The sequence below is a fragment of the Lonchura striata genome, chromosome 4, assembly GCF_046129695.1.
Source record: "Lonchura striata isolate bLonStr1 chromosome 4, bLonStr1.mat, whole genome shotgun sequence".
In the NCBI taxonomy this organism is placed as follows: domain Eukaryota; kingdom Metazoa; phylum Chordata; class Aves; order Passeriformes; family Estrildidae; genus Lonchura; species Lonchura striata.
The window spans coordinates 75,821,598-75,893,686 of record NC_134606.1 but is presented as its reverse complement, the minus strand read 5'-3'; the positions used below and the strand labels follow the sequence as shown (position 1 = coordinate 75,893,686).

Here is a 72,089-nt window from a genome sequence, read left to right as displayed (position 1 = left end):
AATAACATTTGTCCCCATATTGCTGAGTGCCAGGCTCCTTCATGGCTCAGGTGATGGCCCACCCACTGATTCTGCTCCAGCCACAAAAATAAATGAAACCCCATGTGTGGGCATGTAAAACTCAGCCCCTGAGTATGGTGTGCTAGGTTTGAAGGAACGTGGACATTGTGGCTGTTGTTGTCAGGTAGAATGTAAATAGCCACCATGAGCTGATGGCAGCTCCAGATTTATTCTTTTTAATATAGGCAAACTAACCTTAACTTCTGGGTCTTTCTTTTTAAATTTTGACCAGTTCCTTTATTTAATGATACATGACTTTAAAATACTGTTCATGAAAACTTCTCAAGTTTCCATAATACCTTGAGGGTGCCTTCTCATTAACATTTCTTAAACTTGCCATAAAGGTGTGATTTATGGCTTTGTTTCACAACTACTCCTTGGACAGATTTTGAATTTACCTAGACAATCTCTGTGAGTAAATGCTATTCATGTACATTAGTAGTTTCCAAGTCAGGCAATTAACTTACAAATATTTGCAGGCTCCTTCTTCATTTTTTTTCACAACATAGTCAGGCACAGTATTACTATCCAGTACTGATATATTATACTCTAATAAAATTTCCATTGCCTTCTGGGGTTAATAATGAACACAGCAGGGACAAAATCAGTATCACTGTATTAGCTATCATTAAATAAGGTATCTAAGCATTAGCATCATAGCAAGTGAAAAATTTGGTGTATATAAAAAATTTGTATTTGTCTATTTAGGTCACTCAAATTCTAAATTTAACATTAAGCCTTGGATTTTGAAATTAACAACGTGCAAACACATTGTGCATGATCACTTAAACTGAACTCCACTATTTCACATAACTGCAGGAACTGTGAAAACCAGAACTAAACTTCGTTTCAGTCAGTTTCAAATAGGAATTTTAGACTTTTTTTTTCCTTAATGAAAAGAGTTGTCTGGATCAATTGATTTTAAGTATGAAATTCTCTTAAGAATTTGATCCTACAGCATATATCTAATCAAATATAATCAATAATATAATATGTAATCAAACCCGAGGCATGCATTATGTCTGCTCTAGCACCTGGAAGTGGTACAGGATTCAAAGCCTATTCCCCACTGGCTAAGCCAGGGCACTTGATTTTAGCATTTGTGTGGACAAGTGGCTTCCATATAACCTGTCAAGCCAGCAAAGAGAGGAGAACACAAACCATGTAAGTCTGAAGTCACCTCTGGACACAATAAAATGATGGCACAATCACATTTGGAAAATTGAAGGAAAAAGAAAATGCCTTAGAAGGACCTCAGTAAAAGAGAAGGGGAGAGACAAGGGATGGCAGCTCCCCACATGCTCAGAGCAGGGAACTCACCTGAGCACACCCCTAATCCCCTCTAAATTATGCTGGGAAAAAGGAAAAAGGGCATTGTTAATGCCTCTTGCAGTCTTCTCCCACTATGGACTCTGGATATAAAAAAAAGCACGAGTCCATAGGTTGGACAGGGGTAAACACAACCCAAACTGAGATGATGCCTTTGCGCCCTTTTCTGTTAGAAGATTTATGATGGATGGGATGAGAAGCTCCATGTGAGCACTGAGCACAGGCCTGCATGGTTCTGGTCTGAGAAATTTTATTTATAGATGACCCCTACTTGGGAAGACCTGCTACCTGCTCATAGTGCTGCAACAGACTGCATCCACTCTGTGAACCACACACCAACACCATCATTAACGTTAGTTGGCTTTATTAGCAGTTTGAGCTAATGAGTCTATGGGCTTAGAAAGCATGACCTCCTAAGGCAGGCCTCTTCAGTAAAAACAGAGGTGAGACAGCAGAGAAATACAGTGAGGCTTTGTTTGCAGATTCATAATATGTGGGTTATACAGATGGGAAGTACAGGTGAAACACATAGAGAAATAAAATAAAATTTCCAAGGACTAAATCTAACCATCCTGTATGCTTAACATATTTTAACATACACAATTAAAATTAAATACTTTCATAAGCATCACAATTTATCTTCTCACACAAATGAGAACAAAATTAGTTTTAAATGTGTCAGAAGCAAATTTTTTCCTCCTTCAGACTGAAATAGGGCTGGGGACTTTTTGAACAAAGGCACTTAGAGTGAATACCTGCAAGTATCTGTAAGCACTTGCATTTCTCATTTCCATCTTTATTTTCTTTCTCAAAGCAATTAAAATCTTCCTTTTGCTGGAAGGCCTGTGGGGAATAGTCACAGGGAGTTCTGAGAGACAGTGAGGTCCAGAGGTGAACCACCTTCCCCTGGGTCCTTGGTCAGCATCTTCTCCACGGTACTCTTGGTGGTGCTGGGATTCTGGGAAACCTTTTATGGTTTCAGCAAGCACTGCTGGCACATGGAAATGCCATTTCCATTGCCCAAAAGACTGAAGGCAGCAAGTGACAGAGCGAGAGGACACAGTCTTAAGCTGTGCCAAGGGAAATCCAGGTTGGATATTAGGAAAAAGTTTTTTACAGAAAGGGTGGTAAAGTACTGGAATGGCTGCCCGGGGAAGTGGTGGAGTCACCACCCCTGGGTGTGTTTAAAAAGAGACTGGATGTGTGGCACTGGGTGCCAGGGTTTAGCTGGGGTGGTTTTAGGGCATGGGTTGGACTCGATGATCCTGAAGCTCTCTTCAGCCTGGTGATTGTGTGATTGTGTGATTGTGTGATTGTGTGATTGTGTGATTGTGTGATTGTGTGTGTGAATCCAGGTGTGTGCCTCTGTCCAAGGGCTGACTCACTCCCCTCTCTTTCACCTTGACTGACCTAGCCCCATTTCGTCTGCAAGAGTCAAGCTGCACTTTAGGTAAGTGCAGCTAAATTGGGGAGATGAGAACTCTATTTCTGCTTGTCCACTCAATTAATCTGTTCCTGGACTGCCAGTGATAATAATTCTCCAAGAATTACCGATTAAGTCATACGCTTAAAATTATTTTCTAAAGCCTCCTATTGTCATCTGAGAACTTTGATGTTGACTGTTGCTATTACAGATCATTACTGTTCAGCATCATCACATCCAAAATATGGATTTTGGTTTTGCTTGTTCATTCACAGGACTATAAATGCAGCTAAGGAATTACTACTTCATATTCTACTTCTTTTTTGCTAGAACTTCCCTTACCTAATTTTCCCTCTGAGACTTTTGCAAACTTCTGTTTCTTTATTCTTTTATGGTATTTTCTGCAATTTTTCCCATCTTCATGATTACTACTGAAACTATTCATTGTCTTTCCTTTTTCATTTTGCAAAAACCTGAAATTCCCTCCCCCAATCCCCCAAACTGTTTAAGGGCTTTCACTTCTGGTTTGTGTCAGATGGGCTAAAGCTCTAACTTTTTGTTTTGCTAAATCATAATTAAACTTCTGGCTCACATACAAATGTTGCCCATTACCTCTGTGGCCGCTTTTTCTTTTGACTAATCTAGACATAATCATTTTCATATATATTTTGTACTAAATGAAATTGTCTTTAGAGATGAGAAACTTTGCTCTTCAAACAATTAATCAGTGAATATCATGCAGAGATGTAATCTGCTTTCATACAGCCCTCCCAGCATCAATCCCAGATGAGGAATTTTCTGCTGTGTGCCAGTCAGAAGACTATTTAAGACCTTTTGACCAAGATAGGACATATATATTCAGATTAAAAAATAAATAAATGACTAGACAAAATAAAACAAAACAAAATAAAACAAACTAAAACCAAAGCAAGAAACAAAACCAAAACGAAACAAAAAACCAAGGGGAAATCAATGATGATGTAAAGCTAGCTAGTTAAACTCTATTCTTGCTATACAGCCACCATAGGCCAATCCCTGCAGTTTCCAGATGTTTATTACAGGATATGCCTGGACAAATCTTCTTTCATAAAAGCTTTTTGACACAAAGACATTAAACTTTAAGTACCTTAACACAATAGCGAACCTTTAAAAAGGGATTTGCTTTAACTTTTTATATACAAAAACAGCTGGGAAGGGAACAGAATGAAGTAAAACAGTACTTACAGACAACCACTTAGTAAATCTCCACCTTCTTCTCCTTCAGGCACAAAAGAGAATTCCATCAGCACCATTTATACAATAGTCCTATTAAGCTTAACATTTTCTAAAAGATTAAGGTCCTGATCAAAAGAACACTGAAATCACTGGAAATCTTGCTATTTTACTTGAACAGCTTTGGATCTGGTCCATACTGACTCCATAAGAGTAACTGCTTATAAGAACTCAGATTAAATCTGGGGGAAAATAGCTGTGGTTATAACCTCCATAAAAATACAATAAAAAGGAACACATGCTTGCTTTCTATTTACTTTACTTCCCATATATTTTTAAAAAGGACATTTTCAGCATTTTGCTCCACAATATAATCAAATTAATTTGGTTTGAGGAAGTGAAGATAAAACAAGGCATGAAGTTGTTTCCAATCCTGAGATTTATCATTATTCACAGTGAAAATAACTACTATTTTATCCCTCCATTTCATGCTGAAACAAAAATTATTTGCCAAAAGTTGGGGTGAGAATAGGACATGCTTTTTCTTTCCAGAAAATGCTTTTTGTATTGCCAGTTCCAGAGTATTGGTTCTGCATTTTGTCCATGTCCCAGTTACCTATGGGCTTTTCATCATCATTCCACATGTTCACAAAATGCAAGATCAGAATTGTGTAACTGAGAGTTTTACTCCCATTTTTACACGTGTGTGTGTGTTCATGTACCTATATTGTAGACTAAGGCTAAAAAATGAATATAGCATCAAGCATTAAACCCAAGAAACATGATTCCAGAACGTTTTAACTAGAATGGATACTGGTTGGATACTGATTATTCCTAATTTCAGGCAAGGCTTCTATTGTTTTGCTGTGAGTGACAGAGAAAATACATTTTTTTTTTTGTCCCTGTTTTTCATTTTTCATGAGAAAAATGAAAAACAAAATCCAAAAAATCATGATCAAAGAATGGTTGTCAACTGGCTGTCAAACACACGGAGATTTGTAGGACAAATGAAGCCATGGCTACAAGCAGGAGCTCATCATACCTTCCCAAAAAAACAACAACAACAAAATTACTGTTTCAAAAACTCCAGTGATTTAAGTGGGACTGGAACAGATGCCAAAGTCTCAATGCTTTTATAGCCAAAAAGGTTAAACCACTTCATAAATTTTTTTTTACCACTCTCATAGACTGAAAGCTATTATTGCTTAATGCCACACTTGGCAACCAAATGGTACAAAGAAAACCTCTCTTCTAACGTCACAAGTATTTCAAGAAATTTATGCTGGGCTTTTTAGATGGCTAAGATATGATTAGCATCCTCTATACATGGAGAGAAAGATCACAGACATGCTATCTCATCACCCAGCAATAAAAAGCTGGACGAGCTGCATCAGGTTCCAGCTTCTCAGACAGTCCCAGCCTTAGCAGCTTAGACAAATCAGGCAACATGGAACATCTCCTGACTTCTGCCACCTCAGGACAGATGGCAGCCACAATCCAGCATGCAGGGAACGAGCAGTGCAACTGCCACTGCAAAATTCATTCCTCTTTGTTTTCTGAAGACATTTGTAAGAAGCCAAATGTGTTTCTATCAGGCTGCATTTTGGCATGGCCACAGACTTCTTGATGCAGCACTGGGAGTTCCAACACTGCATTTTTCATACTGCCAAACCACACCAAGTTACTGCAAAAATCTCCCAAACTTCTGCTGTTAGGATGCCCAAAGCACACATTTCTGCTTCTATCCCATTTCAGTACGGAGGCTTAAAGAGAAACCTTCTCAGAGTAGGCTCGTGAGCAATAATGAAGTCCAATTCCTGTATGGAATCTTTTTTCTTATGGACTTAATTCACTTTTTTTCATAGGGGAGAAATATTATGCCCATTATACAGATATAACGACCGAGGCAGTTCTTCTAAGTCACCACCACTAGCAAAGCAAGGGCACAATCCTGTCTTCTAACATTGGTACTACATCAAATGATAATTTCTGTCATTCCCTAAAAGCACATAAGCTCTGGAAGCCACTTTATTACGGCAATCACCTCGAGAAATTTGCAGTATCACTTTATTACCCAGAAAGCTCATTTTGGCAGGAAAAAAAAAAATACAGTTATATACATTTTTTTTCCTAGGCCCATTTTTTTATGATTTCTCAGATTAGAGTGCCAATCAAGTATTATTCTCCTTCTTCCTGCCAAGACCACAACATAAGGTGGTTATTTATTACCTGCTGAAAATTCTAAAAAGGGGCACTAAAATTTACAGGTTTATATATTACAGTTCTGTAGATAAAGGACTTCTGATGATGCTATAATTTTCTGAATTCTGGTCAAGGATTTTCATTTCATATTCTCCAATACTATCCTGTAAACCCATATAGCTGCATTGTTAAATCAATGTATACAATTATTATTTGGATTTTCTATCTTGACTTGCAATAAGAACTGCATTTCCAAAGCTATTTATCAGCACCCTGGTCATGCCATGTAGGCTATTTCTTCCTTCCTAATTTTGCTTTTGTTCCTTTCTGTGCTGAGCAAAATACAGCAAAGGGTCAAATGTCTATATGCTTTCTTTCCAGCGAATTGAATGCTATAACCTCATTTCCTGGTCAGCTCCAGGTTCCTGGAAAGCACACGGTGGTGGAAAGTGGGGGACACAAGTGCTCCCCAGATCCCTCCTGCCCAGCAGTACAGCAGCAAGGGAGAGCTGCAGACAGCTTCCCGAGACATCCTTCCAGGAGAAGCTTTCCCAATTAAAGCCAGCAGTAGAACCCAACCAGTAAAAGCAGTAAGTCCTTCCAAAATATTCCCACTCAGCTCTTGACGCTGCCTTTTACAGGATGCAATGATCCTCTTTCACCGAGTTCCCCCAATTACAGGGAAATCTGTGAGAAGCACCGAAAGCCAGCAAACTCTCAAGTGCTTCTCAGAGCTCAGAAAATCCGAGCCTTCCTACAACATTTCTGACATCTTCCCACTCTAGCCTAAATCACATCTACATGGCTCATTCTTCTATTTAACACTTCCCACAACTCCAGTCCTTCCTGTCTTCACTTCCTTTCCCCTCCCTTTCCTGCACACCTCATTACTTTCGTGCTTGGCTCGCACGGAGCTTTCACAGCGCCCATGGGATATTTTTTCCCGACCGATCGCTTCTTTAAATCCGCTCTCAGCCTTTGGAGAGAGCCGCTCCCCTCTGACTGCCCAGCGGCAGCTTACCGCAGGCTGCACCTCTGCTTTGGTGTGCAATAAGCATAGCTCCTCTTTTTGCTGGGCATTACCCGGCTTGTTTGCGAGCTGCTGCCACCCACAGCTGCGGGATTTGCCGGCCCATTCCTTCTTCAGCAGCTGCTGCTGCAGCTTGCAGCTCTCCGTGAGAGCAAAAAGGAAAGGATGCTCCGGGGGAAAGGATGCTCCGGGGGAAAGGATGCCCTGGGGAAAGGATGCTCTCGGGGAAAGGAAAGGATGCTCTGGGGGAAAGGAAAGGATGCCCTGGGGGAAAGGAAAGGATGCTCCGGGGGAAAGGATGCTCTGCGCCCGCGGCAGCCGTGGGGAGCAGCCGGGATCCAGCTCTCTGCTGAGCAGGGTGACCCTGCCAGTCATGGGGTGGAACATTTTGCTCTCTCGATCAGCCTCTCCCCAGAGCCCAGAAGCGCACTGAAAAGATTCTCGCTAGAGGGAGGATCGGGATTGTGCTGGCCATTGCTCCCGCTGAACTTCCTTGCAGCTACATTCCCCTCTCTCCCCATCTTGCAGAACTATCATTCCTCTCCAAGCTCGACATCAAGGTTCACATAATTGCATGTAAGCATATGCATATGATTGTGTATGCTTGTGTTACTTCAATAAGATTTGCATGGCAAAGCCTGCAAAATGAGAAAACACCGGGTATTAAAGGAAGCAGATGTGATTCAGCAGCTTGTTGTGGGCATGTGAGGAGACAGTCACATGTGGCTGCAGACTTCTTCAGAGCATGTTGTGCCCACCCTCTACTTCCCCTAAAATCATAATCACCTCCGGAGCTCCTTATGCCCAAGCTCTTCCCAAGTATTCCTCCACAAAATACATTTGGGAACACTGTTACAGCCTTTCTAAAAACTGTGTTACACACGGTAACACACTTGTGAAGCACAGGGCACTCAGCATCCTTAGCTGCAGGATCTTTCCTTTCCTTCCTGCTGCACTGGACACTGCGCCAGGATCCAAAGTGCTGCTGCAGGTATGAGCCAGCTCTGATCCAGCACCACTGCTCGTGGTGGGCACTGATCAAACAGCAGAAGATTTCTTGGGAGGGATCCTGTCCCAAACACAAGCTGGGGACCTTTGGGGTGCCTCATTCCAGCAGAAGATTTCTTGGGAGGGATCCTGTCCCAAACACAAGCTGGGGACCTTTGGGGTGCCTCATTCCAACAAGATTTCTTGGGAGGGATCCTGTCCCAAACACAAGCTGGGGACCTTTGGGGTGCCTCATTCCAGCAGAAGATTTCTTGGGAGGGATCCTGTCCCAAACACAAGCTGGGGACCTTTGGGGTGCCTCATTCCAACAAGATTTCTTGGGAGGGATCCTGTCCCAGAACACAAGCTGGGGACCTTTGGGGTGCCTCATTCCAGTGCACAAAGTGCAGGACCTACAGGCAGCAAAGAGAGATCACTGTGATTTACAGCCTCACTACGAGCAACAACATCAGGAACTGTGAAACCCAACTTTTCCCAAGCCTGCTTATGCAATTTGCACACTTTGCTAATCACGTTCCCAAACTTTTGCTGAGTGAGGAGCATTGTCCCTGTGCCCTGGAGCTGAGAGCTCCTGCTGATCAGAGCAACCTTGCAGCTCCTTGAGGCAGCAGCAGCAGCCTGGCTCTGCAGATCCCACTGCTGCACACACTTCTGGTGAGGGACACAAGCTTCTGGTTTGAATTTTAATTGAAAAACTGTAATTGTAGCAACACCAGGCCCCAACTTGCATAATGAATAGAGTGTGGACCACTGAAATCTATAGCACAGACTACTCCTACTTCACCTAATTAACAGCTCACAGATAGGAGCTTTTGCATATGCATATGTAAAGCCTGCTAATGAAAAGGGAAAGGAAACTGAACTTTTGTTGTTGTTAGGCTGCAGGAACTTAGGAAGCTGCTGAAAAGTCTGGTAGGGTATTTAGCTTTGTGGTTATAGCCTGTTTGTTTTTGCTTTTAAGTCTAAATGTGTGTGGGGGTTTTGTTTGGGTTTTTTTGTTTTTGTTTTATTTTTAAATTTTTCTCTTACCATTTGTTTTGCTGCAGTTATAATTTTATAGCCATTTCCCTATCCTTTAGTAATTTTGATCACCTTTTTCTGCTATTCTACATTGGTCTGTAAAGATGCTTTTTCTTTTCCACTTTCTCCTGCTTCCTTACCACCATTGAGAGTAGCAAGTGTATGGATGCTTCAGATTTACATCCAGCTCTGCAGAACCCTGGAAATAATTATTCTGAGAAAAACTCTGTTCATCCTCCACAGCAGTTGTGTGGAACACATGAACTTGCCCAGTTTCTGTCACACAGCCCAGCCACTAAGCAGTTATGAGAGGAGGTGTCTAGCACAGATCTTTCAAAGACCAACTTATAAATTTCTGAGAGTGTGGAAGTGTTTCAAGGAACTCATTCTGTGGAAGAAGTCTTGAGGACTTACCCCTTTGGTGTCTCTTCCTGAGAATGGCAACAAATACTCCTGAGATTTCCATCTGCTAAAGTCACTATTCCAAAATGTCGAGGTGGTAAGATTTTTGAATTGAGTATTTCAATTTTTTTTAAGTGACTAAACTGCTTTTGAAGTGGAACTTTCTCAATACTGAAATTGAGGTGGATAAGACTATGGAAAATTTTCCCTAGACAGATGCAATTTTAGGGAGAAAAAGCAAGCACCTGAGCATACCATCTTACCAAGGGAAGACTCAAAAACTACAGTCTTGAATATTGGTAATGCAAGTAGCTCCACCTAGAATAGATACAAAAATACAGATGTGCACACTCTTCCTAAGTGACTACATAATTATAACATCACTTCTGTCATCTTGTTCCTTTTCCTTCCTAGTTGGTGCTATTGTTATCTGCTGCATAGTTGGCAAGATGACTCAGATGATAGAATTATGCTGGAAATTATATATACATGGAACACTGAGGCCCAAGAATGCAAATTCTTCTGGGCAAACAATCTAGAATTTAGGGCTTTTTTGTATTTATTCTGTCAAGCACTAGAGTGTTATGTATAAGAATAGAAGTTTTGTATTTGAACTACTGCTTTTAAGCTGAACCTCAAAACAAATTGTGCTTTAGTTCAAGGTTTGAACTTGCTGCTGGAAAGAAAATCAACAGTGCAATTTTCTTTATCATGAACAACTACATCTACCTATGCCTTTTGAGTGTATTATAAGAAGCTTAACAGAGTCTCAAACAACTGGAGTTTTCCACTGTAGTTTTTGTCCTCATTTGCTCTGGTAATCATTCAAGCTTAGCAACATTGGTTGAATTCAGATACAGGTCAACTGTATTTTGATGAAGTTCAAGGAAATGGGTGCAGCTGATTGAGCAAAACCATAAAAAAAGAAATTTATAGAGAGAAAAATATATGATGCCTCTCCTGATCAATGTGATCATATTTTGCTTCTCATCTGATTCAGTACCAGGTTTCTATGTATGGATTAAACTCTCTTGCTGAAATTTCTAGCTAGATGGTAAGTAATTTGCCTTATTGGAGAGTCTTTTGTTAAGAAATATCTTCTGTGATCTTAGATACATGTCACGTCTCTTCTGCAAGTAAACAGATAAAATTCAGTGGTTTTGACTGATCACCTTGTATAAAGTCATTTTCATTTGTTTATAATGTATCTGCAGCACGACAATAAAAGTGGAGTTTAAAATTGCCAAATTTGTGACTATTACATTAATAATAATGGGAAATGAGACAAGCTTATAGGAATCAGGCCAAATGTTACTGTAAAGCCATGCATACAGAAACAACTGTTTCAAAGTGACCAGGACCTTAGCTGCTCTATCTGGACACTCTAAAAGGCCTGACTTACAGAAAACATTCAGAGTTTAACCGTGAAAAAAGTAGTTTCATTCTATTTATTTCAATGCAGACTTGAATCAGCCAAAATCACAAGTCATTGAAACAGGCTGGGATTTTTTTTTCTTCTCTTTGTGATAAACATTATGATAGACTCTGAAAGCTGGAGAAGGTGGGATGATAGCAGCAGGCTGTACCAATCTACCGTTGTGCACTGAACTACTGCTTGAGTTGTCTCCCTGAAATGTGTCTTGAATGTTTGGGGGCAGGCAAAGAAAAGGAGGCAGAAGCTGGCCTTAAGAAACTTCTGCAGGGTGTTTCTGTCATTCTGGTCTAGACTCCTGGCACCTCCTGGAGAGGCTCCATCTTATCTGATGGCTGGTGGAGTACAGAGCGTGTAATGAGGTCATACTTGATCATCGCTCATTAAAACAGCTGTCTGAGGTCATTAATACAATGAGCTTTTTCATCACCAGGAGCACTCCCAGAAGTGTGAAGGTGATGATCGACATTTCACCTCTAGTTCTGCTTACATCTTCAACCCTGTGGCAGATGCTTGGCTCTGTGGTTGTTTAAAAACCAGCAGAAAATGTCTTAATCACTGGTGACCCCTGCGAGAACTTTGGTGGCTCCCCCATCGATCTGACATGCAGAGTGCTCCTGAGGCAAACATGAAGACAGGCTTTTTGTATTGATTAGCCAGATTGTCTAGCCTTCCTGTTTTGTCTCCTCATTGGCAATTAAGAGAGAAATCCATTGAGGGAGTGGTGGCAGTGAACCTTCCCCTCTGATACTTTAACCAGGCCCCTTAGTTAATTCGAGAAATTGTTCTGTATCGACCTCGCTTTGAAGCAGGATTTCATCCTAAGGCCCCATCAGTAATGTAGATACATCTTCCCCTTAGGAAGCAGGCTTTTTCTAACCATAGCATCTTTTGTTTGTTATTTATAATCCTAATCCTATTATTGATTCCAGTAATCTTTCCTGCACCAGGAGCTGTCAGTTCCTTGAGGGAAAACCTGGGTGAGTTATTTATTTTTTTTTTTTTTTAACCAAGATCATTCATATTAAAGCAAGAAATAACAATCCTTGGAGGGCCTTTGAGGGACAAGGGAGGCCAATTCTTGATGTGTTTTTAACATCCAGATAGCAAAGAGGCCACAGTGTTCCCCAGCCTGAAACTAAGACTGAACCTAAAATAGAACCCAAACATCATTTTGGTGACCCAACTAAACTATGGGGTTTAGCTTTCTACAACCTAAAACACTGTGCAGGTTAGACTAGTGATTGTTTATTCCAGAACAGAGCATTTGGATGTTTCCTTGCACATGTGACTCCTTTTGTGTTTGAGCAATGAAAAAGCTGTACTTGGCTAATGAGAAATGAAGCATTTGCTCACCTCTTCCCCAGTAATCACTTATCTAAGCCCTTACCCCAAATGAATGCATTAATCCTTTACCTCCATTTTCCCCATCTCTGTTTTTTTTTGCCTCATGGAAGGCCAGGACTTGCTTGTCCTTCTTAATGTGAAAGTGATATTTTAGACTTGGAACCATTTAGGATAAATGATTGGGATTGTTCATAGCTTATGTCACCATGACTTCACTGCTATCCTGTGATGAAGAGAAAAAGAACTTGGCTGGAGCAGAGGGGATGCCCTGGCCTTGGGGCACCAGCACAGGCTGGACCTGGGGCTGAGCACCCTCCAGATCTGGCAACTCTTCCCCTTTTTTTGCACATGCATTCATTTTTATGCGTGGATGATTCACCTTCCTACTGTGTATGAGTTAAAAGCAAAAATTTTGTCTTTAAAATAATCCTTGAGATTTGGTAAATGGAGGTGCCAGGAAAGCTCTGTGTGAGCAGAAGTATGATATTTAGCATCTGTTCTCCTTGTTAGAAAGTGCCCCGTTGTACTCGGGGTGTCAAGGAGGATTTTGGCAGGGGAGAAAGGTTTGACTCACCCAGGTGCCATGCCCATCAGCATGGAGGATTACAAACCTGGCGTCCCCTCCTTCCATCTCCAAACCACAGCACAGAGTGAAACGCAGTGATACGAAAGATTAGTCTTCATTCGGCAAAGTAATTGCCAAATTAAATGGTACCAGATGGGAAAACTAAAGGCCAGGGTGTCAGGGGTCTGTCCATAGCCCTGGGCTTTAGGAAGAGGTAAATACACAGATCTCAGCTGGTGCTGCAGGAGGTACGTGTCCGGCGAAAGCTCGGACTGCACCCAATCGATACTTGCTATCGAAGGGAGCAGCGCGCAGCGTTAGGGCCAGCCCTGTGTTATTAGAAAATGATATATTGCACATTAGGATGGATAATTCATGTCGCCTTCATCGGCTCAGACCGTCGTGAAAATCCATAAATCATTTTCTCGTTCATGTATCGCCTAAGTGCGATTTGTCACTCGGCATTAGCGGGCGGGCGGGCGCGGATCCCCGGCGCTGCTCGGAGAGCCAGAATGGAGATTGGGCTGCGCTGGGCATCGCGGGGGCAGATCGCGGGCCGCATCCCCGCGCCCTACGCGTGTATGGCCATAAATACGAGAACGCTCCCGGGTGGCTGCTGCCCCCGCATCACGCCGTCCCTGCGGGAGCCTGGCGTGGGTGTCGCGCCTCGGGCGCGCGTGGGGAGCGCCCCGAGCCCGGGGATGTGTGCCCGTCCACCTCCGGGGCTCCCTCCGGCCCGCAGAGGCGGACACGGCACGGACACGGGCACGGACACGGCACGGACACGGACACGGACACGGCACGGACACGGGCACGGACACGGCACGGACACGGACACGGACACGGACACGGCACGGACACGGGCACGGGCACGGACACGGGCACGGACACGGCACGGACACGGGCACGGGCGGGCTCGGTGTCCCGGGTTTCGCCCGCTGCGCCCGCGCCCCTCGAAGGCAGGAGAGGCTCCGGGGGCTCCGGCGGCGGGGAGAGAAGGGCTCAGCCGGGCTGCCCCGGTCGCGCTCAGTGCCGGGCTGCCGCCGCATCCCGGCGGGCATGCCCCGCTGCCCCAGGCAGGAGAGAGGCACGATCTCCGCTGTCCGCGCCTGGAGCTGGCGGCAGCGGGCGGGCAGGTGAGCGGCGGCGCTTCTGCACGGGAAGGGAAGGCAGCGAGGTCCCCGCCCGCATCGCCCCCTCCATCTGCCCGTGGGCAGCGGGAGCATTCTGAGGAAATGTTCCCATTTTTCGGTAAAACAGCCGCCGGAACCGCCCCGCGGGGCGGCGGCGGCGGCGCAGTGCGGCGCTGGCGGCGCTGGGGGGCGCCCGCCGCCCGCCACAGCGGCGGGGCCGGGCAGCGGCGGGCGGGGCGGGCGCGCCCGGCGCTCCGGGCGCTGCATCCCGGCGGATCCGGGCTGGGACACCGCGGCACGGCCGGGAGGGCGCGGAGCCCGCTGCCAGCCCCTCCTAACACGGCCGGGGACGTCCCCCGCTAGGGCGGGGTGCTGCCAGCCCCGTGCAGGCTGGCCCTGCAAGGATGGGGCATGCCCGGCTCCTCGGGGAAAGCTGTGCGGCATCCCAATGTGGATTCCTGCGTTTCCGCAGGAAAAGCGCGCCTGTGGTTCATGGAGATGTGTGGATGGATTAGAGCAGGAGCTGCGCGTCCCTGCTTTGTGCTGCTCTTCAAAAACAATAGCATTGGCGGGGGAGAAAACCCCCCGCAGGTATTTTACACTCTTTATTCATTCGGTAGCCTGACAAAGGTGGATCTCCCAGCCGGTACCGGAGCGTCTCCCTTGGATTCATTCCTCCAGGGATATCCGCCCCAGCACCCCGAGTACCCAATGACAGGCAGCGCTCCTCGCTTTCCCCCTTCCACCGTGCCTGACGCTCTCCTGATGCACCAGCGGAAATTCCAGACTGGAAATGGGAAAATCCTGGCGCAGCCTCCTGGCGCTTCAAGCTGTCCGGAGCCGCGAACACGGCGCGATAAAGGAGGGAAAGTTGCGCTGCCCGTCTCCCCAGTGTGGAAACACCAAGGGGCGGGGAAGGAGAAACAACCACAACAGCCGCACGAGTTTCCCTTCGTTCACGCTTTTATTCCGAAAGCCCCACCGGAGAGGAAAGCTGGCGGCGGCTGGGTGGAAACTCCCTCTCCAAGGAGCGGGGCTGGCTGACGCTTACACGAGTGCGTGTGTGAGGGAAGAGCAGGGATCGGGAAGAGCAGGGATCGGGAAGGAGCAGGGATCGAGGGAAGGAGCAGGGATTGAGGGAAGAGCAGGGATCGAGGGAAGGAGCAGGGATCGAGGGAAGGAGCAGGGATCGGGGAAGGAGCAGGGATCGGGAAGGAGCAGGGATCGGGAAGGAGCAGGGATTGAGGGAAGGAGCAGGGATCGGGGAAGGAGCAGGGATTGAAGGAAGGAGCAGGGATTGAGGGAAGAGCAGGGATCGAGGGAAGGAGCAGGGATCGGGGAAGGAGCAGGGATCGAGGGAAGAGCGGGGATCGAGGGAAGAGCAGGGATCGAGGGAAGAGCGGGGATCGAGGGAAGAGCAGGGATCGAGGGAAGAGCAGGGATCGGGGAAGGAGCAGGGATTGAGGGAAGAGCAGGGATCGGGGAAGGAGCAGGGATCGAGGGAAGAGCAGGAATCGGGGAAGGAGCAGGGATTGAGGGAAGAGCAGGGATCGAAGGAAGGAGCAGGGATTGAAGGAAGGATGCAGGGACCGAGGGAAGGAGCAGGGACCGAGGGAAGGAGCAGGGACCGAGGGAAGAGGCAGGGATCGAGGGAAGGAGCAGGGATTGAAGGAAGGAGCGGGGATCGGGGAAGGAGCGGGGATCGGGGGAAGGAGCGGGAATTGAAGGAAGGAGGCAGGGACCGAGAAAGGGAGCAGGGACCGAGGGAAGGACTGAGGGAAGAGGCAGGGATGGAGGCAGGATCCCCGGGCGCTGCGCGGGAAGGAGGCGCTGAGGCGCCCGGCGCGCGCTCTGCCCGCCCGGCCCGCGCGCGGCCCGGCCCGGCCGTGACGCAGCGCACCCGACGCGCGACGCGGCCAATGGGGCGCCGCCCCCGGGGGCGGAGCTGGGCGCCGATTGGCTGGCGGCAGCCGGGCGCTGCGCAAAAGCAGCGCCGCCGAGCGCTGCGCGCTCAGAAACTGCTGGGAGCGGAGCCGGGACGGGAGCGCAGCGGCGGCGGCGCGCACACGGGGCTAGGCGAGAAGGCAGCAGGAGAGGAAAAAAAATCCCCACCGCGATCGGCACCGCCGTAAAAGCAGTGATGATGAACGTACTCATAGCAATAGGAGAAGAAAAGGAAGGACCTTTGACAGACGAGAGAAAAATTTAAAATCTTTTAATTAAAGAAGAAAATAAAAGGGAAATACCGGGGACATCGGGGAATGAAAGTTTTGGGTAGCCAAGCTGCTCTCTGCCTTCTTTTTTTTTTTTTTTTTTTAATATGAAATCTTTCTGCGGGTGATTTTTTTTTTTTTTTTAATTTCGCGGTTTTTGCCTTTTCCTTGCATCCAAAGAGGGCATGCCCACCGGCTGTTCCAGCAGCATCTACCCTCCAACTCCCACCAGGAAGACAAACCGAGGACAATCTTGAAATACAAAAATTTCCTCCTTGGAATTTGCTGCTGCTGCTGTCTCCGCCGCCACTGCTGCTGCCGCGGTGCAGTGCCAAGACTCTCGGAATAAATAAAAGAGGGCTACAGTGTGTCTGTCTCTAGCTACAGCCGGCTAATAGCTATTTTAGTTGGCCGTATATTTCGAAGATCACAGATGAAGTGGGGACGCCTGTCTTCTTCATTTGGCCAGCGTGTGAAACAATAATACCCGTCACAAAAAGGAGGGGGAGATGGGGGAGAAAAAAAATCCTGACATGAATCAGAAGAAATAGTATCTAGCATCCCCCCCCCAGTCCCCCAAACCAACCTTTTCCCCCTTCCCCGATCCCCCTCTCTCTCTCTCTCTCTCTCCACACGCTTGCAGGCGCGGACACGCGCGCGCGTGCACGGACACACACAGACGCGCTCTCACACACACGCACACGCACACACACACACAGTCACACACACACACAGACACAGTCACACACACACACGCACGCTGTACTGTGTATTTTCGGAGGAGGAGGTGGCTTTTGGAAGAGGAGGCAGCGGCGGTGTCGGGGAGGGGGGAATCTCTTTCCCCGTCTGGAGATGGTTGTGCTATTCCTCTTTGCCTTGCTCTGGATGGTGGAGGGGGCTTTTTGCCAGCTCCATTACACGGTGCAGGAAGAGCAGGAGCATGGCACGTTCGTGGGGAATATCGCCGAGGACCTGGGCTTGGACATTACAAAACTTTCGGCTCGGCGCTTCCAGACGGCGCCCAACTCCCGCAGCCCTTACCTGGAGCTTAACCTAGAAACCGGGGTGCTCTACGTGAACGAGAAGATCGACCGGGAGCAGATCTGTAAGCAGAGCCCCTCCTGCCTGCTGCACCTGGAGGTCTTCCTGGAGAACCCCCTCGAGCTGTTCCGGGTGGAGATCGAGGTGCTGGACATCAACGACAACCCGCCCTCCTTCCCGGAGCCCGACCTCACCGTGGAGATCTCGGAGAGCGCCACGCCGGGCACCCGCTTCCCGCTGGAGAGCGCCTTCGACCCCGACGTGGGCACCAACTCGCTGCGCACCTACGAGATCACCCCCAACAGCTACTTCTCCCTCGACGTGCAGACCCAGGGCGACGGGAACCGCTTCGCCGAGCTGGTGCTGGACCAGCCGCTGGACCGGGAGCAGCAGGCGGTGCACCGCTACGTGCTGACGGCGGTGGACGGCGGGCAGCCCCAGCAGCGCACCGGCACCGCCCTGCTCACCGTCAGGGTGCTGGACTCCAACGACAACGTCCCCGCCTTCGAGCAGCCCGTCTACACCGTGTCGCTGCCGGAGAACTCGCCGCCGGGCACCCTGGTGCTGCAGCTCAACGCCACGGACCCCGACGAGGGCCAGAACGGCGAGATCATCTACTCCTTCAGCAGCCACATCTCGGCCCGCGCCCGGGAGCTCTTCGGCATCGCGCCGCGCACCGGGCGCCTGGAGGTGAGCGGCGAGCTGGACTACGAGGAGAGCAGCGTCTACCAGGTGTACGTGCAAGCCAAGGACCTGGGGCCCAACGCCGTGCCCGCCCACTGCAAAGTGCTGGTGCGGGTGCTGGACGCCAACGACAACGCGCCCGAGATCAGCTTCTCCACCGTCAAGGAGGCGGTGAGCGAGGCGGCGGCGCCGGGCACCGTGGTGGCCCTGTTCAGCGTGTCGGACCGCGACTCGGAGGAGAACGGGCAGGTGCAGTGCGAGCTGCTGCAGGGCGACGCGCCCTTCCGCCTCAAGAGCTCCTTCAAGAACTACTACACCATCGTCACCGAGGGGCCGCTGGACCGCGAGCAGCCGGGCGGCGACGCCTACACGCTCACCGTGGTGGCCCGGGACCGCGGCGAGCCGCCGCTCAGCACCAGCAAGTCCATCCAGGTGCGGGTGAGCGACGTGAACGACAACGCGCCGCGCTTCAGCCAGCCCGCGTACCAGGTGTACGTGAGCGAGAACAACGTGCCCGGAGCCTACATCTACGCCGTCAGCGCCACCGACCGCGACCAGGGCGCCAACGCCCGCCTCGCCTACTCCATCCTGGAGAGCCAGATCCAGGGCATGTCCGTCTTCACCTACGTCTCCATCAACTCCGAGAACGGGTTCCTCTACGCCCTCCGCTCCTTCGACTACGAGCAGCTCAAGGAGTTCAGCTTCCAGGTGGAGGCCCGCGACGCGGGCGAGGAGCCGCAGCCGCTGGCCGGCAACGCCACCGTCCACATCATCGTGGTGGACCAGAACGACAACGCCCCCGCCATCGTCAGCCCCTTGCCCGGCCGCAACGGCACCCCGGCGCGGGAGGCGCTGCCCCGCGGCGCCGAGCCGGGCTACCTGGTCAGCCGGGTGGCGGCCGTGGACGCCGACGACGGCGAGAACGCCCGCCTCACCTACAGCATCGCGCGGGGCAACGAGGCCGGGCTGTTCCGCATGGACTGGCGCTCCGGGGAGCTGCGGACGGCCCGCAGGGTGCCGGCCAAGCGCGACCCGCAGCGCCCCTACGAGCTGGTCATCGAGGTGCGCGACCACGGGCAGCCGCCGCTCTCCTCCACCGCCGCCGTGCAGGTGGTGCTGGTGGACGGCGCGGGCGAGCGCCCCGGCGGCGGCGGCGGCCCGGCCGCGGGCACCGGGCCGGGCGGCGGCGGCGGCGGCTCCGGCGAGCACCGCCCCAGCCGCTCCGGGGCGGACAACTCGCTCGACCTCACCCTCATCCTCATCATCGCCCTGGGCTCCGTCTCCTTCATCTTTCTGCTGGCCATGATCGTCCTGGCGGTGCGCTGCCAGAAGGAGAAGAAGCTCAATATCTACACCTGCCTGGCCAGCGACTGCTGCCTGGGCTGCTGCTGCTGCTGCCCCTGCTGCAGCCGGCAGGCGCGGGCGCGCAAGAAGAAGCTCAGCAAGTCGGACATCATGCTGGTGCAGAGCTCCAACGTGCCCAGCAACCCCGCGCAGGTGCCGGTGGAGGAGTCGGGCAGCTTCGGCTCCCACCACCACAACCAGAACTACTGCTACCAAGTCTGCCTCACCCCCGAGTCCGCCAAGACCGACCTGATGTTCCTCAAGCCCTGTAGCCCCTCTCGCAGCACCGACGCCGAGCACAACCCCTGCGGGGCCATCGTCACCGGCTACGCCGACCAGCAGCCCGACATCATCTCCAACGGCAGCATTTTGTCCAGCGAGGTAAGCACGGGCATCCCGCATCCCCCCAGCCCCCGCAGACTTCATCCCCGAGCATCCTTCCCCGAGCCCCCTGCCGGCCCGGTGCCTCTGAAGGAATCTGCCCCCGCTGGGCAGCATCGGGGCGCAGGGAGCCCCCCGAGGCAGCGGGAGCTGGGAGTGCATTGCCTGTGGGCTGAGAGATGGGGGAGCTTGCGGCTCTTTGCACAGTCTCTCCGCTTGACGAGGCTGAAGTGACGTGAGGTGTAATCACAGGGTGTTCTAAAGCAATTTTAAACCCGTGTCTTTTTCCTTCCTGAAGTCTTCGCATGTGCAAGTAAAGCTTTGGGGGAACCCCCCTTTGGCACCGTGACAATTGCTGTAGTTGGCAGGAACTTTAATTAATTTGTGAATTAGGGTTTAACAATTTACTTTTCTTTGCTCTGTCCACACACCTCTTTATAACCCCAAAGTTTGCAAAGAAGAGCAGCAAGAAAGAGCATCTCTAAAATTGTGTGCTGAGACTTAATGTCCCCTGCAATCTTGCCTATGTCGTGTTTCCCGGTGTGTAGAGAGTTTTTACTAAAGCATTTACCATGCCACGTTACTCTCTTAGTAATAATTTTGTGCTGGGTTAGCTCATATATATTGTCAGCCCCTCTCTGCCTGTGCACTAGTGAAAACCTCCCATTCTCTCTTACCCTACTGAAACATGAATGTTGTCCAGTCTGACAAAGGTAGTTTGGATGGCATGTTCTAAGGCATTAAGTTTTGCAGTGAAATCTCTGCTATTGATTTGTAGTACTGACCTTGCCTCAAAATATCTACAGAACTCTTGGTTTCTGCTGCCTTTTTAAGGACTTGAGGGTATCTCAATGTATTTTTTTTTCCTTATGGTGCAATACCAGTACCATCTAAGTAGTCCACAGCTCTAGAAATAGTTATGCTAATTTTCTGTGGGAGTCCTTGTGATGCTCAACAGTGTGCACAGTGAGAAAACATCAGAGTCCTGTCTCAAAAAAACTCCAGAAAAATCCCTTGCGCCTTCCTATCTATGTGACTAAGATCTAATTTTTTCCCCCTTTACATTCTAGAAACAGATTTTGCAGGCCTACTTGCAGCTAAGCATTGCCATTTATAGTGAATATGGTGAGATGCTCCCTTGCATATTTCCTGCTGCTGGTTACAGAAATAACAAGAGTTTATATCTCTCCCAATAATTTCTTTTCTCCTAGACAAAGCACCAGCGGGCTGAGCTCAGTTATCTAGTTGACAGACCCCGACGAGTAAACAGGTAGGAGCTCTGTAGCCTTGGTTTCCTCATGCATGCTTTAGCAGGTCTGAATGGTGTGCAGAAATGTATTTACTACCGATGTGACAGGCTAGCAAAGCAGTGGGAAGTCGAACGTATGTAGATGCACTAAATAAGTTGGAATTACAGCTTTTCTAAACCGATATCAAAACTGTCTGAAAAGAGAACAAAATCTCGGTTTGTGTTAGTCTAGAACGCGCTTCAAATACTTAATAATATGCTTCTGTAGGGTTTCCCAGAAAACATGGTCTCGCTGAGTTAAAGTTCAGCTAACCAGCTTAAGGAAATGCTGCCAAAATTGCTTTCACCGGCTACCTGAAAGCCAGGAGTATAACCCTTGCTGTCCCTTGCAAGGTGTGAGCATCCTCCTGGCGTGGTCCGTGGCGGGCAGCGCACCTCGGTGCAATCGTGCAGCAGGCAGGGGTTGCGGCGGGGGGAGGAATGCAGCACCGTGCTCGGCCGTGTGATGGCGGAAGAATGTTTCCCAGCTTCCCTTCCATGCCTGTTCTAATGCGGAGATGTTTCTGTGTCCAGTTCTGCGTTCCAGGAAGCAGACATAGTGAGCTCTAAGGACAGTGGTCATGGAGACAGTGAGCAAGGAGACAGTGATCATGATGCCACTAATCGAGGGCAATCCTCTGGTAAGTCTGATAAGGGAATGGAAATATTGGATCTTTAAGTAGGGAGACTAGAAGGAAGAGTTACTTATGGGAATTAATACAAGAGAGGCGTACATAAGGTGAGCATATTTATTTTTTGGGAGGCTGGGTTTACAGCAGCTTGCTGCCACAGTTGCCTGGACAAGGAGGCAATTTTGAACCTCTTTTGGTCACGGGGCAGAATTTATTCCATTCATTTTGCTGTGGATGGGAATTGCTGTGTTATACTGCATCATTCACTGTAGCAAAACTTCCTGCACGTTAAAACAAAGTTATTGGTATGTTTTATAGTGCGTTTTCTCCTGTGGCAGATTTAGAGAATTTCAAAGCATTAAGCTGTTCTGTTTAGTAGGCACTTCAGCTGGCACAGCAATGAGAAGTGAAGGAGGAGTTCCCAAGGGAAAGAATGAATCCAATGACTGAATGACAGCCAGACTGTGAGGGTTTTTTTTTTTTTTTTTGCAGGGGATCAGTGGAGACACATTGGGTGCTCTGAATGTGTAATACCTTAGAATATTCTGAGGATTGTCTGTTAATTCAAATTGAGGCACTACATAGTGCAAGTGGTCTCCATGTTAATAAGGCATTATTAAATACATTTTCTTGACAGAGGAGAGAGGCATTAAAAGACTATGAATCACTTAGGCAATACACACATTGCAGTGTTATGCCCATATGTAGGGCTTGCTGTCTTAGTTCTCATACTGTCAGTTTGCTTCTGAAAGGAACATTTGTTCAGAGCCTGTGCATTAGAATTCACGCTCACCCTCACACTGCATTTGAGCTACACATGCTGGGCTCTCTTTCCTTCCACAGCCTCCACAGGTCTGGTGCATCTTTGTGCCTTTCCCCTTGTTCCCTTTGTGCTCTGTCACGTACCACGATTTGCTACAACCGTGTCACACCAAATACTGTCAGCTCTCCTTTCTCTGGTCCCCCCGGCTTAGGAGGCAGCAGGGCAGGGGACCCGGCGCTGTCCCAGCAGTGCTGCCTCACCCTCCTGCTCTGCTCATGTCCCCTCTTTTCTTGCTGCTGCACTCACTGTGCCCTTAACGATGGGAAACCAGGCACCGGGGGAAGAGGAGGATGCCACAGGGCCTCTTTCTATTGCTGCAAGTCATTAATATGCAGACCTAATGAGACTTGAGAAGAGCCAAGAGTCTCTGGAGCTCCCTGCTTCTTGCAGGGCTTCATGCTAAGTGAACAGAGTGTCTATTTTGTGTCTGGGAACCTGACAACAAACCAGGTCTTGCCAGAAGTTTACATCTGAGCACAGAGCCTCTTTCATTTTTGGCCTATATATGGCGTATGATTTATTATTGTTTAAAAAAGCCATGCATTTAGCCTCCCCCCACCCTTTCTTTTGCACTGTTTCTGATGCAGCAATCAGGGCTACTGAGTTATAAAAAGCTCTCTCTCCTCCTGCCCTCCCTGCGTTCCTGTTTTTTTCCCCTCTTTTACGCATTTTACTGCAGCAGTCATCTCCATGAACATTTCAATCAGCTTAGTCCCTCAACATAATGAACCATAATAACCAAACAGGAGAGAAAAGAATAAACATCTGCAGAAGGGGCTGGGTTTGACTGATGGTGGGAATATAATCATATAGTTGCACATCAACTGAAAGCTATTTTCTTTTAGATGCATTCTGTGCTGTTATTGTTGTGCCTCTGTTCTTTATGCTTTCCCTCCATTTTAGAAGTAGACTATGAATACTTGTCATATTTGGCATTGATCCTTAGCGGGGTAAATTCTTCTTCATTTCTAATTTATCAAATGGTGGAGAAAAACTATTCTGTACTTTCAAATTATTTCAAATAATTTAAGAATCTGATGTGATTTGTGAACTTTTTAATCTTCAGTGGAGATCACGTAGTCAGTAATGAAAGCTGACAATTAGGCTTGGTCTAGTCACAATTAATAGTTTGAAATGAAAACTCAGAATACTCACAATTTCACAAATCACACCAGATTCTTAAATGATTTGAGATTATTTAAAAACATGATATGCTTTGTGAACTTCTGTACCTTCAGAGGTGATCACGTAATAAGTAATGAAAGCTGACAATTAGGCTTAGGCTACTCAAAATTAGTAGTTTGAGCTGAAAACTCACAATATACCAATTTAATATATTGGTACTGAGATTTGATAATAATTTGCATGCACCATTTTTTTTTTAATGCCAATCCCAAATAAATATTTCAATACAAATCCCTGTAGAAACAGCTTTAGATTTCTTCACACATATTGTCTACTTTTCCTGTAAATTTTGGGCTGAATCATGCTGTCTTAATGCAAAGAATGTGCCCTTTCACCTCAGTGATGACCAGATATTTTGACATAAATCTTCACTCTTCCTATGAGCTTTTGGGGATGAATTTTATGGGAAAAAAAATCTTGTTTGCTCTTGAATGGCTAGAGGAAATATAGGGGGAATGCCTTCTCAATTGCTTTGGTCATTCTGATGCTCTGTAATAAATTTCTAAATTACTGAAGGAAAACACACTGATACCATATCAGCAGGTTGGGCTTGTTTTTATTCCAAGATGCTACCTGTTACTATGCAACATCGTAATTGTTTTCAAAAGCATCTGAAAACATTTTGTAGGTAATTCACACTGGCAGACAAAACTCATTTCCCAGCAGTTTTATTCAGCAGCATGTTCTGCTGGCAAAACATCCTTTTGCTGCCCAGCACGGGACCTCTGTCACTAGTTGACAGTCCTGGGGCACACAGGAAGCTGTTCTGTAGGATTCCATTCTACCCAAACTGTGGTGTCAAGGTCACTTATCAGCTGGGAAGGAAAACACGTAGGATGAAAATCCTTCACGTTGCCACAGCTTTATCTTGCACAGTTATTTAGGGAAAAATCCAAACTATGCTGTTCTATGTACCATAAAATGTTTTCTTGGGTTTTGACATTAGATCATAGTTCACATTTTCACAAAATATTTTTTTCTTAAAAGTGATTTAATCGTGTTTTAAATGTGCTGAAATGCGTGGAATGGATTTGTTTTTTTCCCATTAAAGTAACACATAAATACCACATGCTTATCCACATTCTTACCTGCCTTAACACTGACCAAGTACTAAAGTACTGCCATCTGCTTTTGGCAGGGAATGGCAAGGAGAGGGATGCTCCAGATCCTAATTTTTTGTGGATTGAATACCTATTTCATTGACTGGGTTAGTAATCCCATCTTTTTGAAAAAATTACTTTACAAAAGGGAAGAAATTGCTTTTGGCAAACAGAGGAGGGGTTTCTCAAACCCTGGGATCTCATGACCTGAGCTCTCCTTTGAAAATGTTTGAGGGGAAAGCTGCTACTTGTTATAGAACAAACACAACTCACACAACACTTCTCCCTCTCACTAACACACTTTATTTCAGCCCTGCTCTGTAGGAGTGATTCTCAAGCATGAGGTTAGTTTATTTCCCATGGTTGATTAATTTCTTGGCCTCCCTTGTGGAACTGCCAGCTTGGGTGCCAATTAATACTCTGCATGTGTGTACATTTAAATTGTATGATTAGACACCTGTCCTGTAAGATTTGGACTCGTGCCATCCATTTATTTCATACGGCTGCTCACGAGCTACTTGGCTTTCCCAAGCAGAGTCCATCACGGTATTATCCTTTTTTTTCATGGAATTGGCACAATATCTCAGAGGCACTTCAGGGAGGAATGCCCAGGATGAGGAGCCAAGTGGATGCACTGCCTCAAATATCCTGTAAAATGCATCAGCTTTTTTGATCTGTTTTTAGACAGTTGACACTGGTGACTGGCTGAAACCTGAAATTAGGCTTTTCTTGTTGGATTTTATGAAGGGAACCGGTGAGGATTTAATGCAAAGGCACAGGGTGAAACACTGGCTCACACCTCTTCAGTACAGATTAGCTGAATGCCAAGAGGGTTCATTATGGCAGGAGAGCTGCAATATTTCAGTGTCCATGAGGAGAGGAATAAGAGAAGTCAGAAATTCAGTGATAAAGGGACAGAGCAAACCAGTATTTCCTCTGAGCCTATGCAGACTGACAGCTGAATCCTGTTTTGAAGATCACTTGGGCAAAATGTCTATCTCAGATGAAGTGAGAGTGAACATGAAAATGGCTTAGAAAAGTACTTTGACTGAAGCTAAGTGCCACTTCTATTTTTTTGGTTGGTTGTTTTTTTCCCCCCCTCTTCTTCCTTGGCCTGCATACTTAAAATGTTCACATCTGAGTGGTCCAGATAGGCCTTTGAAGTTAAGATTCTGAAGAGCTGAATATTGATGATATTTGAGTCTTTACTTATGTTTTGATGCAGATGAAGTCAGTTTTATCCAAGGCACAACACCAATTGCTTAGCAAGAAAGAGTGATAATAACTCTGTTCTATAAAGTCCAATTCTTCAGTAGATAGCTACCAAGTAGGTTAACATCATTATCCTTATTTATCAATCCTAAACATGAATCATGGGGAATGAGCAACTTGCTCATTGATAATCTAACCAAATGGAGAGTTATCCTGGTTATCCTGGGAATGGGAGCTCTGATTCCCTACATCACACCTATCTCACATCTAACTAGCACAGGAGAAACAGAAATGTCATTTATTTTCAAGTAAAAGGCAAGGGTCTGAAAAAAAAATTGTACACATTGGGGAAAAACCCCTCTCAATAATGGAATTGCAAAAAATACTTCATTAGCATTGAATTTGTATTTTTATTTTTGTTACAACTTTTACTGAGAAATGAAAGTGTTCACTTGTTGCTCTCGGTGTATGGTTCTTCTCCCTTAGTTAATGTGAGAAAGGATGCATTATTTAAAAATGGATTTAGGCCTAATTTTTTGCCTTGACAAAACAGTCTTTCAAACCAATTAAAATTTACAGAGAAATTTTGACTTTTCTCCTTTTGAAATATGAAAAGGAAGCAAATTTGGAACACGCTTCCAAAATGCACTGCTGCCAAGTCTGTGATTCAAAGCACCTGAGTTCAGGTACTTCAGGCACCAAACTTAATTAACACCGTTCCTAGTTCTTGGCAGCTTTTGAGGGATGGGCAGGGGTTTGTTTTCCTTTAAAATCTGCAAAGTCGAGGTTGTGGGAGGGCTCATGTTGCCCACTTGGCCCCCTGGAAATAAAAAAGGGGTGAGTTAGTGGCCTTTGCCATGAGTGGTTCCATGTATGCTGCATTTGGAATAGTGCAATGCTGATCCCTGTCAGAACTTCAGTGCACTCTGCTGCCTGCTTGGATCCACAAGGGGCACCTGAAATTCCTAATTCAGTCACATTTAAAATCTCAGTTTATCTCTATGTGCAAGGTCTAACAGAATAACTAAGGGAAAAATAAAAATACAAAGCATTTTTCTCTAATGTGGACTTGTAGTTATGATGGACAGTTTAGTTCAGAAGGATTATATATATATATAAAACTCAATTTATGAGGGAGATGAGATGGAAGTGTTAAACTACTGAACATTTTGTTATAAATCAAGAATATGATTCTTGAGGTATGCAGGAGTTCTGTGCTGTCTTACTTCTTTGCCATGACATGTCCTTCCTTCTTGGAAAAGAGCAAATAGCCCTTACTCTTCCCCAATGGTGTGTTCAATGGTTTTCAATTAGAGGCAGAAAATTCTACACTGTGACCCACAGGAAAAAGGTGGGGAAGAAGAGCCAGCATTCATACCACAGGCAGTGTAAATTGCATGGCTGCCCAGGGATTTTGAAAACAAGCTGCTAATTTGAATTTCTTTTCTGTCAAAATACTAAACCCGAGGGCTTGGTTCTGCACCTCTTAAACTCTTGGGGGCTGCTGTGACTGCCTCAGGCTGGAACCATTCCTCACCCTTGGCTCTCTGGACATGTTGTTCCCATTCTAAACAACCATTTGCATTTAGCCATGTGTTCCAGCAGAGTATATTTAAATTCCAGTGTATATACATTTTTTTTAGTTTTTACAAGTTCTCAGGCAGAGAAAAAAGTTTGCAGTGCAAGCTTACACTTTATATCCCCTACATTCATTACTTTGTTTATTCAAAATCCTGATCTATAGTGGCTATAACATCTCTTTTATAATAAGCTGTTATATAATACCATTCAGTGCACTGCAGTAGACAAACAGTATTCAAAAGGGAACAAAAAAATATTTGGATAGAGACATTTTGCAGTTTAGCAGCTGATGTGAGAACAAAATAGTAAAATGGAGGGTAATTTTCCAGGTGAAATAAAGGCTTATGAAGGGAAGAAAAGGGTAATATTTTAATGCATATACTTAAAACAATATTTTCCTGATCTTTCCCTCCCCACAGACCAAAGAATATAATTTAATATTTGCCCCTAAGTTTTTCTTTCTCCTCCTGTCTTTCAGGAAAGGTTGGATGAATATGGTCACTGATACATTATCAGCAAAAGGGAACTGTAATAATTTTCTTATTAAATATAGGGCTATTTGTTTTTTACATGTAGCTTTGCCAAGAAGTCTGCAAATTGAAATAACTATTTTGTGTTTATTGTCCCTTAAAGCTTTGAAAAGGCAAAAAATATTTTTCTTCAGATATTTCAATACATTAAATACACATGCACATGGATTTATAAACATTGTTAGATATTAATTTCTTTCTGGGAAGCCTGCATCTAAATATTTCTTTTCAGTCTTTGATTACTACCACTACAGAATTTATATTTGCAGTATTTTTCTTCTTACCTGATGATCTTCATCTGATTCCTTGGGCATATCTGCAGTTCGCATTTGCATTCTCCAACAGTTCACTGATCAGAAATATATTTTCAGGCTTCTGCATGCCAATTATCAAGGCAAGCTTCTAATCGAAACTGGACCTGGCATTGTATATTGCTTAATTTAAAATTAAAAAGTCATTATAAAGTGAGATTAATCTGAGACAAAAGCTTTTATTTCTCATTTCCTCATGATTCCTTTTCTGTCTAAATGATTGCCTTTCTTACTCAAGAACTTGTTGATAGCTCATAATCAGTGCTCCTTTCTGAAGAGATTGTTTTTTTTTTTGTAGGATGAGATATTACATAAATATTATTAATGTAATTCAAATTATAGTTCAAAACTTGTGGTAGAATTCTTAATACTAATCCTCACACTGAAGATCAAGCTAATCCAGTTCTTTACAATGTTGCCTGGTAAATGAGCTACATTACATGAATCTTATTACAGAATCAGCTAGGTTGAAAAAGAGCTTTGAAATGACTGAACCCAACCTGTGCCTGGCAGCACCTTGTGAACCAGACCAAGGCACTGCGTGCCACATCCTCAAACCTCCAGGCACGTCCTTGAGTCATTCCTTAAACTTTCCAAGGAACAGTGGCTCCACCACCTCCCATCCTGACACCCAGGCACCTTTCTGTGAGGAAATTCCTCCTCAAGTCCCACCCAAACCTCCCCTGGCACAGCTTAAGGCTCTGTCCTCTTCCCCTGCATTGCAGCTCTTCAAAAACTTTCCTGTTTCTGTTATGAGTCGTGCTATTTTTTTGTAATTCTAATGAAGTGCTTGTAAATGCAGTGTTTATAACGGATTTAGTTCAGTTTTGACACACACCTAAGATGCTCAGTCCTCTGTATAAATACAAGTAAAAGAGGTTGTTTTTTTACTGTTCTGCTTGTTGGTATGGTGTTGAAGATTGTATTGGTTTAACCCAAGCAGCAGCTAAGCACCACACAGTTGCTTGCTCATCCTCCTAGGCCTAGTGGGATGGGAAGGAGAATCAGAAAAAAGCACAACTTGTGGGCTGAGATAAGAATACTTTAATAATTGAAATAAATATTATAATAGCAATAATAACAAAATGGAGAAAGAGGATTGAAAATGGAGAAGTGATGCACACTACACTTGCTCACCAGGCACTGATTGCTGCTCAGCCCAGCCCTAAGCAGTGATTGATCCCTTCCTTCCACCTCCCAGGTTCTAGATTGGGCATGATGCTCTCTGGTATGGAATAAAACCCTTTGACCAGCTCACATCAGCTGTCTGACAAGCTCCCTCTCAGCTTCTTGTGCATTTCCTCACTGGTAAAGCATGGGATATTGATATATATTGAAATATCCCAGATTTAGTGTAAGCACTACTGAGCAGCTACCCAAACATTAATGTGTTACCAGCATTGTTGTCATGTTAAATCCAAAACACTGTCCCAGCTATTAGGAAGAAAATGAACTCTATCCCACCCAAAAGCAGGACAAACCAACTTGGAGATGCTGGTGTTTATTTTACTCTGTCCCTGTGGTTTCCTACACCATTCCTCTCAAGTATAATCCAATGACTTAGAGACTCTTAGCCAGGAAATATTCCTTTGGAAGGCTGATCTGAAAGTAGTCAAAAGCTGCATTGCTTGTCATTTGAGATCTTAAGAGCATTAAAGGATTTGTAAGCAAACTGCTTCGTGTTGGCATGGATAATTGTTTGCTTATACAGGGAAGCATTAACAATTTTTTTGATAGCATCCACAGCCACATCACACTGGACTACAGTTGCCTTTGTACTGCTAATTGCAGTATTTTATTATAGGGTTTTGTCCCATTTCTTGGTTGACTTGATAATAGCAAGGACTGCTGCAGCAGCAATGAAAACTGTCTGGAAGAGTGATGTAATGATTGACTGAGCTCTCCTGATCGCTTGGAAGTTCAATTCCTACTTTGTAACATCTGCTTTTAATACAACAGGCTTCATCTCTGTACCAATGTATGCACAGAGAGTTCTTTTATAGCCCTCGTTAATGTTTCCTTTCATAAATGAAATCTGTGATTTCTAAATCCGGGCTTTTAATTTCTTTGGTCTGAGACACATTTATGTAGAAACAATTCCTTCATGTTCTTAAGCAGGTACCTTCAACCAGTGAACCACAGGCATCAAACTACAAGCAGATTGAATCTTGTATGAATGGGTTCCAAACAACGAGGTATGAAAGTGATTTTATGAGACAGAACCACCGATACTCTTCTTCTTGGGATATTTTTGTGTGTGTGTGACATTCTGGCATTTAGTTAGGCGTGTTACAGGGTGTCTTTGACTTCTCAAGGCTGGACAGCTAGATGTTTTTTCATGTTGTTGAGGAAAGGAAACTAGTGGAAGAAGTCCTTACCGCGTTTCTCTTTCCGCTTCTGTTTCCTTGGCATAATCTTATCGGTCAGCAGCTGTCCATGATGCTGAAGCTTATACCTGCAGTTTCTTTTTCTTTCGTGCTTGCAGGCATGGATCTCTTCTCCAATTGCACAGAGGAGTGTAAAGCACTGGGCCACTCGGATCGGTGCTGGATGCCTTCCTTTGTCCCGTCCGACGGACGCCAAGCCGCAGATTACCGCAGCAATCTGCACGTGCCTGGCATGGACTCCGTTCCAGACACGGAGGTGTTTGAAACACCAGAAGCCCAGCCCGGGGCAGAAAGGTCCTTCTCCACCTTCGGCAAAGAGAAGGCCCTTCACAACAGTCTGGAAAGGAAGGAGTTCGATGGACTGCTGTCTAATACACGAGCGCCTTACAAGCCACCATATTTGAGTAAGTACTGTTCAAAAAGCTCCGTGGGAGCGTTGCCTTTGTGGCAGCCAGAATTAGCTCTTCCTGCTTTCCCTGCTAGGAATAACACAGGCACAATCTTAGGAATGGGGGGAAATGGCTTCTCTTGGATTCAGGCACCACTGAAGAAGGCGTTGTTCAGTGCTTTTTTTAAATGGATAAAATCTTGATTGTTTTTAGTGTGACATCATCGTCAACAACCAAAGTGTCAGCTAATATTAGTGGGGGAGCTGCTCACTTTTGTTTTCTTATACTGGACTGTTTTCAAAATTTTCTTCAGTAGATGGTTTAAACGTCGGTGTTGCCAGGCTAGTGTTTCCTAAATCTAGAGTTAAATTGAGAGAGCAGACCTAGGAGCTTCTTTCTATAATTGAGAAGTGTCCTGTGAATCAACAGTATGTGTGTTATTTTGAAGTAGCTGTTTACATAGCTTGGAAGGAAGAAGAGCCTTGGGTCTGATCATCTTTCAGCCTACACAGTACTGACTCTTGTCAGGCTGCTCTGTGCCTTCTGTCTCATTCCAAAATCTTGCCTCTTTCTGTAGTCGTCTTTTGACTATGGTTATGTGGCATGAAAGAGTGTGATAGATCTCAAAAAGACCTTCATAATTCCTTTTGGAGTCGAGCCAGCTGTAGAACCCTTGAATAGCACTTTGATCTAATATGTCTTTTTATTCTATTTGATGCGTTCTGTATTTTATTAGACACTGTAATTTCCTTGACTTCAAGAATTTATGATGTTTGTCTCATCCAAATAAGCCAGAGACATTAGCACTGCAATATTGACCCTTTTTTAAAGCAACAGAGGTCTTTTAGGACAGCAGATTGAGGGTAAATGAGAAAAGAATCTCTCTGAATGGCATTAATTTATTTATTTTCCTACAGCATTTAGTTGTTCTGAGGGGTGGTGTGCTGGCAGTCTTGATAAGTGAAGATCTTTGTTACAGATCATTCTGAGCACTGACAGCTCAGTTCTCCCTCTTATTTGGTTGTCCTGGAATTCTCATTCATTTAGGAGAGGTCTTTTTACCACTTTACTCTTGAGATTCACTTTACTGACAACTTTAAACTTGACTAGCAGTTCTGATCTTTGAAAGCCATTCCTAAAAACCTATCCTGAGACAATCAGCTGATTTTGTGTGGGCTAAAATGTCGTGTGCCAATCATCCAGTCATAGTCTAAAGACCGGTGTGAAATTTCAGCACAGCCTAACAACTTTCAGTCTTCCATCGTTTATTTCTATGAAACATTCTTCAGCACTGAGGCACAATCTAGCAGCACTGATTTCATCATTGTCACCTCAGTTAAAAATTTAACTTTAATTTAACAAGCTTGGTAGCATCTTCAGATGGTCTCACCCACAACCAGGTTCTGGTGCAGTATGGATGTTCCAATGATGATTCTTATCAGGTGACACCACAATGGTAGCTCTCTTCTGATTTGTTGAGAGTTTAATTTCAAATAGCAGTGGCATACTTATTTTCTTGATAGTTTAGGGATTTTAAATTTTGTATCATTAACATGCATAGTTTTGTTGAGCAATGTCTTTACATAGAGACATTGATCTACATTTTGCACTTTGTTGGTACAAGAGCATAAACAATTTGAAGCAAAATATCAGAAGTAGCCAGTATAAATGAGTGTTATTGCATAATCCACACTTGAAAATCCAGATTTAGTTTTGCTTTTTTTCCTTGAACCTCAAAACTAAAATTTCTACAAAACAAAGTAATGCTTCTCTGGTTTATTTTCCCTTATTTAGTGGGGGAGTTTTTGCTTTTGTTTTGTTTGGTTTTTTTTTTCTTCCTTTGGTATTTTAGATTATAATTGTATAGGAAAAAATAGGAACAACAAAAAGAAAGTGAGCAGTAGTTGTAGAAATTAGTAAGTAATTTATTATTAATAATGTATTAAATGAATAAGTTAAGAAAAGCATATAAGAGGAAGTTGATTTAGGAAAGAACCTTAGTTGATTTACTGGGTAATTGCAATTAAAAATAAAATTAAATTCAACTTCTTAACAGAGATGACCATGTGAAAACAAGTTTGTCAGCAGAATGACTTTTTAAAAGAAATGATTAAAATGTATAAAACAGAACACTCATATTAGGCAAAAACACTGTATAAAAAGCTGAAGCATGTTTGAAAATGGCCACATGAAAAATGAGTGGCAAAGAATAAAAAGTGTTTTGAAGAATGCAAAAAATATTTGAATTTAAAAGGCGTCTTTAAAAAAAAAAATTAGACAAATGATCAGAAAAGAGCAGGAGTTCTAGATAGTGACTTTGAGGAAAGTAATTAGTGAACATAAAAAGGATACCTTAGAACAAATAGCCAGAGGCATGCAAACAATATAGACAGCTCCAAGATACCAGGTGTAGTAAGGCAGGGGGAATTTGTGAGTCTCTTGAGCTGTAGTTAGTGAGGGCAAGGATGTGGCAGAGATTCTAAACTGTTTTTTTTGCATTTGTATTTACCTGAGGAGGGACAGAGATAGGCAGGCATATCTTGGAAGGCATCCTTCCCAGTTAACCATTTTAAATAAATGTGTGAAAAATGGAAGAAGATGTTGTTGAAAAGCAATGACTAAAATAAATAGAAAAGAGTAAGTGAATTATGTGTTTCTTTATTTTTTGGCTCCTAACCAGAGCTAGTAACCAAAAAATGTCAGGAGTTGTGTTTGTCACTTAAAAATGTACTAGCAAACATTGCCAATTAGAGACCAGTGAGAAACCTCAGCATAGGACATACAGTTGTAATTTAAGGGTTTTAGGACCAAGGTAGCTGGCACTGGCTAGGAAAGTAATACAGGAAGATTGTCAATCTATTAGAATTTTGTTAGAGCGAGAATTTTAAAAAAGAGTATATTTGAACTATCAAAAAAAAAAAAAAAAAACCCAAAAAACTTTAGCACAGCTTCTGTGTAGTAGAAGAAGCTCCTAAAATAATCAAGTGTTGTCACAGGGCAAAGCATTACCAGACTCTTTGCCTAAGAGGAAAAAAACCATAAGGATAAGTGGAACATTTCAGCAGAAGTGAGTCCCCAAGTGTTGATGCAGAAGTCCATGGAGGTTAGAAAAAATGAATTATCTAGAAGCAGCAGTCAGGAGAAGGGGGCAGTGCCTGCAGGTGTGGGGAAGAGCTTGGGGTGCACTGGCTCTCCAGTGGCACAGACGCCTGATAAAGTGTGGGCAAGCCTGGTTTGCTTCCCAGTACCTGGCTCTGGAATGGGGAGGAGAATGGGAATGCTGCAGAGCCCTGCCAGCACACTGGGAATGCTGAGGAACTCACTCCCTGGAGCTGTGCCCTCCATCAATGGCTCCAGAGGTTAGCTGGGAGCTTAGGTGGAGCTTTCATGGTGCTCCAGGAGTGTGTCTGCTCTGGGATTCCTCCAGTGCAGAACCCTAAAAAAGATCGACAAGGTGATGCATTACTAGCATGAGAAATTTGAATTAATCCTGAGAAAAAAAAAAAAAAAAAGACCGTGGAATAACTTCCTGAGAAGTTTCCCACAACGCACAAAGCCAGCAAGAGGGAAGTAAAATACCAGGTTGTAAAAAGGAATTGAATTGAAAATACACTAAAAAAAAAGTGCTACAAAACCCCTACACAGCTCGTGTCGCTGTGTTCCTCTAGACAGTCTATTCATTCTATGGAAACACATGGCACGGCAGCAACAATGCTGAAAATAACTCTGTGCAAAGTCATACCCAAAGCTTGGTACTAATTAATGTAGGCAAGCTGTGGTAGGAAGAAAACTGCTTTTGTTTGCTGGGCTCAGCAGCAAGAGAGCAGCAAGGCAGAGAAACAGCTGCAGGGCCATGGTCATACACATTTGGTCATACACATTTGGTCATACACATTTCATCATACACATTTGGTCATACACATTTGATCATACACATTTGGTCATACACATTTGGTCATACACATTTCATCACACACCACCCACGTTTGATGAAACACACATTTGATAAAATGATACCAGTTTGTCATCAGTGGCAGTAACCTGTTGAACTCGTGCAGCACGATGGAAAATGAAGGTTTAATGTAGCGGGAATTTGGGTATTTGGTTCTTGGTGGTTGGAGGTTGAGGTCATTGCCTGGTTAAGTGGAAACAGCAGTTGTATTACAAATTGTTATGTAGAAAAACATACAAAGTCTCATACCTGACAGAGTTTCTTTTTTTCCCATCACCAAATTTTCACCTTGCTGGTCTAAGCCATTGGATTTATACACCAATTTCCACATAAACATGCATATTCCATGTATTATTCTGAACTAAATAAATGTAATTAGATTTCTATGTACTTAAATAATATATTTTGGAGAATATATTTATACAATTTTTATATAATTACTATGAGAAAAAATTATAAAGTTGTGATGGGATCAGTAAATTGTAGGATTTTTGAAAAAAGTTTTCTCATAGTGTGACTCCAGGATTCTCCTAACTTACATATTCTTCTTACTGTGCAACCAACACTTGCTACTTGTTGTTCATCCACATGGTTTGAACACTGCATTTCTACAGTTAGGAAATTTTCATAATGACTTGGATGTCCATAGAACTTGAAATAAATTCTCAACTTGACTGGAGAAAATAAAATAAGTGAAATAACACTGGTGAGGAACATAAAATGTAGCTTTTAAAGAATTCCTGTGTTTTCAATTCTAAACATTTCTAGCTATTTTTTCTTTCAGTGGTGGTAATATTAGCCATGGTTTTTATAAATAATATTGCTATAATTACCCCAACCCCTAATCCAAGATCCTAACTCTGTTGGACCACATTCTGTAGGATATATAACAGAGACTATCTCCACAAGGAATACTTGATCAGTCTGATTCTGCTCTATTTCTAATGCTTTGAACAAGGTCCTGAGATGATTGCAGTGCAAATAGCACCATTAATTCTACCTCAGGAGTATTTTGGCCTATAATTAATAAGAAATAAATTTCATTTATTTAAATACAATTTTTGGTTCACTCTAGATGGGCAATAATTTTATAATGCTTTAGATCTTTCCTGAAGTTTCATACTGGCATTAGTGGCAATCATTTTTCTTCTTATTAGAAGGTGAGGATTTTTTCAATACACAAAACCAGTCTAAAATTGCCATAACACCTCAACTTTCTATGTAGAAGTGCTTATTTTGCTGTAAAAAGATTACTTTGGCAATGCTTAATCTCCTTTGAAAGTAGGTTAAAATAAACTACATAAAGGCACAATTTCCTGCATGAAATAACAGTGTTTATACAGAGAGACATTCTGGAATAAATTGTGTTCTAAAGTAGCCCCCTCGTTAGCTCTGCAACATTTTCTACATACACTCAGGCATTTTCATCCTCCTTGATGAAAAGGTATCATTAGCATAGAAAGTATTGCCACCACCATCAACATATTTTATGTATGAGCCAGGATTTTATCATGGTAGATAGGACATAGAGAATAAAAAAGCTGATCTCCTACCCAAAGTGCTGGTGTCTGAGCAAGGTGAATTGGAAAGGGGGAAAAATTAAATATAATTTTTATTTTTTAAAATTTTTAAAAATGGCCTCATCCCATGCCTGTGCCACTGAGTCCCTCTGCAGCAGAGATGCCAGCAAAGTCTGAACACGATTTGGTCCCAGCACAAGCTCTTGTGTTTCTGTAAAAGTACATCTGAAATCTGATGGTTTCATTCTACAACGTTTTTTTGCCTGCTCAACTTGACCTATCCAACTCAAGTGTGTTTTCAAATTAAATTTAAAAGTTTTCAAAAGCCTTTTTTAACAGTTGAATGTGTACGAATTGGACCATTAATTAATTTATTTAAAGTAATCTACCACAGAGCTGACACAAAGCACAGTTTAACTTACAGTCGTTATCCACATCCCTGAATTAGATTAGAATAAATGACCTAGAGGAGAAAAATGTTCCATGTATTTATACCAGGACAAGAACTGCCTCATAATCCTTTGATTATTTTTCAAAGGAATAAAAAAGTGCATGTAAATATTTACTGTGTATTTTGATCTAGTTGGGATCATAAAGGCCCAATTCTGTATGGCAGGATTTGTAGCACAACATTTTCTGCTGATGTTTAACATAAATATTTGAAAAGATGTTTTAAGCAAGAAGTCTTCACTGTCTTGAAACAACTTTCAAAAAAAAAAAAGAGAAAGAAATTACAGTTTGGTACAGTCAATATGATGGAAGAAGAATTTTCTTTCATTTTTTATTTGTTTAGTTCATTTCTGGAAATCATTTGGGTTGTTTCATCACAGCTGTGATGGACATAATAGTATTTCATTTACATAAACATCAATAACAGCTTTTTTGAATGGGACACTTGATTAATTTTAAAAAATGAGGCCTGCCTGCATTTTTGCTTTTAGAATTAGCCTACGTGATCTCTAATACAGATCAGGTATAAATTTGTGAGCTGTCTGATCCCTTCATTAAGAGTTTTTAAATTCAATTTGTGATTTTTGCACCCACTTGAAGTAAAAAGTCACAGAAGTAAAACCGAAGAAATTAGCTGCAGTAAATTGCTTGTGCATATTGCAGTTCTTGGTCTAAGAAGGAAACATAATAATGCTGGATTAAAAAAAGTTATGCTGAAACCAGATTTTTATTGGCATGAATAAACAAGTTATATGTACACAGTAAAAAAGTTGTTCCTTTGTGAATAGCACAGTTTTGTGGTCAAAAAGATAATTAAAACTGTGTGGCTGTCCTGCCACAGTGAAGATCCTGACTTATATTCAGGCCCCAGCTCTGATTTCTGCACAGATGAGAATGGCTTTGCACGTGCAGAATTGCTCAGCAGAAACTGAAGATGAGCTGAGAGGCCACCATGTAATAATGCCAAGGAACCTAATGGGGAATTTGTCCTTTTCTAAAAAAAGTCTGGTAGAGCATTCCCATCTTTTCTGTGTTTGGAATGCTGAGATTTATTTCCTTGTATCTCAAGTTTGCCACTTCAGATAAATCTGTTAGGTAAATAAATCTCACAAGAAACCTCCTACACCTGAGATAAAACTTAAGCATGCATGCTAATTAAAATATAATGGAAGGAGAGCAAGACTCTGATGTACTTTTACTCATGATAGTAGGTTCTTTATGATCTTGAGTAAACCACCTCTGATGATTCAAGTGTTCAGTGTTTATTGCATAACATCTGAAAGGTGTTTTTATCTTGCACTCACGACTGGTTTACGTTCTCCTTTGGAATGTATTCCTCTTGCAGCTCCTGCTCAAGGGGAAGAACACTTACAGAGCATTATTGCAGCAATAGAAAGGAAATGGATAGTACAGAATGCCAGATTAGAAAGGAATATATAAATAAGCAAAGGTAACTTGGCTGTAGCCCAATGAAGCCCATAAATTACATTATTTTAATCAATTTTTATGGAAAGAATGAATATAAGAAAGTGAAATATGCATTCTTCTTTTAATTCTAAAGCACAGCTTATAGCTATTAAATAATATTTGCTTCATTCTGTTTGTGTTAACTGTGGTCTTGGAAAAAAAATTAACAGTACCCAGCTCTGTACAAAACACTGATTAAAAATTGTGCCCGTCTTTGGCTTTACATAATATCTTTTATCTTAGATAGCTCTAGAGCTCTTTCCAGCTGCAGTGCAGGACAATAATTTAAAAAGTTAAAAAAATTAGTGAATTTTATTTGAAAGAAAATTATACTTTTAATTAGTCTTAAAAATACAGAATTTCAACTGCTGCTTTTCCTCTAATGGCTGTAAAATCTGTATTTGCCAGTTCTGACTGGAATGCATAGAAGTCTCCTGTATCTTTGCTATCTCAGACTGCTGCTATAGTTATTCATTTAGGTCAATTTTGGCAGTGCTTATGTGTGCTGTGCATATGCCATCTGTGAAGATTTGTCTTTTTAAATGATGAGGTACCATTTTCTGTGTTCTTACCAGTGGAGTAGGAAGAAGACCAGAAAACTTAGCAGGAAGATTGCTTGAAACTTTAGAAAAATTTTTAAGATTAGTGTGCTATGCTGGTTTAAAATTCCAAAATGCCTCTTGCACCATCATCTTAAATCTTATACTGTGACAAAAGTAATTTAGCCACTGAGGGACACGAGTCCCTCTGGGAAGCACGGAGATGTTTGCAGTTAAAATTTTCAAAGGCACTGAAGTTATTTATTTTTGATAGGCAAAATTCTGTTCATTATAAATAAATGCTGTTCTTCAATGTACAAAACCTCCTTGCTGTGACAGTCAGGGGCTGGAGAATTGAATGTGTGCCTGACCCTGGGTCCATGTGCAGCAAATCTTTTTCTCTCTGCATGCCCAAGGAACTCCTTGGCCTGCAGAGCACAAGCAATTATACTTGTTTTGGGTTTTTGCTGTACACAATAACTGATTTTCCACTGTCATTTCCACTGCTTTAATTTTTAGAGGGTTTCCTTTATTTTTCTCACTTTTTCTTACCTTGACCTGAGTGGGAAAAATAGGGAAAACCATTTGAAGAGCACAGTGAGGTAGGGAAGTGCATCTGTTTCTCACGTTTGGACAAGCACGCTGTAGGGATCGGTGTTGCTGTTTGTCTGGCAAAGCCTGTAAACAGCTTTATTTGTGCATTAACCACTGAGAATCCACATTTCCATGCTAGTAGTCTGATGACTGCTGCTGGGAAGTAGCTGTGAATATATTTGTTTTAGAAACATAGTAAATGGCGAGGTCAGAAAAGTGAAAAAATTAGGTATTGGGTACCTTTTTGGAGAGGAAGTAGGAGATACAATAAGAATATTATTTTTAACTTTAATACTTAAGACCTACCTTCAATACCTGTTGGAAGAACTAAATCTGATGTGGATTCACTGAAAATCCAAACTCTTCTGAGGTAATTTGATTTCTTTCTTTTTTAGGATAATGGTCTTTATTGGTTGAAGAAAATACAGTGGACAAGGAGAAGCAAATTTTCAGAACTTGGTTCCTAGATTCTGCCTGAGAATCACATGCTTGTATGAGTTGCAAGAGCAAATATACATTTCTTGCATACGCATGAACCTATTTCATATGGGTAAAGGGTGTTATTCTGCATGACATTTTTACAGGTCATCAGAACTAACGTGGTGTAGGAAGGGAAAATAAAGGATGCATTTAGATCCTCCCAAAGAAGTACAGGGATGACAGATTCCTGGTTTTGCAAGTGAGCTGAGTCTTCTGACTTTATCTCTTTCACCTTCAGCATCACAGCAAAAGATCCATTATGAAACTGCTTGAACACAACCTTTCTTTATTCATAAGGAATTTTATCGATGCTGATAGTGTGAATTCATCTTTTGTCAGAGTAAAATTCTGTCACTTTGTGGCTTTTTTTAGTTGACTGTTTGGGTTTTAATTTAACATCCATCTCTGCTCAATTGGAATTTAGGTGACAATTGAACAGAGCTGCACACGGCTGTGCGTATTGATAGGAACTGAGATCTAGAAAAGTTCTACCTCACAAATGAGATGCAGCAATAACTTTTTTCTGCTCCACTTGAGATAAAGGACCGTGTGTTTTGTGCTTCCACGCTCCTTTATGGCTACTCTGATGAATTAAACAGGATCCTTTCCACCACTGGAATGTCGTGGTCTGTACTCTCACAGTCCCTGGCCTGCCTTTAGCCTGTGTCAAGCAGCTTTTTTCCCAAAAAAGTCTGGGACATGGTGCCAGGGACCACTCCTGAGAGCAGATTGAATATGTTCATATGCTGTGGCCCTCATGGATTGCTTGGTATGGCTGAGGAATTTTAATAATGTGGGCATAAATCATTCCATTCTGGTAGTCTTAAGTGCCAGAGAATGGTGATGGGCACACATCATTCATGGGTAGAAACAAGCCAATATGTGATTTTGAAAAAGAGGAGTTTTGAAAGGCTTGTGAGAAGCCTTTGATACCCTTGAGTGTGTTATCTTGGTAAACTGGGAAAGGCTTCCTGAAATCAGAGTGTGTGCTGCTCATGACAAGCAGTGTGCTTTAGAAACAGAGAATAAAACATTGAGAAAAAGAATGGGGACACACTTGTCAGCTCCTAATGCCAGCTAATCCCTGCTAGGAGAGAGCAGCATTGGAAAAAACATCATGGCAAAGATAAATTGGGTAGGAATTCATAGTGTGCTGCTGATGCAATGCTGTAATGCATGTTACCTCATGTAAGAACAAGTAAATTTAATTATTTCAAGCCAAACCCTACATGAATAATTTAGACACCTCTGAAGGCCACCAAATGGTGATCTACATGTCTGCTTCTCCCTGGAATCTATAGGGAGCTGAGGCACTTATGAGCAATTTAGGAGGAATGGTTCATATCCCTCCTCTTCTCCCCAGGGCTCTGAAAATTTTAAGTCACACTGTAGCTGGCCTTTAGTGTGTTCTGCATTGGTTAACCCTCAAACTGAAATGTTCATTTTCAGGCTTGTTAGCTGAAAGAAATGTGTACTGCAGATTTTGGAAGAATGCAATTTTGAAAAACAATAAAAACAAATACAGAGAAAAGAAAATAAGATTGAGGAGAATAAATTACTGTTGCATACAAACACATAAGCAATTTTTATTTAAAAAAATAAAGAAAGGAATAAAATAGGAGTTTTACTAAGGATGATACCAGAATTATTAGCTTATATTGAGTTGCAAAGAATGTGAATTGGTGCTACAACTTGTGTGCAATTAGAATAAGTTGTTGACAAGGAATTTGGAAATATGCTTAGGGAATATGTCCTGTAGGTTTGACATACATCAGGAGTAATTTGGGAGTTATTTAATAGGCCTTAACACAGTGCATATTTATAAGAATGCTTGCAAATTTAAATATTCTGTGGTTCTCTGACTTTAATGGTGATGTCATGTATTATATTTAGTCTTTTCAGGTAGATAATGTGGCTATAATAGTACAGAAAGACAAAGAAGCTCTATTCCCCCTGTATCTTGTGGGGAAAATGGTCTTTTGTGTTTTTATGGTCCATTATAGAATACAGCTTAGTACTTTTCTCTGCTGAGTTGTAGTAAGTAAAAAACATTGTTTTGGTAGTAAATAATCAGAACCAGAGATAAATCAAATCTGACATCGACTATGCCACTGGCTGTTGCTGGGGGTGGAAAAGAAGACTTCTCTGCATTTAGAACATAAAATCAAATGCACATGAAAGTATCTTGTGTGCAACAGAACATTGATGACAAAATCCAGGGCTTGATTCAAAAGTCAATCCTTCTTAGTCATGTGCTCGATGTAAAGCACATGTTGATTGAGGTCACTGCTTAAATGAACTGGGAATTAAGTAGTTGTTCTTAAGAACTGAAAAGCTTTTTTTTTTTTTTGCTTTTGTTTTCTTTTCCAGAGGATTAGCAAAGTCCAGGTAGCAAAGAAATCTCAGAGCACCCTGTAGCACCAGAGAAATATTATTTCAGTGGCTGTCATGTGTGTCAGCATTTGCGTCAGGCATCTCACTTGCCATATCAAAATAGTTGCATGTTCCAAATATTGAAAATACCTAAATACCATTTATGTATGTATTTTCCAATCTCAAAGCTAAAAGAAGTGGCAATATAAAGTGTAAGTCAGCAATTTGGTCAAAAATGTTTTTTCTAAAAATAATGATAATCTGCTGTTGGTCTGGAACATGATGTTTAAATCTGAAAAGTGGCAGTTCTGTGCTGAAGTGCAAAGGACAAACCTTCCACCCCCTTTTCCTGGAGCAGGTAGCACTGCTTGTCAGGTTTAATGCATTGTGGTCAGTGCAGTACCCATCCAGCACTGTCAGATTTTGGCATGGCTGAGAATCCTTCTTTCTTGAACTGATCTAAATGAACATAGACATGGAAATGCATGCACTCAATGAAATGAGAAAGAAAAGCACAATATACATGGTTACATAGGTGTTTTTTTGAACAAAAAATAGGGTGTTTTTTTTGAACCTTTTTTTGAAAGGTTTTTTGCATAATCGTATTTGTTCCAGAAGTAAATATATACTCTCAAATGAAGGAAAGGTTTTAATGGCCTGTGGAGATTTTTTATTTAGCTAAAATCAAGCCTGTTTCCAGAAGACTTCCAGTGCAGCAATAAAAACTTTTGCATTTTGGCCTACTCTTAATTTATTCACAGCCTGAAGACCCAGTGCTCACAATTGGCTTTCTTGTTTCACATGAAATCTGGGTAATTGTACCCATCAGTCGGAATTTATTTTACAAACAATATTTATACCTCGGATTTTGTAGAGGCCAGAAGGAACATTTCACCACACTGAGTGCCAGATTGTTATTGGGGGAATATTCTACCCTGGGGTTTCTCCTGCCTTGCCAGAATTCCACAGGCAGAATGTCTCATTGTCACCTGACACCTTTAGTGACTCCTAAAGCACACAATCAGTGATCACTCACTGGAATCAGGGGAGATTTGATCTTATTTAATTATTTATCTATATTTTCAAGTGCAAAAGTAAGTATGTTCCATCTTCCTTTTTTTTTTTTTCCCTAAACTATTTGATATAATGCAGAGTTAAAAGCCCACATTAATTCTGTAAAATTAAACATGGGCATCTGGAATGCAAGGTGTTTTACCCAAGAGTTCTCTGCAGAATATATAGATTTGAAGAATAAAATCTCTGCACTAAAGCCTTGAAAGAAAGAGAAAAAAGTTCCCCTTAAACTAATTCATGAGGAAAAGATGTATTAGTAAAATATTATTTTAATATTTGTGTACCAAAGTTTATTGGCCTGGATAAGACACTCTTTTTTTATAATGGCATTAATGGAATATTTATAAAATATTATTAGCAATGCTTTAGCAAACTTCTTTAAGTAATAAAAAGGAAAAAAAAAAGACTTTATGGATTGCAAAATATACTGAATTGACACTTGCAGTGACTGGAATGCTTTTTTATCCACAGAACATGGGTGGCAGCAGAGTAATGCCCATCCTCCATCCCCCAGCCCCAGCCCCAGCCGTGTGTCTCACCCTTTACCTGGATGCAGCACTACGAAGGGTGAGGCAGCTATGGTAGTTTACTCTGCATTCCCATTCCCTCTTCCCAAAAACTGGTCCCTGAGCTGCTGAGCTGACTGGAACAGCCAGGTTATTCCTGACAGAATGCATCCCATCACTTCTTAGGTCTGCTTCTCTACTAGCTTGGGCAGAGTTGGAGCAGGGGTGCTGAACTTGCAGTCTGGTTGGTTGGTCACCAGAATTTAAATTTTCTGGCCCTGGTGAAGCTGATGGGACTCGGTGAAGAGCCATGTTTCATAACATGTTAACATACAGACTGTGAGGCAAACCATTAAAATATAAAGGACAGGTAAAATTACCAGTGCAGATTTAAAACCAACCCTGCCATAATGCATAGGAGGTAATTAAGTCTATTTTAAATTACTGCTCACTGCAGGTGGAGCCAGAATAGCTGGGCTGTTTCTGGATGAGCTGCAGGGAGTTGCAGCATCCTGTGCTCCTGCATCATTTGCTCTGTGGGGAAGGCTGGGTCTGGGTGGCCTGGGGAGCACACAGCTTGTCCAGGGAGATGGCAGAGTTCAGTGCTGCACAAAAGCCCAGTGGGAAAGCCTGTGTGAAGGCAAATATTGCTTGGATGCTGTCTGAGCTAAAGGAATGTAGCTCTGAAACAAGATAAGAGTGTGCAGAGTGGCTTTACCCTTGCTCTGCAGTGGCAGGGTTTTTTTGATTGAAAAGAAAGGGGTTTAGGTCATCTTTCTCCTAAGTGCAGGGGGATCAGGAGTATATCTGTAACAGCAGCAGCAGGCCTGGTATTTTATATTCTTTAGAAATTTTATCGTCTAGCAGCTCCTTTGGATCTTTAGGCTGTTGGCATTTCTAGGGGGACTCAGCAGTTGTTCTGTTAAGAGCAGAAGTAATGCTGCAAGAGCTTATGGAGCTCTTAAATTTAGTCCAGAGGGAAAGTGACAGTGCTTATAAAAGGTGTAGGATGGGGTTATAGTGTGGGGTTTTTTCGCTGTTCGGGTTGCCAGCTGTGGGGAGAAGCACTGAGCCCTTTCTCTGTCCCCTTTAGATTAGCTGCCACTGCTGAGCAGGAGCAAAATCTGATTCAGAGAGTTTGAAGGTGTTCCAAGCACAGCAATCCCTTCTGGGCTTTTCCACAAGAGGAAATGCTCCTGCCTGTACTCACAGCTGTAAAGTAGAAATCCAACATCAAGTTTGGGTGCAATAGGATAATTTGCAGCTAGGTGAAAGGAAGATTTATTAAAGAGTATTTTATGTTCATTTCTGATCCATGAACTAGGAATAATTGCTGCATACTTTACTTTTTCTTTCCTGTATCTTGTGTTAGTTTTTTTAGTTTCTTTTTCTCTTCAACTACCACTGGTGTCTTTACGTATCTTCTCTTATCAGTCTACACAGAATTAGCTCACTGTGGATGGGAGGCTTATTAGGGTGTATTGAGCAACAAATGAATCTTAATGTATTTTTGCCAGTTCTTATTTTATTACTTTAATTTTTTAAATTTTATTTTATTTTATTTACTTTATTCCATATAAATTGTATGCATTAAGTAGTCTTACTGTAATGCTCAAAATCTTTGTTGTTCCAGGAAGGATTGATACAGCACAAATCTTGTACCCCAAGAATTTTAATTGTAATGCTTGTGAATCTTTAATCATCTTGTTCACCTCAAATAATATTAGAATATATGTACAGTTAGTCTAATTACATTATCAGAATTATAGAACTGCTTGTGATCAAAGCTTTTTTTCTGACTACCCATACTCACACAGACTAGAAGGTTCCCTGTGTACTAGTTTGAGAGTTTGGAACAGATGATAAAATAGGGATGAAAGAGAGAGCTGTGATCTCAGAGGAGATATTAGGCACCAGAAATTATGGTGTTCTTGTTCCAGCTCTTACACTGACTCTGATACTTCCATTTCTATAGCACTTGCCATCTCTGGATCTCAAAGTGGATTATAAAGAATAGTGATTTAAACCTTCCTGCACCTCTAGGAGATAGGTAAGCAATATTATTCCCATTTTACAGATGGAGAAATTGTGATACAGAGAGGCTTAGTGTTTGTTATTTAAAAGCTTATTTATGAACACACATGCATGCACACACAGAGAACTGGAAACAGATGTCAGAACTTTCATTGCTCTCTTTTTTAAGTTGAGTCCATCCTCCTTTCCATTTAACCTCTCTGATTTATATTCCCCATCTGTAAAAAGACGGAAACTGGGATAGACATGGAGGGATCTGCTTGCACATAAACTTCTGTGCAGAACCAGAAAAAAAGCCAGACAAACATGGAGCACAAAAGTTGCTTTTAAAATCCAATGCTTTTTAGTGTTGGCAGAGGATATTTTAAGATTTGGTGCAACAATTTTTGTAGGTGGGGAGAGTTGCTGTAGTTCTGCAACTTTAATGCATAATATTTAGTTATTGCTATAAAAGGGCTTGATTGTTTTGTAATATGAGCATGTTAACTGGAGATTAAAAATTCCAAAATCCATCAGTGTACATGGCAAAAGGCCAGACACAGCCAGTACCTCAGTGCCTGCATTATCTGGAAGATGGTGCCGCTCAGTCCCACCAAGGCACTGTGGCAGACAGGAGTGGGACAGTGGTGCTGGAAAAGCATGATTCCCCCAGCTGCATCTCTGTTTATCTTTCTCCCACAAAAATCCTACTGTGCCTGTAGTGCAGCACGAGTTCCTCAGTGGCAGACACCAATCTAGACAACTATGCCTAAATATTTAAAAAAGAACCGAAATTATGACTGAACTTTGGGAAAAAAAAGTTTCAAAGATCCAGTATAAGTTTTGTTATTTTTACTACCATTATTGGAATTATTGTTTCGTGTAATGTTAAAAAAACCCCATACTTTAAAAGATTAATCTGATCATGCACTGCATCAAAACATCATGACGGTTCTGATCTCATTATTCTTCAAAACATTGTTTAAAAAACATCTTGCAGAAGCTTTTAAAAATTCTTTCTAATTCTGCTACTAATCTGCTGCAGCAACATTGAAAACCTCATCTATTAGATGTTTTATTTTTAACAACACATCTGGCAATTTTCTCTATGTTGAACAGATAGCTCATAGAGAAATGTTTTTCACATTTTTCTGTGTGCACCCTGTAGCATAGGCAGGCTAGATTAGACAAACATCCAACACCCAGAGTAACATTTTCCTGTAAGAAATCTAACTTGTGATACAGCACCCAGATTTCATACCTTTACTAGTGAATATACATCTAGGAAATAAGTATGGCTGATGTATATATTTATGTTAAATGGAACGGAGACTGGATGTGTTTGTGCAAGCATCAACCTGTACACGATTCAAAAATTCGTTCAAAAGTTAAGATTCCTTTTTTTTTCACTTGTAAAGCTTCATGCAGGGAAGCAGACTGATTTGCAGGTAGGGATTTAGTTGATTTGGGGCTAAGGTAACACCTGATTTTATCATGATAAATTTTACCAGATAAGAATTATACTGATGCTAATTATAAGACTTGAGCAAGTGAGTAAGTTCATTGTTTTAATGTGTGCTTGAGATCAGAATTTAACCTGGGGTCTTCCTGAATGCTGGTACAAATAATTTGTTACTTTTGCTCCCAATTACAGTTAAATTAGCCAGAGTCTTGAGGTAATACAGCTCCTGCAGCTGGTGGATTAGGATATGGCTTTGCTAATGCATTGACCTTCTTCATCTGTGTAACAGGAGTTAATTTTCAGCCTGACAGTAAATGCTGAAATTTGAATTATAGCACTAATGCACCATATTTTTTTTCATCTGTCAAACCAGACTGAAGGGTCATTTAGTGATGAGGATAATGGTTCACTTTGAAAGAGAAAGGAAAATCTGCTTCTGAATTTTAGGGGAAATTCTAGATCTTGCTTCAAAAAAAAAAAGCCCAACTAGGGGAAAATTAACCTGTGAAATTTCAGTAATACTTTGCCAGTAAGTCTGAATATTTGCCTTATCCTTATACTGAATCTGTACAGGCACATTGGAATATTTGCCATGACATGTTAGACAGAATACTAAAACAGCCTATGAAATTTGGTATTCAGGCTATCAGGCCTCAAAAAGAGGCTTTCTCTGAAAAGTGAATAAACATTAAACTGTTTGCCATAACGAGAATTTCCAGCGTCAGCCTGTGATAAGTTTTGATTGTTTCTCTACACCCTAAGAAATCCTAAACCTAAGAACTGTTGGAGACTGATTTTTTTTTTTTTTTTTCTAATTTTTGTTCCTCTCAGAAGTGTCTTTCTTTCTTTCCTGCAGCACGGAAAAGGATATGCTAGTCACTTCTACAGGACTTACCTGAAGCAGCATGATTTGCACAAAAGAAAGTCGACCAACAAAAAGCATCAGCTTTCAACTTCATTATCTTGGCCATCCAGTTCTGTGTAACTGAAGGATTTGTGTGCTGTTGGAGACATCCTGGCCAACAATAGGACCTAATTGCTCTCAGCAGGCCTGAGAAATGAGTTGAAATGTGTAGAACTGTAGAAACTTCAGAGGCAGCTGCTCTTGCCTCTCTGATCAGTGTGTGCCTGTTTACAGCACTATATATCTTTCTCTCTCCAAAATGTCACTGAGCCCTTTAGATGTTTATATTCACCACAAAAAGCCAATCGTCCAGATAAAAGAGATGTGCATTATAAATGCAATATCACTGTTTTAAACTTGACTGTTTTATATTATTTTTGTGTGATCAAGTGTTCCCCAAACTATTCCAACTTTACAAGAGAGATTGTGATCATGTTCTTTTCACCTGTGGGTCATAAAAATGTTGTTAATCTGAAGACCCACAAAATTATCAAAGACATTTCTGTAGTTTATACACCGTGTTGCAAAGTGTTTACTGTACTATTTCAAAGCTTCTAAATAAATATAAAAATATATATATATTATATTATATATAATTTTCCGAAAAACGTGGTACAACTTAGTTGATTTTTAAATGGATTCATACAGTCTACACCATACACTAAAGCGAGAAGATAATTCAGGGTTCCGAAGCTATCCTTGCTAAAAACAAAAATATAATAAACCTTTAATAGTACTCCCCCAAAATTCGTATTTTGGTCGATCCTGTTTTTCTTGTTTAAAATTTAAAAAAAAAAAAAAAAAAAAAGAGCTGTAAGCAACAACATTTTGTCTAAAAAGTTGTAAGGAATTTTCAATGCCAAAGATGCAGCTGTCAGTATGACCCGAATGAGCGCTATGTACTATCAGAGGTATAAACCACTCTCCATTCTTTTGATTATGTTTCTATGGTTTTTAATTTGGAATCACAAAATCTTTTATAAGGCTCTATAAATTCACCTGTATATGTTGTTAAAAAGAACACTGGGTGTCTGTACATTTTGCAATGTAAGATATAATGTAAGTGAAGTTAAGTATTTTAAGAAAATCATCCCAAGCTCATAAATATGTATACATACATACATAAATACATACACACACACACAAACACCCACACATCTCTCTTTAACATAGTTTTGTGAAACTATACAAATATATTGCCTAAAAATATTTCTCTTGTGGCTAGGAATAGTTGTTGATAGAATTCAAATTACAAAGGCAAAGCATATGCCAGACTCTTTTATCACAAAGGAGATTTCCAATTAGGAACATGGCACAATCTCAGCTGACCCCTGTTCCACTGGAGTAAAAATGGTGTTGGCCAACATCTTTGTTGGGAAAAGGATTAAGCCCTTGCATATAATCTTTATGTTCTGTAATAATTCTGTGGTCTGAAACAGTATCTTAGAGCGTTTCTTTTCTATGAAATATTGAAAAAAAGTAAAATTTCAAAGGTAAAGTTTAAAACTGCTTTCATGTCCATGGAGTTTAAGTACCATTTACTAAATGTAAAAATCTAGTAAAATTTTTTCTTTTTTTTTTTTTTTTGTGCTGTGATTTTTTTCCCCCACTGTACCTTAATACATCAATTAATGAAAGCAAATGGGAGCACACCCTGTTGTCAGCCAATGCCCAGCTAAATTCAGACCAGTTCCTACTGAGAATTCAGTCTTAGGTAAAACAAGAGAAAATGTTTTGTTGATTGCAATGGGATTTGGATCTTGCCATAGGAATTCTGTGGTCCCCACCAATGCTGTCATGGGATAAATGTGTGAGAGGTCACTGCTATGCCATAATAGAATTTGGGTTTCTTATTTTTGTTTGTTTCTTATTGTTGGTTCTGGGTTTTTTGTTCTCTGTAATGGCAGTTTTTATTAGATAGGGGTATAAATCACCTATATGAAAGCCATCTTGCTGTGGACACAAATATACAAAGGGAATCCAACATTCCTGATCAAATTCCACCAGTTCTTTGTACAACTAGTGGACTGGGCCCTGCCGTTGTTAATTCAATATTCCAAACAAAATTATATGCTCATTAAACACTTTAATGTGCACATCCAGCACGTTTGTATAACGAAAAATTGTTTCATGAGCTCCTTTTAAAAATGTGTTGTACAAAACCTAATTCAAAAATCCCCCAAACAACTTCAATAGCTATTGATCTGAGCAGATACAACAGTGAAATGTTCCTCCTGCTCTAGGTAGCAGACTTTTTTGTTGCCTACAGGCTTCATTTATTTTATGAAGGAAAGCAATGGAATTTGTGACATATATTTCATTTAAAGGAGGTTGTTAGATTCTTGTTTCTGCTTTTGAAGCAAGAAAGTCCTTGCCATTCTGAAATCTGTTTCTAAGTTTTTAATACAGACACATATTGTAACTTATGGTTGTTTTTTGGTATTTGGGAGGAAAAGGAAAAGGTTTTACTTTCCACTTCATGGGCAGCCAAAGTGTTTCTATTTAATGGAACTCTTGTCACATTTCGCATGCCATTTCTTTTTTCTGAAAAAGTTATTAACCATATCATGTCCTGTCATTCATTTCCAGAACTGAACTCTTCCCATTAAGTATGCTATACATACACACTTATTAATAATTTTTATTTTTATGAATTGCTAAATATCATTGCCGTTGGTCCATATATACACAAAAATCGTTCTGAGTTCACTGGGAGAGTCCTAGAAGGAGTCGTGGTAGGATGCAGAACTGACAAGGAAAAGGAAGAATTGAATTCCTACAGCCTGGGCTCTTGAGATGAAGCTGTAGCTTTTGCTGATTTCCCTTGCTCCCTGTGAGTTTTGGTGCCCTAACAGTTGCTGGCACAAGCCTTGGGACACACGGAAACCCAGAACACAGCTGCTCTCCCAGGAGAAGGGAAGCTGGGCACTGCAGAGGCTCCATTTGTCCCTGGCTTTGTTTTAGTGGGCAGCTGGCCACATCCCTTTGAAATGGCCTTGTTCAGCATCTCCTGATTTATTAAAAAATATGGATATTGATCTAGCACCGATATCCAACTGTGAGGGACAAACACTCTCTCAAATTTAAAGTTAAAGTTAAAAAGTGTGTTTATTGTGTGTGGGACAGCTCCCAAATACACACCTCGGCTTCCAGGTGATTACAGAGCCCTTTTATCCATCCAAGTATTGAATACCCAAAATACAAATACATGTTCATCATTTTGGTACATCCCAATCACTCCAAAAGCCCTTCAGCATGAAGTTTGTTCCTTGAAATGGGTCGGTGTCCCTTTCATGGGGAGGGGTCCCAAAATGAGGAAGTCAATGAAATCTTCCTCATTCTGACCTTTCTATCTTTTCAATGCCAATATGACAAATGAACTCTTGGTAGAACTCCCATTCCTTGTCTTCAATTGGTTTCAGAACAGAGGAGGCCACAATTGTCTGATGTTCCTAAAAGCTCTTTGTCAATTTATATTCTTCATTGTAAACCCAGCTAACTAAACATTGTGCTGACAAGCAACCAGTTATTAGTTAACTACTAACTCTTAACTTCATCAAGGCCTACTCATTTATTATTATTATTTTAATTAACTCTAGTAAGGCTTATCTCTAACTAAAATCTTAGCTCCTCTAAAATCTCTAAATTCTTTAATGTTTATGTTTCACTCCCACATATTCCATCACGTGCTGGGGGCAGGGACAGGTCAGTGGATGCCTCCAGACCTCACTGAGTTTTTGTGCCTCTGGGCACAGGTGATGCAAATACTGAAGGACTCTCGTCCACGTGTTGGACCCAACGCAAAGTAACCATGAAATGTTTAGGTTGGATGTTAAAGGGAAAGATTGATGCCCATAAAACTGAGATGAGGAAGGTTTTGGACTCTCCTTCATTGTAGGTTTTCAGTGACAGTGAAAAAAAAAAAAACAAACCTGTAAGGGATGATATATAAGTGTACTTAAACTTGCCTCACAGAAAAAGCACAGAGGAGGCTCTGGGTCCTGTTGTTCTGTAATGTTCCTACTGGGGCACGCTGAGCTTTGGAGGAGTTAATCTGTGCACAGCTGTAGGGATAAGAATGTTCTAGCCTTCAATTAGTTATTTGAAGCAATATTTAATGTTTCAATTTGCCATTTATGAGGATAATAGAACAGGCTGCCTGTGAGAATATCTGTCTTTGGAGTAAATTAGAGTTCAAGCAGAGAAGACAGGGTCTTATAAAAGATAACAGGTCTGTGAATTTTTTTTTTAAATTCCTGGTTTAGATGTGTAGCAATAGTTTTCTAAGCAGCTTGCCTATTAAAATTCTTCAAAATCAGACTTTAGTTTCTTCCAAAATTTAGAAATACTAAAACATTTGAACATATTCTTAAATTACTGGAACAAGGCGTAGTGATTTTTCATTAGTGTTGTTGCAAAAATTAAGTGAAATGAAAATACACAGATAAATACAATTTGTAAAGATTCCTGCATTATAGCCTCTGTATAGTTGTGGGGGAGATGTGTGTGTGTGTGTGTGTGTGTGTGTAACTATAGGTAAAATTCTGGGAAGTTGCCATGGGATTTTTTCTTACAGCTCCTATCAGCAAATGTAAACAAAAGGGTAGAAAGATATGTTAGGGTACTACAAAACTAGACTTGTTCCTTAGTGTAGAATGGAGTTTTGCATTCCAGAATTAAATTCAGCCCCTTCTTTATGTGTTATACCCACAATCAAGCACACAACTCTTTTTTTTTTTTTCTTCCAAAATATTACCTGCTCAGAGAAGGGGTGTTATTTTCATTCTTGTTTAAAGTAATATCATTCCTCAGGGTAAAGGGTGGATAAATAGATAGTCTTCCTAGGCTGATAAATTGCAATTGCAATTTTGCAAAGCTGTTAAATATTTGTATGTCTTAGCTGGAGAAAGGTGATCATGTCCTGCCACTGTTCCATGTTTTAGTCTCAAGTTTTATGCCATTTAGGCTTGTGAATTATAACCTATACAAAGGTGTAGGGGCCAAAATAAGCATCTTTGATATACATTTAGTTATTGCAATTTGACTGCAAAAAATCAGCATTAGATGTCTATGGAGGGTAGAAAGTTGTTTATTCTATTCTGTTTGCAGCAATGTAAAAGACAGCCAGTAGGACTTTATTATAATATTGTGCTATGACAAATTCTGAAACTGTGAGTCAAATCCTTTGCACTGATCCCTACAATCATAGCTCAAATTCTTCTTAAAGAGCTCTTTCATTTTATTTTGTCTCTAAGAAATGGATACATATATATATATATATAAATATACACAGCCATTACAATCCACTGTTGAGCATCTGTGTTTTTGTAGATATCCTCATATGTAAGAAATAAGCAAGAGCTAACTTGGACAGATTTCTTGACCTGAAATTGTTTTTGAATTTGAATTTGTTAATAAAGTTCATGCTATTGACAGACATTAAGAAAAATGAAATCTCTGTGGGTGTAGCTCTCCAGAAGGCAAAGGCTTCACTTAGGAAGCATCCTGTCAAAAAACTGTATAAATGCCACTGCTGGAAATCTTGCTGAGTCAAGATGAAAGATGCTGTGCTAAAGCTTTCCTGTCCACTGTGCCAGCACTGATTAAAGTGTCCTCTGGATGGTAACCACTCCAGGCAAGCAGAAGGTATCAAAAATTGCAAGCAGGATTGAGCTAATGTTTACCATTCCTGCAGAAGGTAAGGTATTTCAGTATATATTCACAAATAGGTAAATATATACTGAAATACTGATCTATATCATGCAATATGGAAAAGAAAAAACAGTTAAGTCAAACATTTAAGAAAAGAGAATGCTTTCAAATACAAGCACTTCAAAGATTAAAGTTCATCTGATGCTCAACCTAGAAGCATATTTTGGGTAACTCATCTTTGATTTGCACTTAGCCTGGAGAGCAATGTATTGTATAACAAAGCCTGACCACTACATGAGAAAGGGAATGTAACCAAACCAACCTTAAATTTTAGAAGTCTTGGATCCAAACATTTCAGGTTGCAAAACTGAGCTGTGTTTTATATGCATCAGAGCCTAATTCAATTAAAGGCAGTGGCCCAAGCTGCAGTGATCTGAAGGAGAGAAAAAGGAAGATTTCGTTTCTTTCTTTATGCATTTTTAAAGCAAGAGCAGCCTGCAATAAAATTATTTGACATCAGAAAAAGGGAAACATCCCTGGCTTTGCTTTTAAAAAAGCTGAAAAATCTAGTTTGGAAATTTGAAACTTTGGACATGGCTAAGTGTCAGTGTGAAACAGACATTTCTGATAATTTTATCTCAAAGCAAAATAACACAAGATGTTAAGTGATATAAATGTTTGGGGTTTCTATTAAGATAAAGACAGAAATGCAGTCCTGAAAAGACAGATTCGTGTTTTTATTATGCAGAACTTCAGACAACTGAAAATTCATTGGAACAGAATATTCCTACACTGCCCTAGTTGTTGGTTGAAAATGTGAGCAAAACAAGCAAAAAAAAAAAAAAAAAATCAAACTCAACCTCACGTGTGTTTCAGAAAGTTTTGCTCTGGAAGGTAACAAATAGATCCTAAGAACATTATCTCCTTTCAGACTTGGCTGAAAGATGTTTTCTATCATCTTTGCTGGTGTAACATACTTGGAGTGTAAAAGCTCTGAATGGTTTGCACATTCACCTCAGTGCAAGGAGGGTATTCTCATTTGTTGAGAATAATCTGGAAAAAAATACCTAGATGCAGCCTGATGTCAAAATCGCCTGGTAATTCCATACCCATCACTACAACTTTTCTAACCAGGTATGAGAATAATTTAGGGCTGAAACATTATGGGATGCTGGTGGAAAAGCAGTGGTGTGGCACTGTTCCTATGTGGAAAAAAAAAAAAAAGAAAAAAGAGAGGAAAACTGCAAGAGAGCAAACATTCTCTTCTCTTCCTAGTCTCACAAACAACATTAATTGATACTTAAATAGTGTTTTTTTCAGGAACATAAATATCACAAAAGGAGAAGGTTTTCATCATGAGAGCAATGTATTTGTTGTGACTTATGCTATATTAAAATTTTTTTTAAAGATAAAAAAAAAAGAAGAATGCAAGAAGCATTCTCATTCTCAACCCCCTGAAGATGAGGCTAAATGATGCCCTTGGAGCTCACAGCCATCCAGTTTTTGAGAGAGGTTATGTTTGATTTATTATTGGTTTTTTTTTTTGGCTGTCAACAAAAAAAGAAAAGAGAAATTATGCTGGAAGTTAAGGATAGATAATTAATATAATCTAGGGGGGAAATGCAATATACCTTGTAATAACATCATTAAACCTTACTGAGTTGCCTGAAACAATCTGTTGAAAATTAAACAAACAAGCAAACGAAACCCCCAGAACACACACACACACACACAAATAAATCGAATTCTTGGCACTCCAGGTACACATTTACATTAGATCAATCACAGCTGAGTTGAAATAATATGGCTGAGGAATGGATGTGGGGTATCATGCTTTTCTTCCACCTGAATCCAGGGGTTGGGAAGGGGGGCAGTCCCAGCATCCAGCACCTCCTTGGGGACAGGAACATTCTGGAACATTCCTCATCCTATTGTGAAAATTTAAGATTTTACAGACTTACTTCCAGATGTATTATTATATATTCTTCTTTAAATACAACTTTTTAAAGGATGATACTTCACTGTGCTTTTGACCATTTATGTCATCTATTTTTGAGGGGTCCCTGTCATTATGAATGGTTAAGTAATTGACTTACCAGTCTAACTTAAATTTTCCTTTATAATTATAGATGGAGTTCAAGCAGCCCTTATCATATAGAAACTGTGACTAAGGCTCCCAGGTTTAATTTTGCTACTTTGATTCCTGTTGTCACTTCCTGTGTTACAACATAGGGAATTAATTTAATATTATTATTAAAGAAATACTCTTTTGTTCTGTTTAGTAAGTCTGATCTAAGAAGTACACCTTAATTAGGAAAGGATTGAGGCAAAATCAAGTAGCTTACTGTTTTTCTTTTTTATATAATTTCCAGACCTACCACTGCTCATCAAGAAGGACATGAAATGCAGTAGGAGAAAATATTTGAAGTCTGCACTTTGATTCACAGGACTAGAATTGCTTTCCTGTTTCCTTTCTATCTGGAGTAGACTGGAAACCACTATTTGCATGCAAGCATTTTAGGTGTTTAATTCTTCATACACAGATTTAAATCTAATTTAAATCACAGATCTAAAGCTTCAGGGGAAAAACAAAAAACAAACAAACAAACAAACAAACAAACAAACAAAAAAAAAAAAAAAAAAAAAAAAAAAAACCCCAACCAAATTCCAAACATCTTATGTTCTCATCCCAGATATAACTTTCAGCACTGGAAAATAGATGGAAATTTAAAAAAATATTAATTTAAATATAGATATTTTTATTGATAGACTTTTAAAGATAGATTTTCAAAGATACATTTATTGGCTGCTGTTCTGTGTGTTTTTATATCCTTTATTAGTAACCAAAATATACTCCAGTTTTATGACAGTTCCCTGCACCATTTTCCTTATTTTCCTGAGGCATAACTGAGAAACTTCATACTGCAGAGGTGGGAATGGAACCTAGTTCCTAAATCAAAATAATAAGAGGAAAAAAACCATCACAACAATCATTTTGCATGACAATAATGAAATAATGTAAAATCACATGGGTGGTACCATACTGAGCTCTCCCCACATCCAGGTTAATGAGCTAACTAGCAGTCTAGAGAGCAATATGCAATTTGGTGCCCTTGGTCTCTCTGTCAAAAGAATATATAATTATTCTTTTCAAAATGGGACAGCTTCAAAGAGAAAAATGAAGAGCCCTTCATCTTTCCACTCAGAGCCTAAATCCTTTTGGATTTGATGATTAGGGAGGGTTGGGAAAAGGAAATTGGGTTTAGAGCCCATCATATTAAAGAAGCATTTGTTCTCAGCAGCCAAGATTATGAGGAAATACTATGATCATGGCATAAAAAGAGCATTTCTTTCAGCATTCCTTTGCCTGGCAGCTTTCTGCTCAATACTTTTTTTTTCTGCAAACACCTAAAAAATGGATCCTGTTTTGTTAAGGTGTTTGTTGAGATGTTAAAGACTAGATACCTAAGATTTCCTGGGCAGATGGTATGGCTTCTGGAATATTTTATCAGGATGTGAGAAATATCTATCCAGTTCTTTCCACCTCACGTAATTTCTGCATCCACACCCGGCTTAGAAGAATTTTTAAACAGCAAGATTAAAAGTTAAACAGCAAGTTTAAGCCACTTCCCATGGCTTACCTCTGATTAAATACACTCATTTGCTTGTGTCCAGTGAGTGCTTGATGCTATGCAAAAAGTTTTCCTCAGTAAGAATTTATAGATGACACAGAGAGTGTCAGAGGAGTATAACAAAGAGATTTCTCTTCTTCCAAAGGGAGAGATGAAGAATAAACTACCCCTGAAATGCTGGTCATGTAGATGAATGTCTTACCAGAAAATATCTGGACATAACGGTGGCAAAGACAATCTAAAAATCCTGCACTAAGAGGATGCATTGCTAGGTGGGATTTACCTGGTATTTACTCAGCAAATGTGGAAAAGTTCAGAGATTCTGGACAACTGAATACATTTTCTGCAAGGTCTGTCCCGAGTTATTCTGCTGATGACAACAAAACTACCATACCAGTTGTGCTGTTTCCCTGGAACAAGTGCCTGTACACCTGCACCATAAACTGCAAAGGCACAGAGAAGACTTAAAGTAAAAATGTGGCTTACAGAACTGCTGGTAGAAGAAGATTTACCCACCTCTCATATTCCCATGGACTACGTTGATGGCCTCAGCCTTGCCCAAGCTGCCTCTTGCCCTGGTTCCCATCACCAGACCTGATGCTGACCTCTACCACGGGCCAGGGTCTCATTTCAGCCCCAGGGAGGGGCTCAGTGCCCGGGGCTGGGGCTGGAGCTCACCCTGGGTCAGGGGTGGCTCCGTGTGCTGGAAAAGTCTCTCCTCCAACCCGAGCTCCAAAGAAAGGCTCAGCAGTCTCTGTTGTTGGTCTCAAGGCAGTTTATTGCAAGTTATCTAAAAGATTTTCTCCTGGGGCTGCTGTGGTTTGCTCACAGCTCAGGCAGAGGCACACACACACCCTGACATCCTCTGTGACCCCGACTGCTTCTTCTCTCCCTGCCAGGGCTGCTGCTGTCTTTTATATGGGACATTACGTGTGACATGGGTACAGTTTTTCCCAATGCCTATTACCTATATTAAATGGTGCTTTTCTATCTTTTATATGGGACATTACGTGTTACATGGTTACAGTTTTCCCCAATGCCTATTACCTATATTAAATGGTGATTTTCTATCTTTTATATGGTACATTACATGTTACATGTTTACAGTTTTCCCCCAATGCCTATTACCTATATTAAATGGTGCTTTTCTATCTTTTATATGGTACATTACGTGTTACATGTTCACAGTTTTTTCCAATGCCTATTACCTATATTAAATGGTGATTTTCTATCTTTTATATGGTACATTAAGTGTTACATGGTTACAGTTTTTCCCAATGCCTATTACCTATATTAAATGGTGCTTTTCTACTCTAAACCAATCTGTGAGTGCCAACATCACCAAGAACATGGAGGTGAGGAAGGAGAAACAGGGAGGACAGGGCAGGCCCAAATCCCAAATCCATCTTAAAACCTCTGACCCCCATGTACAAAACCAAAACCCCCTGCACAGCACTCAAAAATTCTTCCCTCTACTTTGTGACTACTTCTATTATAATATCTAAAATTTTGTGACTTCTTGTTCTCCCTGAAAGGTTGGTAAATTGTTCCATGGCTCAAACCCAAAATCACAGCTGTTTGCAGCTGCCTGCCAGGGTCTCAAATGCTTCTGACCTGGGCCCGGAACATCCAAAAATGTCTGAGGGACATTCCGAGTTCCAACAGGTTGGGGCTGTCTCCACCTGCTCTCTGCTGGGGTGAGTGGGACAGACCTTGTCCTGCCACCCTTGGGGAGGCTCCATCCCCTAAGCCCCTGCCATGAGACAGCCAGTGCTCCCAATTCTCCTTCCTTGCTGCAGGATCAGCAATTTGAAAGCCATTACCAGTGCAGGTTGACCTAACCTGTTGCTGGAGACCGTAATAAAGCAGGCACGATATGCCTCCATTGTGAAAGAGAGACTCCAAACGTGGTGGAAAAAGAATATTTTATTTTGAGATGAAGCTTTGTTTTGACAATTTTATTTTATTTCCTTGATATTATGTTAGTGTGAAATACTAGAGTATTTAGATTGAAATAGACTAGCTGTTTCAAATAAATCAAACAAGAATGTTTCCTGTCCATATGTTGTTACTAATATTACTTGAGGACTTCACTTTACTTACTTGGTTCTGGCTTGCTCTTACAAAGAAAAATCTTGCAGACATGTAACAGAACTCTGTCTTCTTCTTTTCCCAATTTCCCCCTCTTCTGAGACATCTAAATTGGCCTGAACAAGTACTTTGAACAAGTAAGAATGAGAGACATATGAAAAGAATCTTATTTAAAGAATTTTGTGCACTTGTTGGCATGCAGGTAAAATCCTACTTCAATTCCAGTTTCATTCAAATAAACCAAGGAACATAAAAGTAGATTCTTAGCCCACTACAGGTTAACATCTTGCCCTGACAGATCCATTGTAAAGAGGGCAAACTGACACATTAATCAAAATCCCAAATATCTACATATAACTACAATTTTATAGTTGAACGAATAAACATAAGTAATCAATGAATGCAAACTGAATTTAAAAATGAGGTGTGAGGTTGTCCCTCTAAAAGGAGTAGCACAGAGATCACAACTTAGGGATGAAGAAATGAGCTAATATAAAAAAGTACCTGAATTAATCACTGCATTCTTGAGATAGGATGATTATACTAGATTATTCTATCAGCCATTCAGACTACACTAGATTATATTATTCCATACTATATTATTAGAAGTGGAGATCTCTCTCTGCTCCCATCCTGTTCCCAGGATTTGTGTTCCCTTAGGGCTTTCAAAGAAGAAAGAGAGCAACAGACACTGCTCTGTCTTGATGCTGGTGAGAATATCTCTCTGGACTGATCTTGTATTTTAACACCCTGTTGTATTCCCCCTGCATCTTTTCAACACACAGGACCTAAACTGGGAGAAAATGTCTTTCTTAAAAGATCAAAACCTTAGAAGGCTTTGAACCCTTAAATCATATAGAAGATCACAAGAAGCCTGTCCAAGTCAGTAGGATCTGCTTATCACCCTGAATTATATCAGTACCATCTTTCTCTTTATTGCCCTGAGAATGGGCAAAATCAAAGATAAAATAGCATTAAAAATGACACCCTGTGGCCTGCTCATTTCTGGCTCCCATTGTATGTTAGATCACCAGCAGCTGTCATGATCAGAAAGTGTGGGAGTCTGTGTTGGAGGGGATAAACATAGACAGACAAAAATTAGGGCTTACTTACTTAAGGCAAGGCAAAACAAAGTAGAAACAGAGGGGTATGGACAGTACAGGTGGTGAATACTCATTCAACTAACAATGCTGTTTGATGAATGTGGGGCAAATTCTGTGTTCATATCTAGGTAATTCTGTCTGCATCGCTATAGTCTATTGCCTCTCAAAAACGGAATGGAAAATGCTCTTAAATGTCATTTTATTAGGCATTCTCATTAGGTTTGTTTATGTGTGCCTGTGTCATACAATAGCTGCAAGAATAAACAGAAGTTTGGCGTTTCAGAAGGTTGCAGCTAACTCTCCTGTTTGGGGGACAGCACCATCCTCTTCTTTGCACCGTGAGCTCACTTTGCTGGGACTTCAGCATGGAGCCTGCCTTTGGTTACCTCTCTTTGAATGGCCTGGGCAGCAGCCCATTCCTGTGGAACTGTGTGGGAAATGGATTTGCAGAAAATTCTCAGGGCCTGACAGAAGGCTCACACAGTGTGCATCTGTACACAAACTTTGAGATAAGAAATGCTGACTTAGAAATGCCAAGGAACGGAACATACATTGCTGAGAGAGAAATGGAGCTAGAAACAAGTTTCCAAGGATAGCCTTGCAAATAAGACTGGATCCTTTGGAGAAATAGAGCTGTAAAAGGTGCATTGGAGTAGGACCCACGAGGGGTAATTTTTGGTGATTGTCTTTAAAGCATCTATAACACGGTGTGGCTAAAGCTGATAGACCAAGAAAAGTTTATAGTGTATTGTCTACTGATTGTGATGGCATGAATTCTAACATCTGTATTGTCATGAGACTGAAAATGGAATAAAAGTTTTTAAAACGCCTCTCAGTTGCCCCATCCCTGGGTCAGAAAAATGGCTCAATCCAACAAAACTCCCTCGGTCTGTCTTAGGGATGAAGAGTGGATCCTTCACAACTCACAGCCCAAAAGAAATCAGCTTTTGAAAGTAATTTTTATCAAAAAGTGCTTCATGGATGTCGAGGTTTAAGGGTGGTATCCTCCAGTTTAGCATTCCCACTGCAACTGCTGTGAACCACACACTGCTCACTCCTGCTCCCTCTCACTCTCCCCCTGCAGCAGCATGGACAGAAGAGCTGGAGGCACAAAAGGAGAAGACCATGTGTTGAGATAAGAACAACTTGCTGGAAGCAGCAATGAAATAAGGCAATAAACAGCAACAGCAACAATATTAATAACAAAAGTGTGTGGAGGGGAGAAGGGTGAGAGAATCACATACAAATGCTCACCACTGGAGCAGGTGGAGCCTGACAATACCCAGTAAGGGAGCTCTTCCCCTGTTCCCCATGAAAATGATGCCAGGTGGCATAGAATACCCTCTGGAATTCAGCCATGCCCCACTTCTGGATACTGCAGAAATTAACCCTGTCCTGGCTGGGACCAGGGCATTGTCTCCAAAAAATGATTATAAAAGCTTCTGAGCAATCACAGGTCAAAGGGTGCTGGGAATATTCAACGTTTCTCAAAAACAAGTCACTACATTAAGTAAGAACTTGACTTCCTTTCTCCCACAGTTATGGATGCAGCATTTCCATCATCTTTATTTCAACATTAAGCTTTCTTTGTTCAACAAACACAAGACACATTTACAGATGTCTGCTGGGAGGGTACCATGAATATTTCTGTCTCTCTTAGTTGAATATTTATGCAATCCATGCTGAGCACTATTTTGCAGGTAGGAAGTTATGCACAAAACAATGTTGAATTCCATTTGTTTGTAGATTGTGTAACTTTAAACTGATAGAGTCTCATCTGTTACATCTGTTAGCACTTCACTGGGAAGTATCTTTCCTTGATGGCCTGCCACTCTTCAAGAAGGATCCTTCCCTTTTGTTCCTAATCTCTGCACAGCATTGCTTTCTCTTTGTTAGATGGATCTCTTCTCCAGAATTCACAATCTTTAATAAACCATCATCACACAAAATGCTTTCATCTGTTCTTTAGATTTTCTAGCATCTCTAGAAATTATTTTGTTCTTTCTACGTGTTTTGCATAAAGTTGTCAGCAAATCCATTTACTTCACTCGTGGAGAACTAAAGGTTTTACTTTCCCTTTGTTCTGCTCCCAGTTCAGTAACTCTTCATCAGATGGCTTGCACTCTTTGGTGGTGGTTTTTTAACCATTCCCTGCAACAACTGAATCAATCATACACAAGCCCAGAGCTCAGACATTCCACTGATGTCAGTGTAAAAGAGAGATCTAAGATGCAGATTGTTATTATATGCAAAGTACTTACAGCAGAGTCTTGAATTCTTACATTTCAGCATGTGTTATATATTGACACCATCCAATTTCCCCATAAAAATACATTTGGCATTTTTTAGTATATACAAAAAGGTTACTCATATGTTTTATAAAAATTCTGCTTCAAATTTTGTGATTTGCTGATTAATGAAATGCATGCAATGAATCAGTACAAGACAAAATATCCTTTCTTGCCCATATTTGGGTGTGGACATCAGAGTTTTGTTTATCAATATTTGTGAAAAAATAACACATAGGATACCCACTGGTAAAAATTTAATTATTAAAGCCAGTAGCAGGATTTAGACAACCAAAAAAAAGGACCACAAGGGAAAATATCCAACAAAGATAAATGAGAACCCAGTCTATGTGGTACTGAAATTCAGTAGCACTTCATAAAAGTTGTGTAGAAAAGATGGCCTGGTGACAGAGGGTAAGCAGGGATGAAAAAAAGTTTGAAAATTTGTGCTTTTCTTCACCAAAATATAAATTCTGGAATTTCACTACTTGTGTAAGAACAGAGATCCATCTAGGGATTCTTAGTCTTCAAAACTAATGAAGACAAAATACTGGAGTTTAGGTGTGTCTGACCTTTTGGAACTTTGCGAGTTTGAATTGTTGCATGTCGTAGCCTAGATTGATCCCATTCAAGTTTAGGCATCAACATTAGATGACCCCATTAGGATATGGCAGTGAGCTGCTAAATAATACAGGGAAAGAGAAAATTGTATCAGGGAAAGCTAAAATTGAAGAAGCACTGAAATGGATGGTAGTGCTGCTTGGTACCTGGCCAAGAAGCAGGTCAAGATTACATAGACTTCAAATGCTGATGACTTCATTTAGGCACAAAAACTTCAATACAATAAGTCTTGAAATCCCCATCTTCCTGAATCCTAAGGCAGAGAGTTCTCTGAAGAGTTCAGGAGCTCTGTATTGGCCAGAGAAAGCTTCATTATTTAAATCTTGGCTAAACCGAGTAATTGCGTGCCTGCAAATCAGTCAGGTCACAGAATCACAGAATATCTGAGTTGGGACGTACAAAGATCATCTAAATCCAGCTCCTGGCCCTGCTCAGGACACCCCAAGAATCACACCCTGTGCCTGAGAGCATTGTCCACATGCTGCTTGAGCCCTGTCAGGCTTGGTGCTGTGATCTCTGCCCTGGGGTGTCCCCCAGGGCCCCACCACCTCTGGGTGAAGAAACAGCTGAAACCTCCCCTGACAGCTCCATGCCATTCCTCTGTGCCCTTGTACTAAACCACTTGGACCTGATGGCTACACTTTGCTTTAAACAAGCTGGATTTGAATCTGTCAGCAAGAAGCAGATCCTGAAAGATCTTACAGTTTCTTACTGTCAGTAAGAAGCAGATCCTAGCAGTGTTTGCATGTCAGTCTCCTTCCTATGTCTTGAGCCAGCACTGTGCAGCCTCAAGTCTCAGGAAGTTTGTTCAGAGCTTTGTCCAGACACACCTGGACACACAGACACACATACACGTTCCCATCCCCTCCATGCCACCAGACTTCCAGACTCTCCCAAGAAGATGCATGTCCAGAACTGCTTCCAGGGTGGTACTGGAGGTGTTTACTGGAAAAAATACAAAGTTATAAAACCCCCAATTTTTGATGTGTTCATTGATGTCCACCCCAAATAGACCTGGATTTTGTGCTGCAACCCCAGACAACAATCACCCACACATTGCTGGTGCCACAGGTGGAGAGATCCCTCTAGCTCTTCTGCTTCGCTTTCCTTATTTCTCCCTTTACAATCTCCTCTCTTAGGGTCACCATACATCCCAGGATAGCTATACACCCCTTTTCCAATCCATTCCTTTTTTTTTTCCCCAGTTACGCTTTCAAAGCAGTTGTTCTAATAAAATCCATTGCTTGGTTATTTAGCATCATTTCACTTTAATCCATCCCAGGGATCCTTTAACAATGAAGCTGGTTGCCCTGCCTCAGAGGTGGCTTGCAACAGTCCTGCAGTGGTCACAGAGAGCAGAGATGTGTGCCTGCCTCTCTTTCCTTTGTTGGGAAGCTGTAGACAGCTGTGAGACCCCCTCTCCTCAGCCTCCTCTCCTCCAGGCTGGATAAGCCCAGTGAATTCAGCTGCTCCTCATGCAGCTTCCCCTCGAGACTCTTCACCAGCTCCATAGCCCTGCTTTGGACATTTTTAGCAGAGGTATTCCCCAATGCTGAGCTCCCACTGAAACACTCCAAACCACACGCTGCTCTCCAGCTCCCCAATGCCCTTCCCTTCTCCTGTGGAGGGATGGAGAGAAGAAGTGGAAACATGAAAGGTAAAGATCATGGATTGAAGTGAGAGCAGCTGCTGGAAACAGCAATGAATTAAAACCAAACGGTAACAGAAACAATCATGATACCAGAATGAAGGGGGGAGTTGAATGATTCCCATTTTTCACAAATTACTTTGATTTTTCACAACACAGAACCCAGGGCTACCCTTGCTGCTTTTTTCACCACTGGCACGACTGAAAGGGACCTTTTTCCTCCTCCTCCCCACCCCCTGTGCAGGATGTAGGCTAGTGTAGAATAATCTCAGGCTCCTAGCCATGGCTCCTCCTGGATACAGCAAAAATTAACCATGTCCTGGCAAGAAGCAGGACACAGCTTTTAATATTTCTTATGTTGTGGTGCCTAAAACTGAACACAATACTCAAGGTGAAGTCACACACAGATGCTGCTGCCACAGTAGGAGCCCTTACCAGGGGAAGTGACATGTCCATCTCTGTAAGCATTGCTCAGCAGTAACCAAAGCATCACTGAATTATTCACAGCAGAAATCCAAAAAACACAGCCCCATACCAGCTACTATGAAGAAAATTAACTCTACCTCAACCAAAAGCAGCAGAAAATTTAATTTCTTTTTTAAACATTTTAGTTACTTCTAACCATTATTTTAAAACAGAAAATAGCAGCTAAAGTAAATCAACAATAGAAACTCGAGTAGCTACTGCAGTTCATTATTAGCTTGGAAGAAAACAGAGCAGCGACTATTTTTCCCTAATTGTCCTTAAAGTCATTATTACATATGCAAGTACAATTTGGTAGTCTCCAGAGTCTTTCCCTCATTACACCCTGTGATTCACTAAATTACACGATTGTGATTAGTGCTGCAATGGGTGTCCAAGTGGTATCAGGCAACTACAGGGCTCCTTTTGCAGAGGTCAATTTAATTACATTGTGCATGACAGAAACCAGGCCAACTGAGTACTGCCTTTGCCATCAGCAATTGACACCTGAGTGTTAATGAGCTGGTAATTAAGACTTGGCACAGACAGGCACATTTTAGTGTTTGGGACTGGGATTACCATATGCTTCAATGTCTCCGTGCTAAAAGCCTGAAGTTATTCATTTTTTTTTAAATACACGGGATTCTAAAATAAAGGGAAATCATGGTGTTTGCAAATAACAAGCAAGAAAACAGTTTTAATCAGGATTGAACGCTGCCTGCCATAATCTTCTGAGATATCCTTTCCTCCTACTTGTAATCACTTTACCAGCATTTTATTTTTTTTTGTAATTCATGTTGTGTTGTGTTAGTGTGGCCAGGTTTTGGTAGTGGGGTGGGGGGAGGAGGGGACACTATAGGTTTGGCTTCTGGAAGTTTCTCCCATGACCAGCTGGCTCCAAAGAGATGTGCCACTGGCCAAGGCCAGGCCAATTAGAGATGGTGGTGACACCTCTGTGATAACAGATTTAAGAGGAAAGGGGGAAAAAAAAGTGATTGTGCAGTAGTAATTGTGGCCAGGGAAGAGTGGGGTGAAAACATGTGAGAGGAACAAGTCTGCAGGCACTGAAATCAGTGCAGAAGGACAAGCAGGAGACACTTCAGGCACTAGAGCTGGGTTTCACTGCAGGCTGTGATGGTGACCATGGCTGTGTCCCTGCAGCCCATGGAGGATCTCAGGGATGCAGAGACCCACCTGCAGCCCCTGGAGACCCCAATAACCCCTGCCAGAGCGGGTTTCTTGGCAGGACCAGTGAGCCTGTGGGGGATCCATGCTGGAGGAGACCATGCCTGAAGGACAGCACCCTGGGGAGGAGTGACTGGTGTGGCAGCAGTTTGCAGAGAGATGCTGCTTGTGGGATGGACTCATGGAGAAGTTCACGGAGCATTGTCTTCTGTGGGGTCTGGGACCCTGGCAGGGGTCAGGAACCCCCTGGACAGAGCCCCCAGAGACACTGGCTGTGATCTCTGCCCATGGAAAAGAGTTTGCAATCTTAAGGATGAATTACAAGCTTCGAGTGTTTGATATAAGTGATAATTAAGTGTGGCACAGGTGCAAAAGTAAAATTTTAGGATTCTAGATGAGGGGTCCAAAGGGGACAAGCTGGAGGAAATTGGGTGTGCCTTGTCCTTTTTCTCCTTCTTCATGCCCTCCATGTCTCACTGTGGTGTTGGCATTTTTCTGTTGGTTCAGGCTGGGGACACACTGTCCAACGTAGGTGACAGATATTGGCACGTTCTTGTAAATCCAGCCCAGGGAGTTTCTGGTATTTAATGTTTGTCACATCCCACTGAGGGCAGAGCCCCACACGCTGCCCTGCAGGACAGAGCTGGGCAGGGCAGCAGAACATGTGAGAGATCAACAGAATAAACAACCTGGAAACCAGCACAGACCAATTATGGCTTCTGCTTTGGCAGGGGGCTGACAGACAGAGACTTTCTGCAATCTCAGGATCATCAATACCATGGATTTTGACAGTGGTCAGACCCCATTCTGGAGCACGGGGAGGGTTCCTCTCCTTGAGCAGAATTGTGACAATCCCACCTCAAACTCCCTCCTCCTCCTCTCTGCTCAGCTGCAGGGCAGGAGGTAGAGTGGGGAAGGAGGGAGGGGTAATGGGAAGGTTAATTTAAGACTTTACTTTTCCTTATGCTGCTCTGATTTTGTTATTAATAAATTTAATTAATATTCCCTATTCAAGTCTGTTTTCCCTGGGACAGTATTTGGTGTGTGATCTCTCTCATGAACCTTCATGTATTTTTTCTCCCCTGTCCATTTGCAGAGAGGAGGGATTGGCTGGCTCTGGTGGGTTCCTGACAAGTAGCCAGGGTCAGCCCACTACACATATTTACCAATACATACTCACACTGGAACTGCCTATAACTAGAGGCATGTTTTAAAGTTTGTTTATGAGAAAAGCAGCACTGTTATTAATTTCACTACTGCTGTTTGGGCTAGAAAAAATTAATCAGAGTTGAACCTGTATTGAATAACCTTTGTTACAATTTAGAAATCAATGCAATATCTTTCTCAAAGAACAGAAAAATGAGAATTGATAAACATTAACAGACATGTCTTTTATTTCTAAGAAGCTATAAATACAAAAATGTTAGTTGTACTGTTCGTGTTTTGTTTTGGTTTTTTTTTTTTTTTTACTGATTTCCCTAAGTTGTTATGATATCTTCTCCATTTTTAAATTGAAATCTTGTGTCCCAGTCTCTTCAAAGCAAAGCTTTATAGAGAAATCATAAATCTCCACACTTCTAAATATCTGGGATGCACGTTCTTGAATTTCTGGTATCATCCATAATATTGGTTTTAACTCCTTGTGGTGCTTTTCTCAGCCAGTCATTGATCACCAGGCTCTTCCTAGAAAAAGAGAAAGGCATTTGCCAGTGGGAGAGACATTCCACTGCCTTTACTCTCCTTTGCAAACAGTCTCTACAGACTGTCCAAACTCATGGAGAGAGAAGGTGATGATGAGTGTGATCCTAAGGAGAACTGAAAAGTGACTGGCATGAAGGAAAGTTTGATGACAGCTTGGTAGGGGGGTACGTGGGGAAGGAGACTGGAAAATTAGACAGAAAAAAAAGCTGTGCGGTGGGAAACACCTCTGAAACATAATTGCAGAAACATAATTCCCAAAAAGCATAACCCCAGAAAAGTTAGGGAAAGTGAAGGACAAGCTGTGTGGTAGGTAAGCCACCTCTAGGAAATAATCCCAGAAAATTGGTTCTACCAGCACTCATGGTTATGTTGAAAATATTTCAATCTTAATCATGTTCCTCAAGTCCCTTGCACCTCATTTTAAACTTTAAATATTAAATATTCCTAACTATGAGAGAGATTTTAAGACAAGTATGTAAACCGAGTAAGGTAAACCAAAAACACTCAAATGATTTTCAGTGTTATTATAAGTTTCATGAGGTTAACTCTGCATGTTCAGTGCAAGGAATATTATGCAAAAAGTGATTTCTGTGATGCAGCATGTATAGCATTTGTGGCTATAATTCCTGCATCTCAATTTTGTTAAATAGTATTGTGATATGATACTGTCAGGCCATTCAATTTTTGGGTTTTACCTGGGACCCCGGCTGAGCACCCAAGCCTGCGGCAAACTTTAAATCCATGGTTCCCTTGTAGCAGTTAAAATTTCTTTATGTACTCAGACTACATGCAGTTGCCTTAGTCAATTTTTGGTGGCTTTATGACTCCACAGGCTGTTCACAGCAGGTGAAAAATACAGTAACTTTACTGAATCTTGTGGATTAACTCCTGATTATTTCTTCAATGGAAGAGGTTGGGTTTTTTTTTAATGCAGCTGAACCCTCTGTAGGACATACAGCCTTTTATATGCAGATTGCTATAATTATGCTTTGAAATAGCTTTGAATTCCCAGTGGCTTAAAGGAGAACATGAAAGGACAAATGGTAGGCTGAGCTGAAGGAAATGAAGGTGGCATGTATGTCCATCTAAAATGAGATGTAGGGATGAATGGCTCTTTACACAGCCACACCATCTCTTGGCAAGTTATAGAAGGGTCTTTGCAGCCCCAGAGGACAACTTGGGTGGCACAGGAACATTGCCTGGGGACAGCTTATCAACTTATATTTTCCTTTGTGAATAGCAAAAGGTGAGCAGGTGCTGAGTAAGGAGACCTCCAGGGAAACTGCAATCCACCGCTAATCCACGTGTCCCGAAGTACCACATACACACATTTTTCAGCACTTCCAGGGATGGTCATTCCACCACTGTTCAAATGTCTGGCCACCATTTCAGTGAAGAGCTTTCTCCCACTACCCAATCTAACCCTCTCCTGGAGCAGCTGGAGAGTGTTTCCTCTTGCCCTGTAAGCCCTTGTTAAGGTGAGAGAGATGGAACTTTTCCACCTGGAGAAGGGAAGGCTCTTGGGAGACCTTCCAGTACCTAGAGGAACTGCAAGTGATGTGGAGATGGATTTTTTACAAGGGTATGTGATGGGAAAAGGCTGAATGGCTTTAATGGTAGATTTAGACTAGCTATTAGGAAGAAATTCTTCACTGTGAGGACGATGAGACCTGGATCAGGCTGCCCAGAGAAGCTGTGGATGTCCCATCCCTGGAAGTTTCAGCACCAGGCTGGAAGAGGCTTAGAGCAACCTGGTCTAGTGAATTCTTTGCTAAAAAACTAAACTTCAAGTGACTCTATTTTGAGTAGCACCTAAAGTCTCCAGGCCAGCCCTTGGTTCCCTGGGGGTGTGTGGGGAGCTGCCCAGCCAGGCAGGGCAGGGCTGATGGCACACCTGGGCAGGGTCAGAGGGGAGGGATTTAAAGCAGGGGAGGAGGAAAGGCTTGCTGGGGAGTGAGCTGCAGCCTTGGTTGAGTGGGTCTGGCAGAGGTGAGTGAGGCTGCTGGTGGGCCAGGGAGCTTGTGGCCGTGGGCTGAGTTTGGGATGGGGCACAGGGAGATTCCTGGGCAGATGTGCTGAGCTGCTGCGGGTGAAAGTTGGAGCTCTTTTGTGGTGTGTTGGTGCTCAAAGGTGATGAAAACTGCTTAGAGGGTGGCAATAGGAAATCTGGGCTAATCAGATGGCATCTGGGCTAGAGATTCTCCTGCTGAGGAGGCTGGGTCAGCTGTGGCTGGCATGGCCAGAGCATTGTGCTCATGCACTGCAAAGGCTTCCTGTCCTTACACAAGCTTAAAAGCCCCCCAAAGTACCACCAAAACCCCATCAAAGTGCCTCAGAGGGGCTGGTGTAGGCTTGGAGGACTGTAGGATGGTATTCTGGAGTGTTTCTGTGGATGCATTTCCCTTCAAATCAGTACCAACTATTGAACCTCAACACTGGGGTACTTTTTTTTTTGTTGGTTGACAAAAGCCATCCTCTGTTCTCTGCTTATTTTTGGTATTATAAAAATACTAAAAGATCAAGGCATAATAAATGATGAAATAAAGCTGAGCAGAAAACAACTGCTGTGCAGGTAATTGTTTCAGAATCTTTAAGTTCTTGATGCATATTGATAAAAGCTATTTTTTTTTCAGGGTGGAGCAGTAGGAGATTTGCTTTAGCTAAAGACAGGCTGAAGTCTAAGGATTTAAGAAACTTGCTCTGCCATGGTTGAGTGGTGATGGTTGTGTAGAAGCTTTAGAAATATCCCTCTTTTTCACTCAATATCCACAGAAAGCCACTGCCTTGATCTAGCCATTTTGAAGACTATAATAGAAAGCCTCATTTTCCTCAAGTACTTGGAAATGGATTATCTCAGTTCAGAGGTTATAAAGAAACAATGAGAAGACTGAACATGAGCTAGGATTGAATTGTGCTATAGCTATATGTATTTAAATGGTACTGACATTGAATTGCTTGTGGTTTGGAATGGCTTGGAGATGGAATAGAAAATTGTGGTCGCTCTGGATCTTTGAGGATAGTGTAAATACCCTACATATATTAAGATTGTTGTTCTTTGGTGGATGAACCATTTAGAGCAGCTCCCCAAATTTTTTGACTACATGTCTG

The 72,089-nt window shown here is 41.9% G+C and overlaps 1 protein-coding gene across 3 annotated transcripts; it reads left to right on the top strand.

Moving 5' to 3' along the window:
- Window positions 1-16,195: 16,195 nt before the first annotated feature.
- On the top strand, window positions 16,196-49,345 carry PCDH10 (protocadherin 10). 3 transcript variants are annotated; one of them, XM_021525918.3, is made up of 7 exons: window positions 16,196-19,826; window positions 21,038-21,096; window positions 21,649-21,755; window positions 30,974-31,279; window positions 44,185-44,280; window positions 46,195-46,269; window positions 48,551-49,345. In XM_021525918.3, the coding sequence occupies exons 1-6, from the start codon at window positions 17,229-17,231 to the stop codon at window positions 46,227-46,229; spliced, it is 3,201 nt and encodes a 1,066-aa protein (XP_021381593.1). In that variant the 5' UTR covers window positions 16,196-17,228; the 3' UTR covers window positions 46,230-46,269; window positions 48,551-49,345. The 3 variants fall into 3 exon arrangements, with proteins under 3 accessions (XP_021381593.1, XP_021381594.1, XP_021381595.1); XM_021525919.3 differs by lacking the exon at window positions 44,185-44,280; XM_021525920.3 differs by lacking the exons at window positions 44,185-44,280; window positions 46,195-46,269.
- Window positions 49,346-72,089: the final 22,744 nt, after the last annotated feature.

Bases quoted from the DNA above. Each gene is read 5' to 3' on its own strand.
- PCDH10 (XM_021525918.3), top strand. From the start codon at position 17,229: ATGGTTGTGCTATTCCTCTTTGCCTTGCTCTGGATGGTGGAGGGGGCT. The intron at 31,280-44,184 runs GTAAGTACTGTT...TTTTATCCACAG, and splicing joins TTACAAGCCACCATATTTGA to AACATGGGTGGCAGCAGAGT. The intron at 44,281-46,194 runs GTGAGGCAGCTA...CCATTTCTATAG, and splicing joins TGGATGCAGCACTACGAAGG to CACTTGCCATCTCTGGATCT.